This window comes from Pseudophryne corroboree, chromosome 5 (genome assembly GCF_028390025.1).
Source record: "Pseudophryne corroboree isolate aPseCor3 chromosome 5, aPseCor3.hap2, whole genome shotgun sequence".
Lineage (NCBI taxonomy): Eukaryota > Metazoa > Chordata > Amphibia > Anura > Myobatrachidae > Pseudophryne > Pseudophryne corroboree.
Genome location: NC_086448.1, coordinates 69,201,705 through 69,273,793, shown reverse-complemented (window position 1 = coordinate 69,273,793; position 72,089 = coordinate 69,201,705). Strand labels below are relative to the sequence as shown.

Here is a 72,089-nt window from a genome sequence, read left to right as displayed (position 1 = left end):
GAATCTGTCTTCACATTATAACAAAAGGTCATAGGTTGGTTCGAACAGGTGGGCTGTGACTATTTCAAACTGCTCAGGTGAGAGGGAAACTCAGGTTTCCCGCCGCATGGATAATGAACTGCAAATACAGTAAATGTCCATAAACTTCTTATAAACATAACTATACGCAGGAGCGATTAATCTCTTGCAAACCAACACCGGAATGTTACTATTAATATACTCTTCCTTTGCATACTAAACACCACTGCTCAAAACCTGTCTGACCCTTCGTATCATGTAAAGAGGGATCTCTCTGTCCATGAACCAGTTACACTAAACAAACTTACAGATATTATTAAGGGGACCATAACCTATAAAATATACTATTTGGATTAACTATGTAACGATCGAGTCGCCCGCCAGACGCACACAAACTCTACCGTAAATGCGCATACCACGCGCCTGAGCGCACGACCGTGGAGGCGCCGTCACGCAACTGCGAATATGTGCACGCACGTGAGAGAATGTGCACGTGCAGCGGGCAAGCGCATGGGGTTAATACAGGGCATCATAGGTCGCTATATTTTTCGACTTTGACAATATCAATACACTTTACTCAGTAATAACTTATTACCTACATTTACCACCGCTTGTTTTTTTCATTTCTTCCAGATCCCTTAATGACGTGTTCGTTCGGAGTTCGGTAGTCCTGGTAAGTATTTATTGTTCAGCAATACATTGCATTTTCACAACAGCAGAATTTACATTTTATTTAAATGTTATACCGTTACCAACACTAACACTCTATAAATATTAATATGTTAATGTATACTAATTCCTATACACTTCCTCCTGCATGCATTACAAAAAAAATCAACATAACTGGTTAGGTAGAAAAATTGATAACGTAATTAGTCTTAAGACTTATTGTATTACCTAGTGTAATACTATCGCTAATCAATTACTCCAGTCTCTGTGTCTCTCTGGGTGGAGTAATTGAGGTAACACGTTGGTGCACAGTTGGGGCCCAGTGTACAGTGATGATAGTTGGGCCACACTTGGCCAATGATGGGATCCTGTGGATAATACTAGTCTAGAATTATATATATATATATATCTCCTATATATTAGCCCAGATCTGTGACTTTGTGACTCATTTGCTAATGCTGGGCGGAGTCACAATGCTGGGCGGAGTCACAGATCTGGCCTAATAGGTTACAGACACCACACAAACCCCCATCACCCCGCCTCCAATTACTGTCTGGCTCTCGCCCCGACCAAGGAGACCGACTCCCCTGCACCGCCCCGTCCTCCTCACCCGTTCGTCTCACGGGTGATCAGCGGCGTGTGGTGCCGGGAGCACCAACACCCCTGCACCGCCCCGTCCTCCTCACCCGTTCGTCTCACGGGTGATCCGCGGTGTGTGGTGCCGGGAGCTGGTAAGCGCCGCCCGCCGCCTTCCTCCTCTCCTGGCTTGCCTGCTGAGGTGTGTACGCTGGGCGCTGTGCAGCAGGAGGCGCTAGCCTCCGCTCAGGAGAGCACAGCGAGAGCAGGCAACCCCCACCCCTATGCCTGCGGCCCATCGCCATCCCTGCCCCCGCCTCCCGGCCTGGCGCAGCCGGACCTGCAGCTGCACGAAGGGAGCGCCCGGGTCCGGCCTTGGCCCTGCACAATGAGTTGCTCCATCATTCTCTGCCTGTTGCTGACACAATGGCTGCGCAGGGGGCCCTGCCACTAGATGAGGATGGCCATTACTTATATCCTGCAACTAGGGGGACATTGTGACATGTGGGGCGTGTACATGTGTTTGCAGCTACATGTGTATGTGTGTATCTAGGGCAGTACTCTCTGGTACAATGTAGATTTTCTCTATCCGTGCCACCCCCGCATCCACCCCTCCCCCACCACCTCCGAACCACCTACCCCACCCGCACCCGTCCCACCACCAACCACAGCGTCTACAGACCTCCTCCCCCATCCACCGCACCCATGTCCCTCCCCCACCCGCCCCACCTCCAGAACACCCTACCCCACCCGTGGCACCCCCACACCCGCCCCTCCACCAACCACAGCGTCTCCATACCTCCTCCCCCACCCGCGGCACCCCCGCACCCGCCCCTCCACCAACCACAGCGTATACAGACCTCCTCCCTCATCCGCCGCACCCATGTCCCTCCCACACCCACCCCACCTCCAGAACCTCCTACCCCAACCAATCACACAATTATGTGTGGAGGTAATACTCCATATAATCAACATATTGCATGCCCAAATGCCGTGCAAGGCTTAAGGGGGCGTAGCCCCTTGCGACGGTGTGAAGAGCGCCCATAGGGCGCGATGAACCACCTAGTGTATATATATTCTCCTCCTAGGTGTGTCACTCAATTCCACGGCAAGGGGTTTGATCACTTACTACGGTTGCTTCCCCAGAGTTCCACTCTACCTTCCCTATTTTCCTGACAGAGATGAGTTCAATAGGTAGAGGGGAGGTGAAAGGTGCGGTGACTCCCTCTACTGTCACTGAGTGGATATTTATCTCGGTAATTTCTCTGTCACTGGATGGGATATTTATCCTGGTAGAGGGGTATAGTTGTGGTCTATCGGCACTTGTGTAAAAGCAATACCCCGTACCTGCTATGCAACATCTCCAGGTTCACCTGGCTGGGCAGTGCTGCGCGTTCCTATAGCCTCTCATCCATACGCACTTACAGCCCGTTATCAAAGTTCCTCCTCAGTTCCCATCGCTGTGTAGGGGGTATTATTTAGTGAAAACCATGTAAATCACATAAAGCTCTTGAATTTACCTTCCTGGTCCTTGCTGTTCTGGCTGTATTATGGACCTACGTGCAGCTGTTAGTAGGCAGGATTACTGGTCCCCAAAAGGGTAGTCCCTTTCCTCTTGCTCCTCTGACTGTGCTGCACTATGTATTTGAAGGCTGTAATTATATATAGGATTACTGACCCCCCCTCAAGAGGGTAGTCCCTTTGTCTTGCTCCTATTGCGGTGCTGCCCTTTATGTCCCTTATTGGGCAAGTATCAGATAGGGGCGTTTCACAATATAGGCAGCGCTATAACAGCAGTGGGCATCGCTCCCCCCGTACCTGCAGCATCATTAGCAGCTCTGGTTACAGCTTGGGTTATTTCCGTCACAACAGCTCATCGCCCGCCTGCCTCCGTTCATCAGTCTCCGGAGATGGATCAGGTTAGCGGTATCCGTGGCTCCCCTAGCTCAGCTCTCTGGCCTCCTCCTCCGCCAGTCACTCAGCTCCCTTCAGCTGGCCGCATATAGCCTTTCACTCTGTCTCTCTCCGTCTGCATCACCGCTCCGGCTCTCCTCTTCCCGGGGGGTAACGGTCTCTAACTGACATTATCCTTGTGCGCTGCTTGAAGTCCTCCCCCGCATGCGATCACACTTTTTACAGCACAAGGGGATTCTGGACTAGTCTATCCCCGCTCGTGCCAATTTACTCATATAATCCCCTAGTTCAATACCCATAGGGATATATCGTCCTCCAGCATCCCCCATATATATTATATACTTAAAATAGTTACACTTTTATTACGATATGCATATTATAAACAATTCATATATTTACACCTAGCATACCAGGTATATCTATTCATAGGGTCCTTGCCTATTTGGAAATATCTTCTCTTCACCCCAGTGAGCATAGATAATAGGGTGTTACACTCTCCCCCTGGTGAGTACACTTAGATTTGAAGTGGACATCACCATCTATACAAGTGCTCTATGGTTTTAACTAACAATGACATGGGGTAAAGTATACCCGAAATATGGCCATGACAATACCACGTGAGGATGCAATACCAATGGAACTTCGGTTGGGGTTCCCAACTGCTCGTAGGTGAGTATTCTAGGGGGTTTACGAACTCTTTGCGGTCTAGGGGACATAGATACCGGAGTAGGGACATTCCCTATCTCTCCCCCAGCTTCTTCCATTACATATGAATCTTCGTCGGTTCCCCAACTACCATCATCCACAATGCCCCCATCAGCTCGTCCCCAACTCTGGACGGGTCCCCGCTCCTCAGATACTACATCCATGGGTGGTTCAGGTGCTATCCTGTCATCCGTTGTCTCCTGATAGTAAAATCCCATGGGATAATCCTCCAGCTTCGCATCCTCCTCCTCTCCTTCATCATAGATATTCACGGGATTCGGCTTAGTACTTTTACTAGTCTTCTCTCCTTGTGTCCGAGGATTTCCCATTCCCTCCCATCGGATATCTTGCGAGATAGGAAGCAAGTGCTGTCGATGGTAAGTTACCCTTGGTCCCTGCCCATTGACCGGTATGAGCTGGTAGGCAGGAATATTCGGCAACTGCTTCACTACCATATACGGTTAAGATCTCCATCGATTATGCAGTTTCTGTTTTCTAGGCACTCCTAAAGCCCGAATTAACACTCGATCCCCTGACATTAAATGGTGCTCCTTGACATGACTATCAAATTGAGCTTTATTCCTTTCTCCCAGTTTACGGGCCGCCTTCTGAGCTAGCTGATAGGCCTCATTCAGATGCTGCCTGAGTTGTTTCACATACTGAGTGTGAGACGAAGCAGATGAGGTGTTAATCCGGGTTCCCATACAGACATCTAAACATAAGGTAATAAGGGGTAAATCCTGTAGCCTCATTCCGAGTGCAGTTATATGCATGGACCAAGGGAGATACATAACGTCGCCACTGCGGTTTCTTTTCCGCTCCCAACGTTCCTAACATGTTCAATAAGGTCCGATTGAACCGCTCGGGCTGTGGGTCTCCTTGCGGGTGATATGGTGAAGTACGGGATTTCTGGATACCACAGCACTGACATAATTCCCGAATTAAACGACTCTCGAACTCTCTTCCCTGATCGGAGTGTATTCTTGCGGGTAAACCGTAGTGTATGAAGAATTTTTCCCACAGAGTCTTGGCAACGGTCACAGCTCTTTGATTCACGGTTATGTAGGCATGGGCATATCGGGTAAAGTGGTCAGTGACCACTAATATATGGCTGTCCTGGCCCCCTGAGCCTTCAAGTGTCAAAAAGTCAATGCAGATTAAATCCATTGGTCCACTACTGGTAATATTTACTAATGGTGCAGTCCGGGGAGGCAATGTTTTCCTAAGAATGCAACTTCCGCAGGTTCGGCAGAATTGTTCGATGTCCCGATTCATGAAAGGCCAAAAGAATCGGTCAGCCACTAATCCCTGTGTTTTGTCATAGCCTAGATGACCGTGTTGGTCATGCAGCGATTCCAACACCAACTGCTTATATTTGGTGGGCAGTATTATCTGTAATTTAAGATTTCCATCATTCTTATAGGTTGCTCGATATAATATCCCTTTCTTCACCCACAGCTTCTTACGTTGTCGTAACAATACCATCGCCTCTCTAGACAATTGTGCTCGAATTATACAATGTTTTGGATCCTCCATGAGTCGTAGCACCGGGATGATATCTGGGTCATTCCGTTGCTCTTGCGACAGCTGCACCGGCGTTATCACCCCTACTCCTTCCATAGCCGCCCGTCCCAACCAGCAGTAAGAGGAAGGGATGGCTAATTCTGACGCCCCAGTTGCAAGTATGGCAGCCGTCTCACTGTGCCTATTGCTACTGATATGATGACATAATCCTTTTACTGCAGCCGCCGGCACTTCAACCCATTCCTCTGCGGTACCACACCCTTCATCATGAGGCATTCGCGATAACGCATCCGCATCTTGATTGTTAGCTCCAGGTCGGTATTTAATCATGAAGTCATAGTTGGTTAATGCAGCCAACCACCTATGACCGGTTGCGTCTAATTTAGCTGAAGTCTGGATATACGTCAGTGGGTTGTTATCTGTTTGGACTGTGAAATGGACGCCGTAGAGATAATCATGGAACTTTTCAATTATTGTCCATTTCAAAGCCAGGAATTCCAGTTTATGTACCGGATAATTCTTCTCACTGACGGAAAGCCCTCGGCTGACGTACGCAATGGGCCGTAGCCGTTGTTCTTGTTTCTGGTATAGAACTCCTCCAATACCTTCGAACGATGCATCAATATGCACTTCATAAGGGAGATCAGACTGAGCATATGCTAACACTGGAGACCGGGTGAGTTGATCTTTCAAAGCAATAAACGATTCCTCACACTGAGCAGTCCACCGGGGCCTGAAAGATTCTTTAGGTTTGTAGTAATGAGTTCCTACTTCTGGTCTAATATGGGAGCTCTTAGTACTAGGCGGATACGCTTTGGTCAAGTCCGTTAAAGGTTTAGCGATTTTAGAGTACAGTGGTACAAATTTCTGGTAGTATCCGCAAAAACCTAAAAAGGACCTTAACTCTTTAAGGTTGTCTGGCCTAGGCCAGTTCTTCACAGTAGCCACCTTATCTGGGTCCATAGCTATGCCATGCCGGCTCACAATGTGCCCCAAATACTTGACCGAGGATCTACACAGTTTGCATTTTTCCATGGACAGCTTCAATCCCCTAGCCTGCAGTCGTTCCAGTACTTTAAGTAACCGTCTATTGTGCTCCTCCAGGTCCTTCCCAAATACGATGATGTCATCGAGGTATACCAACACTTCGCGGTAGCCCATGTCACCGACAGTTTTCTCCATAGTTCTCTGAAACGTAGCCGGGGCCCCTCTTATGCCTTGTGGCATTTTCAAGAACTCAAAGAACCCGATGGGACAGATGAATGCTGTTTTTGCTCTGTCCTCCACACTCATCGGGATCTGATAATACCCGCAGTGCAGGTCAAGGACAGAGAACCACTGACTTCCCTGGAGGCAATCTAATGCCTCATCCACTCTCGGCACCGTGTACTGATCGGGCACCGTCCTACTGTTCAGGGTCCTATAGTCTATACACAACCTGATCTCTCCATTTTTCTTACGAGCGACTACAATGGGGGAAGCATATTGACTCTCCGAATCGCCAATTACATTATTTTCCAGAAGATTACGTAGATGCACCCTTACATCGTCGAAATCGGCAGGGGCCAATCTTCGGGATCTCTCCCGGAAGGGAGTGTCATTATTCAATTTGATGTGATGCTCCACTCCTGAGGCGGTCCCTAGATCCCAATCGCTCTTAGAAAACAAATTCTCCATCACCTTAAGCTGTTCTATTAACCGCTGCCTACTTTTGTCATCAATGTCGCTTCCCTTAAAACAGCTCTCAAGCTTGCTCTGTATCGATATGTCGTCAGAATCATGAATTGCTTCGTCAGCACCCCTCACAACATGACTTCCAATTACAGGATACTCATAGTTACTCCTTTCAGGGAAAGTATTTATTACGACTTTATTCTCTCTCTCTTGCTTCTCGCACCATCGCATGAGATGGCGGAACATATTGGTGTTAGTTCCCACAATGGCAGCGAGTTGGCCGTTGTCCCCCGACGAATCTGGACACACCAATGCGACCAGTTGAACAGTTTCATTTGGAGTAATCAGTCCGGGGTCAAAGGTAATTTGAGTAATGATATAGCCCAAGTACGGATACTTCTGCTCACTCAATCCCCAAATAGTAAAACCACATAGAGGTTGAATGGGTACATCGGGCAAATGGTTCTTATACCAAGTCTCAAACACGATGGACACTTGTGATCCACTATCCATCAGTACTGTGCCGTCATGTCCATTTATCATGGCCTTCACCAGGGGAGCATGCCCCATTAGCGTCTCAGGGATGGTTGAAGACCATTGGGCACTCCCCATTGCTAGAACATTTATTATTGGGGAGCCTGTGAGGGGGTCACAGCACTCCCGTTGGGGTTTTCCCACTGAGCCCCTCTCCTCCGACCAGATTCCTGCTGACTTTCCCGTCCTTCCAGCCTCTCTTTTGGACATTCAAAGGACCGATGTCCAGGTTGTCCGCAACTATAACAAATAATGGGAGCTCGACTTCCACTTCCACGACTCCTCCCTCTCTCCCCACCAGGGGGCCAGTAGGACCTAGATGTAGTATTGGCCTGTAGGGCAATTAACTGATCTATTTTCTTGTTATGCTCTTCGAGCAATTTGAACAATCGATCTTCAAGAAGTGGAGGAGCCGGAGTAGGTAGTACCACCTTTACCTTCTTGATAGTTTTTTCTCGAGTTTCAATTTGTACCTCCTCTAACTTTACTTCCTTTACTAAGTCAGTTAAGGTAGGTGGGGGACCTGAAGCCATGGTACATCGAAGGCGCTGGGCAACAGGGTGGTTAGTCAATGCCCCTTTTAACACTTGCTTCCTACGGCTCTCATTGACACCCTCAGGAGCTATACCACCTTTATCCACAATTTTATAGATCAATCTATCCACCCGGTATATGTAGTGAGTCAAAGTCTCCCCGGGTTCTTGATACGTACGAGTCAGTCGTGCCATTAGGTCCCCCACATCCTCGATAGTGCCAAATGAAAAATCCAGCGCTTCGATATAGTCTTTCAGGGTAGCTGATGCTGTACTTCGCCTTGTGGCCTGTATAACCCCCATAGCGGGTCCCCGAAGACTCTCCACTATGCGCTGTTTTTTTATGTGCTCTGGATATTGCCATTCCTCCGAGTGTTGAATAGCTGCTTCTCGCCAGTTGTCATATGTCTCTTCTCCAGCCGGCACTGGAGTAATTCCGGAAAATATTCTCAAACGACGATATCCACCTTCATAGTGCCATCGTTCTAATTGGCTAACCATCCTGTCTACTGCTGTTTCAACTCCGGTTCCGGTAGCCTCATCTTTGGTCGCAGTGGGTTCCTTCTCGTTACTGGTAGTGCAGAGAAACCCCCCAGATATTGTGCCCCTGATACCAGCGTCCCCCCCAGAGGTAGTCTCTTCATTGCCGCGGTCTCCTCCTTCAGGCCACAGAACCTGTACTTTCTGTCCTATGACCCCTTCCAGTACCATCATACTTGGGATTAATGTCGAATCCAATGGGTTTCGGTTGCTAATCAATACCGCATAGGTATCACCATACTGCCCTTTCCATCGGTCGACAACGCAGGGCTGGTCGATGCCATATAAACTCCCCACCAATTTAATAATTACTTCATCACTGCGGTCTGACAGATTTCCCCTTAATCCAAAACTGCAAAGGGGTTCCACCCCCTTCTCTATACACCATTGATAAACTGCAGCAACTGTTACTTCCTCCATGATCCCTATTATACAGTCCTATAACCAGAATAAGCCACTCCCCTAAGGATCTCAGCAGTGCCTCCAATGTAACCCCTCCCAACTTAGTGGCACTAATGGTAATGGGGTTGTACTATACTGTAGACTATGTGTGCCTCCACCCAAGCGTTATGGATATTATAGGCTTGCTTGGGAAAGCCAAGAAAGGGTATATATCAATACACTTTACTCAGTAATAACTTATTACCTACATTTACCACCGCTTGTTTTTTTCATTTCTTCCAGATCCCTTAATGACGTGTTCGTTCGGAGTTCGGTAGTCCTGGTAAGTATTTATTGTTCAGCAATACAGTGCATTTTCACAACAGCAGAATTTACATTTTATTTAAATGTTATACCGTTACCAACACTAACACTCTATAAACATTAATATGTTAATGTATACTAATTCCTATACACTTCCTCCTGCATGCATTACAAAAAAAATCAACATAACTGGTTAGGTAGAAAAATTGATAAGGTAATTAGTCTTAAGACTTATTGTATTACCTAGTGTAATACTATCGCTAATCAATTACTCCAGTCTCTGTGTCTCTCTGGATGGAGTAATTGAGGTAACACGTTGGTGCACAGTTGGGGCCCAGTGTACAGTGATGATAGTTGGGCCACGCTTGGCCAATGATGGGATCCTGTGGATAATACCAGTCTAGAATTATATATATATATGTATATATATTCTCCTCCTAGGTGTGTCACTCAATTCCACGGCAAGGGGTTTGATCACTTACTACGGTTGCTTCCCCAGAGTTCCACTCTACCTTCCCTATTTTACTGACAGAGATGAGTTCAATAGGTAGAGGGGAGGTGAAAGGTGCGGTGACTCCCTCTACTGTCACTGAGTGGATATTTATCTCGGTAATTTCTCTGTCACTGGATGGGATATTTATCCTGGTAGAGGGGTATAGTTGTGGTCTATCGGCACTTGTGTAAAAGCAATACCCCGTACCTGCTATGCAACATCTCCAGGTTCACCTGGCTGGGCAGTGCTGCACGTCCCTATAGCCTCTCATCCATACGCACTTACAGCCCGTTATCAAAGTTCCTCCTCAGTTCCCATCGCTGTGTAGAGGGTATTATTTATCACATAAAGCTCTTGAATTTACCTTCCTGGTCCTTGCTGTTCTGGCTGTATTATGGACCTACGTGCAGCTGTTAGTAGGCAGGATTACTGGTCCCCAAAAGGGTAGTCCCTTTCCTCTTGCTCCTCTGACTGTGCTGCACTATGTATTTGAAGGCTGTAATTATATATAGGATTACTGACCCCCCCTCAAGAGGGTAGTCCCTTTGTCTTGCTCCTATTGCGGTGCTGCCCTTTATGTCCCTTATTGGGCAAGTATCAGATAGGGGCGTTTCACAATATAGGCAGCGCTATAACAGCAGTGGGCATCGCTCCCCCCGTACCTGCAGCATCATTAGTAGCTCTGGTTACAGCTTGGGTTATTTCCGTCACAACAGCTCATCGCCCGCCTGCCTCCGTTCATCAGTCTCCGGGAGATGGATCAGGTTAGCGGTATCCGTGGCTCCCCTAGCTCAGCTCTCTGGCTTCCTCCTCCGCCAGTCACTCAGCTCCCTTCAGCTGGCCGCATATAGCCTTTCACTCTGTCTCTCTCCGTCTGCATCACCGCTCCGGCTCTCCTCTTCCCGGGGGGTAACAGTCTCTAACTGACATTATCCTTGTGCGCTGCTTGAAGTCCTCCCCCGCATGCGATCACACTTTTTACAGCACAAGGGGATTCTGGACTAGTCTATCCCCGCTCGTGCCAATTTACTCATATAATCCCCTAGTTCAATACCCATAGGGATATATCGTCCTCCAGCATCCCCCATATATATTATATACTTAAAATAGTTACACTTTTATTACGATATGCATATTATAAACAATTCATATATTTACACTTAGCATACCAGGTATATCTATTCATAGGGTCCTTGCCTATTTGGAAATATCTTCTCTTCACCCCAGTGAGCATAGATAATAGGGTGTTACAACATTCTAACCGCTTTGAAATAAATATGGGCAACACTAGATAGAGAGATCATTTTAGGGATCAATCAGATGTGGTTGGAGGTGCTATCTCTTCCGTGGAAGCAGCAGTGATAGCGCTGTATGGTGATGCAGCAACAGGCGTCTAATACATGCAGACACCTCCTGCTGCAGTAGTGATCCTAGGATGCAGCGTCAGATCTCTCACCTACCATGGGGCGACTTGTGGCACTCATGGTGCTGCGCAAGTCTCCGGTCGCAGAGGCCAGGCAATCTCCGTCCTACGATGGAGATCCCTGACCTCTTCCCTCCCCTAAATGGTGGTGGCACGCCTCTGTTTTTACAAATGGAGGCCATTGCTGCCCCCTCCCCACCCTCCAGACGACAGCAGACTGTCAACCATTGACAGTTTGCTGCTGCTCTGTGTCCCATATCGCAGGACCCGTACGCGTACCTGCAGAAAGAGACCTGCGCATGGGCAAAGTACCAGAAATCGGTACTTTGTGCTGATGGGCGCTGTTACAATCAGACCTGACTCAGGCCCATTGTCTGTTTGTACCTACCTCTACATTTGTCTTCTCACCAGTCTGGCAATGCAATGTCTGCAGGAGGAAGCACTGGTGATTGATGTCACACACTACAGGGTACACCAGGCTTTTTCAACCAGTGTGCCGCGGAGCCAGAGCAGCTTCCTGCACCTTCAGAGTGAACTGTTGGCCCGGGCTCTTCTTAGAGGATTAGTTGTGCTGATACATAGGTCACGGCCGCCACATCTCACCACCCAGCCAGCCCACCCGCCTGCATACACATCTTCCAGTTCCCACCTGCATACACAGCTTTCCTTGCCCACCGACATCCACACCTGCTCGACCACCCGCTGCTCAGTATTCGCAGCACTCCACTAAGAACAACCCCCGCCACTGAGGGACAGGGAGGAGGACAGCTGACCGGTAGGGGCTAATATTTGTTATTTTATTTCTCCTGTGGGGAACAATAGGATTTATGTGGGGAGAATAAGGATTTATGTGGGGAGAATAAGGATTTATGGGGGGAACAATGTGTATAATTCATGTGGGAAGCAATAGCATTTATGTATTGAGCAACATGATTTATGTGGGGAGCAATAGGATTTATGTGGGGAGAAATGTGATTGATTTATGTGGGGAGCAATGCATTTTTTTTCTGTGTAGGCCAATGTATGTGTGGATTTTTTTTTACTGTGAGGGCCAATGTGTGTGTGTGTTATTTTTTTTCTGTGGGGAACTTATGGTGCGCCTTGGTAATTTTAAGATATTATTCGGTGTGCCGCGAGTAAAAAAAGGTTGAAAATCACAGGTGTACACCCTACTGCAACCAGCGAACACTGTGACCAGTGAACTCATACAGTAGGAGAGAGATTTCACAGTGGGGTAGGGGGTATTGTAGGTTCCACCTCAGCGACACCATGGAAATAAATTATACAATGTAAGTGGCTAAATGAAAAGTGATTCACAGTGATCTGTAATGGGTTAATAATACATACTGCTATCTGGACCAAGCCTTTACGCTATTTGCTGTTTTATGGATGAATGAGGAGTAAACTTATTAAGAAAGTTAAATGCTTCCGACAAAATCCATACAGTAGTTACAGATAAAGGTTTACATTAATAATACAATGACAAGCAGCTTTGGTAAACACTTGATGGAGGATGAAAACATTTAATTGATTTTCTGTCGTTTTGAATCTATCTAATGATAAATGTATGACTGAGCAGCTTCAGCCGGATCCAGTTACCTTGCAGGAACGGAGAACATGCCATACAAAGAATTGCAGCACTGTGAGAAGTCATCACACGCACGTCTGATACACACAAAGACACAACGAAGATCATTTATTCATTGATTCTTTGTATAGAGACAGGTTGTGCCGTATTGTGTATATCTGCCTCTAGCCATAAATGGTATTTTCTCCCTTTCTGTGTCCGCCCATCCTCTAGAACGTAAGCTCACACGAGCAGGGCCCTCCTCCCTTTGTATTCTTTACATACTTACGTCATTCAAGCAGTGTTATTTATGTATATACTATATTTAAGGTTACACGGTTGTCCGTATTAGTCTGTCCTCATCCAATGTACCCCTTTGTATGGCGCTATGGAACCCGTGTGGTGCTTATATAAATAGAAAAATAATGTTTTCTTAAAATGATAGGGATGCATAATTAGGTTCACTACAAATGATGATGATGTACAGTATATAAAGTGAAGGAATATTACAAAGCTCAGGAAATTGTAGAAGTACAGTAAGTGAGGAGACAGCCATTTTGTGGTCTGGAGCCATATTCATGAGCATTCAGCCTGACAGATCAGTAGGAACCACTGACATCACTGAGACACCTTGTTGCCTCTGGGGCAGATGTACTAAATTTCGGAGACTGATAATGTGGAAAGAGATAAACTACCTACCAATCCGCTCCTACTTGTCATTTTTCAAACACAGCCTGTAACGTGGCAGTTACGAGCTGATTGGCTGGTACTCTATCTCTTTCCATTTTATCACTCTCCAAGGCATTGTACATATCCCCATGGGTGGGATGTCTCATATATTGTATATTGTATGCTATACATCCAGCCACTTAGCACATGCATAGCAGCGTTTATTAATGCTCTATGCATGAATAATTGTGAATACTTGTGAATACTTGTGCGGAGGACACTTCTTCCAATAAAAACTGTCCTTCGGGTATTGAGGACTTCCAGGTTTGTGAGTCCTATAGTGTATACAGGGAAATCGGCCTGCACATGTGCAAGCCAGAGGGGCGGGGGTGGGGATGGGGGAATTCCTCTCTGGGGATTTGTATGGAAAGGCGCCTATAGGCAACACAATCCCAGTTATGCTTTCCGGAGCTTGATACATATGGGTAATAAGGCAGACCTCCAAAAATATTTTTGGTGGTTTGATTGCATTTTACTGTTAGTATATTCCGCCCTATGTACAGATTCGTCCTCATACATCTAGCCTCAATACGCCGTGTAGCAGGAGATGTTTGTTATGGGTGAGCTGGCTCTGCTAGCGACGGGCGTCTTTTTTTTTGTTGTCAAAAGTGCATCTCAGACGCTATGCAATGTGGTTAGGATGCACTAGGAGACTGCGCTGATTAGTTTGATATGCACTTGTATATTGTTTGTGACTGAATCTGTAAATGAAGGCCAACAGAACTTGGTAGAGAAAAAAAGCCACATCCGCTGCATTCTAGCACGTCGTATGCAGATTCAGACTCAGTTATACACAGAGATTTACACAGATATTTAAGCATATGAAATTTAGCAGCACAGTCTCCTGGTGCTGCATCGCTTTGTGTCTTAGAAGCATTTTCAGCAAGAAGGACGCCCGATGTTAACAAAGTCTGACGGGACCTGGCTGCCAAGAGGGGCTGTTTGGTGCAATTGCAGCAAACATTCTTAAGGACACATCTGTATGTGGCAGCATTATTCCCTAATGTTCATGCATCTTAACTGTGGCTCCTTATCCTCTTTCAGTAGTGAATACTGAGCAAAAAATAAGAATTTACTTACCGATAATTCTATTTCTCATAGTCCGTAGTGGATGCTGGGGACTCCGTCAGGACCATGGGGAATAGCGGCTCCGCAGGAGACAGGGCACAAAAAGTAAGCTTTTAGGATCACATGGTGTGTACTGGCTCCTCCCCCTATGACCCTCCTCCAAGCCTCAGTTAGGTACTGTGCCCGGACGAGCGTACACAATAAGGAAGGATCTTGAATCCCGGGTAAGACTCATACCAGCCACACCAATCACACCGTACAACTTGTGATTTGAACCCAGTTAACAGTATGATAACAACGAAGAAGCCTCTGAAAAGATGGCTCACAACAATAATAACCCGATTTTTGTAACAATAACTATGTACAAGTATTGCAGACAATCCGCACTTGGGATGGGCGCCCAGCATCCACTACGGACTATGAGAAATAGAATTATCGGTAAGTAAATTCTTATTTTCTCTAACGTCCTAGTGGATGCTGGGGACTCCGTCAGGACCATGGGGATTATACCAAAGCTCCCAAACGGGCGGGAGAGTGCGGATGACTCTGCAGCACCGAATGAGAGAACTCCAGGTCCTCCTTAGCCAGAGTATCAAATTTGTAAAATTTTACAAACGTGTTCTCCCCTGACCACGTAGCTGCTCGGCAAAGTTGTAATGCCGAGACCCCTCGGGCAGCCGCCCAAGATGAGCCCACCTTCCTTGTGGAGTGGGCATTTACAGATTTAGGCTGTGGCAGGCCTGCCACAGAATGTGCAAGTTGGATTGTGCTACAGATCCAACGAGCAATCGTCTGCTTAGACGCAGGAGCACCCATCTTGTTGGGTGCATACAGGATAAACAGCGAGTCAGATTTTCTGACTCCAGCCGTCCTTGAAATATATATTTTCAATGCTCTGACAACGTCCAGCAACTTGGAGTCCTCCAAGTCGCTAGTAGCCGCAGGCACCACAATAGGCTGGTTTAAGTGAAAAGCCGAAACCACCTTAGGCAGAAACTGAGGACGCGTCCGCAGTTCTGCCCTGTCCGAATGGAAAATCAGATATGGGCTTTTGTACGATAAAGCCGCCAACTCTGATACTCTCCTGGCTGAAGCCAGGGCCAGTAGCATGGTTACTTTCCATGTAAGATACTTCAAATCTACCGATTTGAGCGGCTCAAACCAATGGGATTTGAGAAAATCCAAAACTACGTTGAGATCCCACGGTGCCACTGGAGGCACAATCGGGGGCTGTATATGTAGTACACCTTTGACAAAGGTTTGTACTTCAGGCACTGAAGCCAATTCTTTCTGGAAGAAAATCGATAAGGCCGAAATTTGAACCTTAATAGACCCCAATTTGAGGCCCATAGACAATCCTGCCTGCAGGAAATGTAGGAATCGACCCAATTGAAATTCCTCCGTTGGGGCCTTCTTGGCCTCACACCACGCAACATATTTTCTCCAAATGCGGTGATAATGTTGTGCGGTCACTTCCTTCCTGGCTTTAATCAAGGTAGGAATAACTTCCTCTGGAATGCCCTTTTCTTTTAGAATCCGGCGTTCAACCGCCATGCCGTCAAACGCAGTCGCGGTAAGTCTTGGAACATACAAGGTCCCTGCTGAAGCAGATCCCTTCTTAACGGTAGAGGCCACGGCTCTTCCGTGAGCATCTCTTGAAGTTCCGGGTACCAAGTCCTTCTCGGCCAATCCGGAGCCACGAGTATTGTTCTTACTCCCCGTAGCCGTATAATTCTCAGTACCTTTGGTATGAGAGGCAGAGGAGGAAACACATACACGGACTGGTACACCCACGGTGTTACCAGAGCGTCCACAGCTATTGCCTGAGGGTCTCTTGACCTGGCGCAATATCTGTCCAGTTTCTTGTTGAGGCGGGACGCCATCATGTCCACCTTTGGTTTTTCCCAACGGTTCACAATCATGTGGAAGACTTCTGGATGAAGTCCCCACTCTCCCGGGTGGAGGTCGTGTCTGCTGAGGAAGTCTGCTTCCCAGTTGTCCACTCCCGGAATGAACACTGCTGACAGTGCTATGACATGATTTTCCGCCCAGCGAAGAATCCTTGCAGCTTCTGTCATTGCTCTTCTGCTTCTCGTGCCGCCCTGTCTGTTTACGTGGGCGACTGCCGTGATGTTGTCCGACTGGATCAACACCGGCTGACCCTGAAGCAGCGGTTTTGCCAGGCTTAGAGCATTGTAAATCGCTCTTAGCTCCAGTATATTTATGTGAAGAGACGTCTCCAGGTTCGACCACACGCCCTGGAAGTTTCTTCCCTGTGTGACTGCTCCCCAGCCTCGTAGGCTGGCATCCGTAGTCACCAGGACCCAGTCCTGTATGCCGAATCTGCGGCCCTCTAACAGATGGGCACTCTGCAACCACCACAGAAGAGACACCCTTGTTCTTGGTGACAGTGTTATCCGCTGATGCATGTGCAGATGCGATCCGGACCATTTGTCCAGCAGATCCCACTGAAATATTCGTGCGTGGAATCTGCCGAATGGAATTGCTTCGTAAGAAGCCACCATCTTTCCCAGGACTCTTGTGCATTGATGTACTGACACATTTCCTGGTTTTAGGAGGTTCCTGACAAGTTCGGATAACTCCCTTGCTTTCTCCTCCGGGAGAAACACCTTTTTCTGAACAGTGTCCAGAATCATTCCCAGGAACAGCAGACGTGTCGTCGGGGTCAATTGAGATTTTGGAAGATTCAGAATCCACCCGTGTTGTTGAAGCACTACTTGGGTTAGTGCTACTCCGACTTCCAGCTGTTCTCTGGACCTTGCCCTTATCAGGAGATCGTCCAAGTAAGGGATAATTAATACGCCTTTTCTTCGTAGAAGAACCATCATTTCGGCCATTACCTTGGTAAAGACCCGAGGTGCCGTGGACAAACCAAACGGCAGCGTTTGAAACTGATAATGACAGTTTTGTATCACGAACCTGAGATACCCTTGGTGTGAAGGGTAAATTGGGACATGCAGATAAGCATCTTTTATGTCCAGGGACACCATGAAGTCCCCTTCTTCCAGATTCGCTATCACTGCTCTGAGTGACTCCATCTTGAACTTGAATTTCTGTATGTACAGGTTCAAGGATTTCAGATTTAGAATAGGTCTTACCGAACCGTCCGGCTTCGGTACCACAAATAGTGTGGAATAATACCCCTTTCCCTGTTGTAGGAGGGGTACCTTGACTATCACCTGCTGAGAATACAGCTTGTGAATGGCTTCCAATACCGTCGCCCTTTCTGAGGGTGACGTTGGTAAAGCAGACTTTAGGAACCGGTGAGGGGGAGACTTTTCGAATTCCAACTTGTAACCCTGAGATACTACCTGCAGGATCCAAGGGTCCACCTGTGAGCGCGCCCACTGTGTGCTGAAAATCTTTAGTCGACCCCCCACCGCCCCTGAGTCCGCTTGCACAGCCCCAGCGTCATGCTGAGGGCTTTGTAGAAGCCGGGGAGGGCTTCTGTTCGTGGGAAGTAGTTGCTTGCTGCACCCTCTTACCCCTTCCTTTGCCTCTGGGCAAATATGACTGTCCTTTTGCCCGCTTGTTCTTATAGGAACGAAAGGACTGCGGCTGAAAAGACGGTGTGTTTTTCTGTTGGGAGGTGACCTGAGGTAAAAAAGTGGATTTTCCGGCTGTTGCCGTGGCCACCAGATCCGATAGACCGACCCCAAATAATTCCTCTCCTTTATACGGCAATACTTCCATATGCCGTTTGGAATCCGCATCACCTGACCACTGTCGCGTCCATAAACTTCTTCTGGCAGATATGGACATCGCACTTACTCTCGATGCCAGAGTGCAAATATCCCTCTGAGCATCTCGCATATAAAGAAAAGCATCCTTTAATTGCTCTATAGTCAATAAAATACTATCAATATTTTCAGTCAGGGAATCCGACCACACCACCCCAGCACTGCACATCCAGGCTGAGGCTATTGCTGGTCGCAGTATAACACCAGTATGTGTGTATATACTCTTCAGGGTAGTTTCCAGCCTCCTATCAGCTGGATCCTTGAGGGCGGCCGTATCAGGAGACGGTAACGCCACTTGTTTTGATAAGCGTGTGAGCGCCTTATCCACCCTAGGGGGTGTTTCCCAGCGCGCCCTAACCTCTGGTGGGAAAGGGTATAATGCCAATAACTTCTTTGAAATTAGCAGTTTTCTATCGGGGTTAACCCACGCTTCATCACACACGTCATTCAATTCCTCTGATTCTGGAAAAGCTACAGGTAGTTTTTTCACACCCCACATAATACCCCCCTTTGAGGTACCTGCAGTATCAGAGATATGCAAAGCCTCCTTCATTGCCGTGATCATATAACGTGTGGCCCTATTGGAAAATACGTTTCTTTCTTCACCGTCGACACTAGATTCATCTGTGTCGGTACCTGTGTCGACTGACTGAGGTAAGGGACGTTTTACAGCCCCTGACGGTGCCTGAGACGCCTGGACAGGTACTAACTGGTTTTCCGGCCGTCTCATGTCGTCAACTGACTTTTGCAGCGTGCTAACATTATCACGTAATTCCATAATTAAAGCCATCCATTCCGGTGTCGACTCCCTAGGGGGTGACATCACCATTACCGGCAATTGCTCCGCCTCCACACCAACATCGTCCTCATACATGTCGACACACACGTACCGACACACAGCAGACACACAGGGAATGCTCTTATCGAAGACAGGACCCCACTAGCCCTTTGGGGAGACAGAGGGAGAGTTTGCCAGCACACACCAAAGCGCTATAAAAATGTATATAAACAACCCTAAAAGGTGTTGTTTCTGTTATATGCGCTTAATATATAAAAATATCGCCAAAATATGCCCCCCTTCTCTGTTTTACCCTGTTTCTGTAGTGCAGTGCAGGGGAGAGTCCTGGGAGCCTTCCTCACAGCGGAGCTGAGCAGGAAAATGGCGCTGTGTGCTGAGGAGAATAGGCCCCGCCCCCTAAAACGGCGGGCTCTTCTCCCGGAGTTTGCGATATATGGCAGGGGTTAAATACATCCATATAGCCTCAAGGGCTATATGTGATGTATTTTAGCCATAGAAAAAGGTATTATACATTGCTGCCCAGGGCGCCCCCCCCAGCGCCCTGCACCCTCAGTGACCGCTGGTGTGAAGTGTGCCGACAACAATGGCGCACAGCTGCAGTGCTGTGCGCTACCTTATGAAGACTGAAAGTCTTCTGCCGCCTGTTTCCGGACCTCTGGACCTCTTCAACTTCGGCATCTGCAAGGGGGGTCGGCGGCACGGCTCCGGGACCGGACTCCATGGCTGGGCCTGTGTTCGATCCCTCTGGAGCTAATGGTGTCCAGTAGCCTAAGAAGCAAATCCATCCTGCACGCAGGTGAGTTCACTTCTCTCCCCTAAGTCCCTCGTAGCAGTGAGCCTGTTGCCAGCAGGACTCACTGAAAATAAGAAACCTAAAAAACTTTTTCTAAGCAGCTCTTTATGAGAGCCACCTAGATTGCACCCTGCTCGGACGGGCACAAAAACCTAACTGAGGCTTGGAGGAGGGTCATAGGGGGAGGAGCCAGTACACACCATGTGATCCTAAAAGCTTACTTTTTGTGCCCTGTCTCCTGCGGAGCCGCTATTCCCCATGGTCCTGACGGAGTCCCCAGCATCCACTAGGACGTTAGAGAAATAATTATTATGATGATCTGCTATTACATTGTCCCTCTAAACGAGACTCCCACTCTGTCTTTAGTTTTGTTATTCTACCTTTTGTTTTTCAACTTTCGTTTAGGTACCTAAAAAAAAGTTTTGCCCCCTTTACCCACTGGCTGGGCCATTTTCTCCCCAGCTTGTGCCTATACACATCTGACTACCGTCTTAGTCTCCTTCTTACAAGATATACCTCTTTGTCTTCATTATTCTGTGTCTGCTTAAATTTCCTAATAATTATTAATTTTTTCCAATAATCTATTGTGACAGGCGTCACATAGAGCGGAATAAAATCCCAGATATGTTTATTTTCAACCGCAGGCAGTTACACAAACAGGTGCAGGCAGTGCCAGATTAAGGTCCAAATGGGCCTGGAGCTGAAATTTCCAAAGGGCCTATTATGCGCTGCTGCTGGGGGTGTGACTTATGATGTGGCGGCATGACCAGTGGTGTGGGGGAGTGGTCTGCGTCAATGGGCTGTGGCACGTGCCTTCCTTCAATCACCTTAATTGCCCTCTGTGCATCCATTAACCCATCTCTAACCAATTCATTATCAATCCCTTCTCATAGTAGCCATTAGCACATTCATCCACCCTATAAGCTCCCCACACACACAGCAGCATCCATTACTACCACACTGCAGAAGCCATTACTACACACACCGCAGAACCCCAAACTATACACACTGCAGCACCCCTTACTACATACACCGCAGAACCCCTTACTACACACCACAGCACCCGTTACTACACGCACAGCAACACCTGTTAACTACCCCCACCTAGAAATTGATTAACCATTCATTAATCAATTTCAACATCCCAGTGCCCACATATATACAGGTTGTGTATCCCTTATCCAAAATGCTTGGGACCAGAAGTATTTTGGATAAGGGATTTTCTGTATTTTGGAATAATTGCATACAATAGTGAGATATCATGGTGATGGGGCCCAAGTCTAAGCACAGAATGCATGTATGCTTCATATACACCTTATATACACAGCCTGGAGGTAATTTAATACAATATTTTTAATAACTTTATGTATAAAACAAAGTTTGTGTACATTGAGCCATCAGAAAACAAAGGTTTCACTATCTCATTATCACTCAAAAAATTCCGTATTTCAGAATATTCCGTATTTCGGAAGATTTGGATATGGGATACTCAACCTATATATATATATATATATATATATGGGTGGTCTTCAGTATGCCGGATCCTGCATGCCGACACATTTTCTCCCTCTTGGGGGGGTACTCGACCCCCCTGGAGGGAGAATAAATAGTGTGGCGCGCCTAGCGCATCACCGTGCCCGCAGCGCTTGCCACCTGGTTCTTAGGAGGAGGGAAGCGACAGCCCCACTCCAGAGGACCTTTTGCATTTGTATATATATATATATATATGTATATATATATATACACGCACACACACACAAATAAAGTACACACACTCACCCACCACCACATACACACACACATACAGTACATACACCACACATATAGTACACACACGCACACAGTATACACACATACAGTAGACACACACACACACACAGTACACACACTAATTGATTCCACTGAACAAGAAGCCATTAACCACTTGCCTGACATGGTGACATCAGATGCGACCATGCCTGCAACTGCTCTATCTGACCTGGAGGCACAGCATGCGACCGTGCTGCCAATCACTGCAGGATCCCCCCCTTCCCATTCCAGCGTCTGCAGACAATGGCAGCCGTTGGGGAGAGCAAATGAACCCTCCCAAGCCACCCCCTGACCCCTCCCTGCATACCTGCAGGCTGCCTCAGCTTTCAAAATGCTATCGTCGCAATGTTCCCGATGTTCCGATGGTCATAATGTTCCCGATCGATGTTTCGATGTTGGGGGTAAATAAATAAACATTTTTTTTTCCATTTTTTTTTAACTAAAATCATTTGGGATAGGGTTAAAGTCATGTTCTTCACTTAATTCACTCATAAAAATACCCGACAATTTCAGAGCGGTTTTCGACAAAATAAATCGTCAGTCAAGTGGTTAAACTTACCAGGCTTCCTTCATCAGCAGCAGCTACCCGTACAGCATGGGGGTGGAGCTTGGGACTGTGACAGGCTCAGGTCCGAGTGAGGGAGACACGATTTTGGCGGGACAGTTCCGTTTCTCACGGTCTGTCCCGCTGTCCCACCGTGGTGAAGGGGGGGCAGTTGAGAGATCCCCCCATGAAGGTCCCTATCCCTCTATATTACGCTATATGCAGGTCCCTATCTCTCTGTATTACGCCGCACGCAGGATCCCCATCCCTTTATATTACAACACACGGAGGTCCCTGTGCCCACTTTTCTTCATTCTCTCTGCTCTTTGAAGCCCCTTTAGTCTTTATACTTCATTCTATTTAAACTTTATTCTTCCTTTCTTTTCTCTATATCTTACTCACATGTTTTCATTTCTTGTCTCTCACATAAGTGACTTCCTTTCTTATCTCTCACATAGAGCATCTTTACCTCTCTCTCTCTATTACCTACTTTTCTTTGCTGCCTCAGGATCCTTACTCTTTCTTCTCACTCCACTCTGTTTCTCATTACTAGCCCACATTCATCTCTTTTCTCTCCCTCACCCCTTGCTCTACTTCATGTTTTACTACCTTGCACTGGTTTACCAGAGGCTGCTACTGTACCTCTTCCTCCCTCCTCTTCAGTCTGTGTTGCTAGTCACAGCAGGCTCACAGCTCATGCAGGCTTGCAGCAGTGCCGAGAGATGGCCCCGCCCCGCATGACGTCACGCAGGGGCGGAGCTTGTAGAATGAGGAAGTGCTGCGCGGACCTCAGCATACTGATAGCTTCTGTGCAGGGGCTGTTTCCTAGGCTACCTGGTTGGAGCTGAACTCCGATCGTGGCAGTCGGAGGGGTGAGTCAGCCCACTAGAGAGTGCTGGAGCTAGAGTAGGAGATGCACGGGAGAGGATGTCCGCTGGCAGTCTGTGACAGGAAACAGATTTTTCCTGTCACTGCTGTCACTTCTGTGGGCCTATTCTCAATGAGGGGCCTGGAGCTGCAGCTCCATCCACCCCATTGTTAATCCGGCCATGGGTGCAGGATTCACAGGCCAGTTACAGCAAAGCAAAGTTCACAAAGTCTTCAAAATGCAGAAACACAAGTTCTTCAGTGGACCCTAAGGTCCTGGACCCCTAATAATAGCCCCTCCCTAGGCTATCACCTGGGCAGCTTGTCCACCATCAGGAGCAATGCTTCTTATGTCTGAAGCCATTTTTGCACAAACTGACAGGTGCCTGCAATTAGCTGCTTCTCAACCCTGGCTAACAGCAACACCCGGCCCGGAGTCTCTCCAGCCACAGTCCTGCAGTTCTACATCCATGTCAGATTTGTGCTGTCTTTTTCACACTATTGGGGTCATTCCGACCCGATCGCTCGCTGCAGTTTATTGCAGCGCATCGATCGGGTTGGAACTCCGCGTGGCGACGCATGCCAGCCGTCGTTGCCTAGCGATCGCCTCTGAGGCAGAGGCGGTCGCTGGGCGGGAGGGGGCTGGACGGCGGCATTAAGCTGCCATTTAGGGGGCGCGGTCCGGCCAATGCAGGCGTTGCTGGACCATTGGGGGGGCGAGCTGCGGCGGCTGCGTAACGTCACATGCAGCCGCTGCGACACGGGGCAGTGAAGGGGTTCTCCAGGTCAGCGAGCAGGAGCTGTGCTGTCCGGGAGACACTCCTGAGATGCAAAAGCATCGCCGATGTGCGATGCTTTTGCATTTCTGCCGGGAGGGGGGCGGCACAGACATGCGGGGCGGACTATCCCTGTGCTGGGCGTCCCCCCGCATGTCTGAGTGCCTGATCGTAGCGGTGCTAAATTTAGCACAGCTTCGATCAACTCAGAATAACCTCCTATATACTAGAGATGAGCGGGTTCGGTTTCTCTGAATCCGAACCCGCACGAACTTCATGTTTTTTTCACGGGTCCGAGCAGACTCGGATCCTCCCGCCTTGCTCGGTTAACCCGAGCGCGCCCGAACGTCATCATCCCGCTGTCGGATTCTCGCGAGGCTCGTATTCTATCGCGAGACTCGGATTCTATATAAGGAGCCGCGCGTCGCCGCCATTTTCACACGTGCATTGAGATTGATAGGGAGAGGACGTGGCTGGCGTCCTCTCCATTTAGATTAGGGTTGAGAGAGAGAGAGAGAGATTGACCTGAGGCTGTGATACTGCAGTGCAGAGTTTAGTGACTGACGACCACAGTGACCACCAGACAGTGCAGTTGTTTGTTTTATTTAATATATCCGTTCTCTGCCTGAAAAAAACGATACACACAGTGACTCAGTCACATACCATATCTGTGTGCACTGCTCAGCCCAGTGTGCTGCATCAATGTATATATATATCTGACTGTGCTCAGCTCACACAGCTTATAATTGTGGGGGAGACTAGGGAGCACTGCAGTGCCAGTTATAGGTTATAGCAGGAGCCAGGAGTACATAATATTATATTAAAATTAAACAGTGCACACTTTTGCTGCAGGAGTGCCACTGCCAGTGTGACTAGTGACCAGTGACCTGACCACCAGTATATATAATATTAGTAGTATACTATCTCTTTATCAACCAGTCTATATTAGCAGCAGACACAGTACAGTGCGGTAGTTCACGGCTGTGGCTACCTCTGTGTCGGCACTCGGCAGCCCGTCCATAATTGTATATACCACCTAACCGTGGTTTTTTTTTCTTTCTTTATAGTCATACTAGTTACGAGTATACTATCTCTTTATCAACCAGTCTATATTAGCAGCAGACACAGTACAGTGCGGTAGTTCACGGCTGTGGCTACCTCTGTGTCGGCACTCGGCAGCCCGTCCATAATTGTATATACCACCTAACCGTGGTTTTTTTTTCTTTCTTTATACATACATACTAGTTACGAGTATACTATCTCTTTATCAACCAGTCTATATTAGCAGCAGACACAGTACAGTGCGGTAGTTCACGGCTGTGGCTACCTCTGTGTCGGCACTCGGCAGCCCGTCCATAATTGTATATACCACCTAACCGTGGTTTTTTTTTCTTTCTTTATACATACATACTAGTTACGAGTATACTATCTCTTTATCAACCAGTCTATATATTAGCAGCAGACACAGTACAGTGCGGTAGTTCACGGCTGTGGCTACCTCTGTGTCGGCACTCGGCAGCCCGTCCATAATTGTATATACCACCTAACCGTGGTTTTTTTTTCTTTCTTTATACATACATACTAGTTTACGAGTATACTATCTCTTTATCAACCAGTCTATATATTAGCAGCAGACACAGTACAGTGCGGTAGTTCACGGCTGTGGCTACCTCTGTGTCGGCACTCGGCAGCCCGTCCATAATTGTATATACCACCTAACCGTGGTTTTTTTTTCTTTCTTTATACATACATACTAGTTACGAGTATACTATCTCTTTATCAACCAGTCTATATTAGCAGCAGACACAGTACAGTGCGGTAGTTCACGGCTGTGGCTACCTCTGTGTCGGCACTCGGCAGCCCGTCCATAATTGTATATACCACCTAACCGTGGTTTTTTTTTCTTTCTTTATACATACATACTAGTTACGAGTATACTATCTCTTTATCAACCAGTCTATATATTAGCAGCAGACACAGTACAGTGCGGTAGTTCACGGCTGTGGCTACCTCTGTGTCGGCACTCGGCAGCCCGTCCATAATTGTATATACCACCTAACCGTGGTTTTTTTTTCTTTCTTTATACATACATACTAGTTACGAGTATACTATCTCTTTATCAACCAGTCTATATATTAGCAGCAGACACAGTACAGTGCGGTAGTTCACGGCTGTGGCTACCTCTGTGTCGGCACTCGGCAGCCCGTCCATAATTGTATATACCACCTAACCGTGGTTTTTTTTTCTTTCTTTATACATACATACTAGTTACGAGTATACTATCTCTTTATCAACCAGTCTATATTAGCAGCAGACACAGTACAGTGCGGTAGTTCACGGCTGTGGCTACCTCTGTGTCGGCACTCAGCAGCCCGTCCATAATTGTATATACCACCTAACCGTGGTTTTTTTTTCTTTCTTTATAGTCATACTAGTTACGAGTATACTATCTCTTTATCAACCAGTCTATATTAGCAGCAGACACAGTACAGTGCGGTAGTTCACGGCTGTGGCTACCTCTGTGTCGGCACTCGGCAGCCCGTCCATAATTGTATATACCACCTAACCGTGGTTTTTTTTTCTTTCTTTATACATACATACTAGTTACGAGTATACTATCTCTTTATCAACCAGTCTATATTAGCAGCAGACACAGTACAGTGCGGTAGTTCACGGCTGTGGCTACCTCTGTGTCGGCACTCGGCAGCCCGTCCATAATTGTATATACCACCTAACCGTGGTTTTTTTTTCTTTCTTTATACATACATACTAGTTACGAGTATACTATCTCTTTATCAACCAGTCTATATTAGCAGCAGACACAGTACAGTGCGGTAGTTCACGGCTGTGGCTACATCTGTGTCGGCACTCGGCAGCCCGTCCATAATTGTATATACCACCTAACCGTGGTTTTTTTTTCTTCTTTATACATACATACTACTACGACATCTCTTTATCAACCAGTCTATATTAGCAGCAGACACAGTACAGTACGGTAGTTCACGGCTGTGGCTACCTCTGTGTCTGCACTCGGCAGGCAGTCCGTCCATAATTGTATACCACCTAACCGTGGTTTTTTTTTCTTTCTTCTTTATACATACATAGTTACATAGACATCTCTTTATCAACCAGTCTATATTAGCAGCAGACACAGTACAGTACGGTAGTTCACGGCTGTGGCTACCTCTGTGTCTGCACTCGGCAGGCAGTCCATAATTGTATACTAGTATCCATCTCCATTGTTTACCTGAGGTGCCTTTTAGTTGTGCCTATTAAAATATGGAGAACAAAAATGTTGAGGTTCCAAAATTAGGGAAAGATCAAGATCCACTTCCACCTCGTGCTGAAGCTGCTGCCACTAGTCATGGCCGAGACGATGAAATGCCAGCAACGTCGTCTGCCAAGGCCGATGCCCAATGTCATAGTACAGAGCATGTCAAATCCAAAACACCAAATATCAGAAAAAAAAGGACTCCAAAACCTAAAATAAAATTGTCGGAGGAGAAGCGTAAACTTGCCAATATGCCATTTACGACACGGAGTGGCAAGGAACGGCTGAGGCCCTGGCCTATGTTCATGGCTAGTGGTTCAGCTTCACATGAGGATGGAAGCACTCAGCCTCTCGCTAGAAAAATGAAAAGACTCAAGCTGGCAAAAGCAGCACAGCAAAGAACTGTGCATCCTTCGAAATCCCAAATCCACAAGGAGAGTCCAATTGTGTCGGTTGCGATGCCTGACCTTCCCAACACTGGACGTGAAGAGCATGCGCCTTCCACCATTTGCACGCCCCCTGCAAGTGCTGGAAGGAGCACCCGCAGTCCAGTTCCTGATAGTCAGATTGAAGATGTCAGTGTTGAAGTACACCAGGATGAGGAGGATATGGGTGTTGCTGGCGCTGGGGAGGAAATTGACCAGGAGGATTCTGATGGTGAGGTGGTTTGTTTAAGTCAGGCACCCGGGGAGACACCTGTTGTCCGTGGGAGGAATATGGCCGTTGACATGCCAGGTGAAAATACCAAAAAAATCAGCTCTTCGGTGTGGAGGTATTTCACCAGAAATGCGGACAACAGGTGTCAAGCCGTGTGTTCCCTTTGTCAAGCTGTAATAAGTAGGGGTAAGGACGTTAACCACCTCGGAACATCCTCCCTTATACGTCACCTGCAGCGCATTCATAATAAGTCAGTGACAAGTTCAAAAACTTTGGGTGACAGCGGAAGCAGTCCACTGACCAGTAAATCCCTTCCTCTTGTAACCAAGCTCACGCAAACCACCCCACCAACTCCCTCAGTGTCAATTTCCTCCTTCCCCAGGAATGCCAATAGTCCTGCAGGCCATGTCACTGGCAATTCTGACGATTCCTCTCCTGCCTGGGATTCCTCCGATGCATCCTTGCGTGTAACGCCTACTGCTGCTGGCGCTGCTGTTGTTGCTGCTGGGAGTCGATGGTCATCCCAGTGGGGAAGTCGTAAGCCCACTTGTACTACTTCCAGTAAGCAATTGACTGTTCAACAGTCCTTTGCGAGGAAGATGAAATATCACAGCAGTCATCCTGCTGCAAAGCGGATAACTGAGGCCTTGACAACTATGTTGGTGTTAGACGTGCGTCCGGTATCCGCCGTTAGTTCACAGGGAACTAGACAATTTATTGAGGCAGTGTGCCCCCGTTACCAAATACCATCTAGGTTCCACTTCTCTAGGCAGGCGATACCGAGAATGTACACGGACGTCAGAAAAAGACTCACCAGTGTCCTAAAAAATGCAGTTGTACCCAATGTCCACTTAACCACGGACATGTGGACAAGTGGAGCAGGGCAGGGTCAGGACTATATGACTGTGACAGCCCACTGGGTAGATGTATGGACTCCCGCCGCAAGAACAGCAGCGGCGGCACCAGTAGCAGCATCTCGCAAACGCCAACTCTTTCCTAGGCAGGCTACGCTTTGTATCACCGCTTTCCAGAATACGCACACAGCTGAAAACCTCTTACGGCAACTGAGGAAGATCATCGCGGAATGGCTTACCCCAATTGGACTCTCCTGTGGATTTGTGGCATCGGACAACGCCAGCAATATTGTGTGTGCATTAAATATGGGCAAATTCCAGCACGTCCCATGTTTTGCACATACCTTGAATTTGGTGGTGCAGAATTTTTTAAAAAACGACAGGGGCGTGCAAGAGATGCTGTCGGTGGCCAGAAAAATTGCGGGACACTTTCGGCGTACAGGCACCACGTACAGAAGACTGGAGCACCACCAAAAACTACTGAACCTGCCCTGCCATCATCTGAAGCAAGAAGTGGTAACGAGGTGGAATTCAACCCTCTATATGCTTCAGAGGTTGGAGGAGCAGCAAAAGGCCATTCAAGCCTATACAATTGAGCACGATATAGTAGGTGGAATGCACCTGTCTCAGGCGCAGTGGAGAATGATTTCAACGTTGTGCAAGGTTCTGATGCCCTTTGAACTTGCCACACGTGAAGTCAGTTCAGACACTGCCAGCCTGAGTCAGGTCATTCCCCTCATCAGGCTTTTGCAGAAGAAGCTGGAGACATTGAAGGAGGAGCTAACACGGAGCGATTCCGCTAGGCATGTGGGACTTGTGGATGGAGCCCTTAATTCGCTTAACAAGGATTCACGGGTGGTCAATCTGTTGAAATCAGAGCACTACATTTTGGCCACCGTGCTCGATCCTAGATTTAAAGCCTACCTTGGATCTCTCTTTCCGGCAGACACAAGTCTGCTGGGGTTGAAAGACCTGCTGGTGACAAAATTGTCAAGTCAAGCGGAACGCGACCTGTCAACATCTCCTCCTTCACATTCTCCCGCAACTGGGGGTGCGAGGAAAAGGCTCAGAATTCCGAGCCCACCCGCTGGCGGTGATGCAGGGCAGTCTGGAGCGACTGCTGATGCTGACATCTGGTCCGGACTGAAGGACCTGACAACGATTACGGACATGTCGTCTACTGTCACTGCATATGATTCTCTCAACATTGATAGAATGGTGGAGGATTATATGAGTGACCGCATCCAAGTAGGCACGTCACACAGTCCGTACTTATACTGGCAGGAAAAAGAGGCAATTAGGAGGCCCTTGCACAAACTGGCTTTATTCTACCTAAGTTGCCCTCCCACAAGTGTGTACTCCGAAAGAGTGTTTAGTGCCGCCGCTCACCTTGTCAGCAATCGGCGTACGAGGTTACATCCAGAAAATGTGGAGAAGATGATGTTCATTAAAATTAATTATAATCAATTCCTCCGCGGAGACATTGACCAGCAGCAATTGCCTCCACAAAGTACACAGGGAGCTGAGATGGTGGATTCCAGTGGGGACGAATTGATAATCTGTGAGGAGGGGGATGTACACGGTGATATATCGGAGGGTGATGATGAGGTGGACATCTTGCCTCTGTAGAGCCAGTTTGTGCAAGGAGAGATTAATTGCTTCTTTTTTGGGGGGGGGTCCAAACCAACCCGTCATATCAGTCACAGTCGTGTGGCAGACCCTGTCACTGAAATGATGGGTTGGTTAAAGTGTGCATGTCCTGTTTTGTTTACACAACATAAGGGTGGGTGGGAGGGCCCAAGGACAATTCCATCTTGCACCTCTTTTTTCTTTTCTTTTTCTTTGCATCATGTGCTGATTGGGGAGGGTTTTTTGGAAGGGACATCCTGCGTGACACTGCAGTGCCACTCCTAAATGGGCCCGGTGTTTGTGTCGGCCACTAGGGTCGCTAATCTTACTCACACAGTCAGCTACCTCATTGCGCCTCTTTTTTTCTTTGCGTCATGTGCTGTTTGGGGAGGGTTTTTTGGAAGGGACATCCTGCGTGACACTGCAGTGCCACTCCTAGATGGGCCCGGTGTTTGTGTCGGCCACTAGGGTCGCTAATCTTACTCACACAGCTACCTCATTGCGCCTCTTTTTTTCTTTGCGTCATGTGCTGTTTGGGGAGGGTTTTTTGGAAGGGACATCCTGCGTGACACTGCAGTGCCACTCCTAGATGGGCCCGGTGTTTGTGTCGGCCACTAGGGTCGCTAATCTTACTCACACAGCTACCTCATTGCGCCTCTTTTTTTCTTTGCGTCATGTGCTGTTTGGGGAGGGTTTTTTGGAAGGGCCATCCTGCGTGACACTGCAGTGCCACTCCTAGATGGGCCCGGTGTTTGTGTCGGCCACTAGGGTCGCTAATCTTACTCACACAGCTACCTCATTGCGCCTCTTTTTTTCTTTGCGTCATGTGCTGTTTGGGGAGGGTTTTTTGGAAGGGACATCCTGCGTGACACTGCAGTGCCACTCCTAGATGGGCCCGGTGTTTGTGTCGGCCACTAGGGTCGCTTATCTTACTCACACAGCGACCTCGGTGCAAATTTTAGGACTAAAAATAATATTGTGAGGTGTGAGGTATTCAGAATAGACTGAAAATGAGTGTAAATTATGGTTTTTGAGGTTAATAATACTTTGGGATCAAAATGACCCCCAAATTCTATGATTTAAGCTGTTTTTTAGTGTTTTTTGAAAAAAACACCCGAATCCAAAACACACCCGAATCCGACAAAAAAAATTCGGTGAGGTTTTGCCAAAACGCGTTCGAACCCAAAACACGGCCGCGGAACCGAACCCAAAACCAAAACACAAAACCCGAAAAATTTCAGGCGCTCATCTCTAGTTATATCTGCCTCCCCTGCAGTGCACATGGTTGTGCCCAATTGCTAACAAACCTGCTGCTGCGATCAACTCAGAATTACCCCCATTGTCGTATGTTAGATGTCTAAGACTTGAATAAGGCTGCAATGTCTGATAATAAACCAACACAAAATAATCAGATGATAACCTACTGTATACAGGTCTGTGGTCATCTTATTATAGTATTATAATCCTGACTTTCTATCGATGTTTGCAGCACATTTTTTCCAAAAATAATGTATTACTTGCATCGGTAAGGGGACAGGTGGGTGTAAATAAACACAGCATTGAAAATAATGTATAATTACTGTGCCAAAGTCTGACAGCAGGAGCCTATTGGGAGACAGGGCATTTATATATAATATTCCATAAGGTTAGTGGCTTTTTTGGTAAATATTTCAGCTAGCGTGTCTATGAAACCATTCATACTTTATATACAAACAAGAGATCAAAGAGAACAACTGGGATCAATTAAGATTAAAATCAATGTTTACTTGGTTACACCAAAGAGGAGAAACAAACTTTTATTTTTTAAATGCCAAACAATTTCCCTTTTTTTCAGCTGATAACATTAAGCAATTATAACTTTGCATTATGATCAAGGGAGCCCCCAGGAGGTACACAAATTTGTTTGAGGCTACAATTGTATCTTTCTGCTTTGTATGTCTCCATGGAAAACCCATAGCGCTGCAGGTACCTAAACAATAGTTACCCTTTACAGAGTGTATCCTATGAAACGGAATATTATGAGCACACAACATCTTATTATTCTTTTGTTAGTGCGATAGAACAAAACACTTCCAACCAAAGAACTATATTATAGATAACTCATGTTTGTACTCTTTACACCAAGAAATATATATTAATGCATTAAATAAACATAAAAAAATAAGCAAGCCACACTTTCATATTCTATTAAAAAAATAAGATAATGATGGAATTCTGCATACACTGTTTCACTGTTTAACACAATGCACTATAGGAAGATGGCAAAACTTTCATCCTAAATAGCTCCTCAGTGATATATATTTTTAATTCAGTGTAATGTCATTTGAACACATAAATAAACTAAATAATTGTTTGGGGACCAGGGCTAAGATGTCTAATGCACTAATCACTTGAAATAACCAACTCTTCGATGACCAAAAACAGGACAAAAATGTCTAAACACAATATATCACCATGTACTTAAAAAAATAGAATATTAAATAAATAAAATAAAATATTTATTGGTAACAAAATGTATATTATTATTATTATTATTAATATTATTATTATTATTATTATTATTAATAATAATAATTATAATAATAATTATAATAATAATAATAATAATAATAATAATTATTATTATTATTATTATTATTATTATTATTGTTATTATTATTATATTTTTGTATTTTACTTTAATTTTTAATCTATTGATTTCAGATAGTGGAAAATATTGATAATAAAACAATATTGGTGTGTTCCTGTCAGGCCCAGTGGAAGCAGACATTTTATAAAGACACCAAAAGATATCCCGCACCAGTTTTATAGGTAGATACTTAGATGGTTTATCCCGTCTCAGAATTAATTAAGCATTTAGTAATATAAGATGTACAATGGCGATTTGTTTGCTCTGAGGTGCTGACCCACTGCTCACAAAGAGAATCATCAACACAAAGAAAAGAAGAGCTCAATCGTGGGTGCACTGGGACAACAATAAAAAGTTCAATCTTTATTGGTATACATTAAAAATTTTTGGCATAATGTAAAATAAGGGGAAATTTACAAAAAAATAATAATAAAGGGTGAAATTATAATAAAAGGTATATTAAAATAGAATTAAATGGTCAAAGCTACTATAATACACTGTGGTAGAACCTTTTTTCAATAAAGACTGTCACGCCCCTCTACCAATAAAGGCTTAATAGCCCCGCTCAGGAGTGATTGTAAAGGTATATAGTTGTTTTGTTTATTGGTTGCAAGTATTTTTCTATTACCGTATATACTTGAGTATAAGTCGACCTGAATATAAGCCGAGGCACCTAATTTTACCACAAAAACCAGGGAAAACTTATTGACTCGAGTATAAGCCTAGGGTGGGAAATGCAGCTCTAGCCGTACACAGCCCTCATACTGCCAGATATGCCCCCACAGTGCCAGATATGCCCTCATAGTGCCAGATATGCCCCCACAGTGCCAGATATGCCCTCATACTGCCAGATATGCCCCCACAGTGCCAGATATGCCCTCACACTGCCAGATATTCCCCCACAGTGCCAGATATGCCCTCATACTGCCAGATATCCCCCCACAGTGCCAGATATGCCCTCATAGTGCCAGATATGCCCCCACAGTGCCAGATATTCCCCCACGGTGCCAGATATGCCCTCATAGTGCCAGATATGCCCTCATACTGCCAGATATGCCCCCACAGTGCCAGATATGCCCTCATAGTGCCAGATATGCCCCCACAGTGCCAGATACTCCCCCACAGTGCCAGATATGCCCTCATAGTGCCAGATATGCCCCCACAGTGCCATATATGCCCTCATACTGCCAGATATGCCCCCTCAGTGAAACATATGCCCCCCCAAGTGCCAAATATGCTCCCCCAGTGCCAGGTACAACTTACCCTCCCACGCTCCCCCACTGTTTTGTGAAGGAGGGACATGGAGGGCACAGCGCGTGCCTCTCCTGTGTCCCTCCTGCGTCTCCGGCGGCCGCGGCGGGTCTGTTAACTGAAGTGCCGGTTCGTGAGCCAATCAGAGCTCATGAACGGGTACTTCATTTAGACCCGCCGCTGCCGCCAGAGACGCAGGAGGGACACAGGAGAGGCGCGTGCTGTGTCCCCTACGTGTTCCTCCTTCACAAAACAGCGGGGGAGCGCGGGAGGGTAAGTTTTCCCATGCAGCAGTTATGGAGCATCACTCGAGTATAAGCCGAGGGGGGGCTTTTTCAGCACAAAAAATGTGCTGAAAAACTCGGCTTATACTCGAGTATATATGGTAATTCTCTAGTACTTGCAACCAATAAATAAAACAACTATATACATTTGCAATCACTCCTGAGCGGGGCTATTAAGCCTTTATTGGTAGAGGGGCGTGACAGCCTTTATTAAAAAATTCTCTCTACCACAGTGTATTATAGTAGCTTTGACCATTTAATTCTATTTTAATATACCTTTTATTAGAATTTCACCCTTTATTATTTTTTTGTTTTGTAAATTTCACCTTATTTCACATTATGCAAAAAAGTTTAATGTGTACCAATAAAGACTGAACTTTGTTGTCCCAGTGCACCCACGATTGAGCTCTTATTTTCTTTGTGTCGATGAAGCAGCCATTTTGTTTACTAATTCCTTTCCCTGGATTATGCACTTAAACCAATAACATTAAAGCACATTATAAAGCATGTAGAGAAGGAAGCCATTTTGTTGGCCGAATCAATACTAGTGGGATTGCAGGAATTAGAGACACTTCAGTATTCATGATTTACTGATTCATACCAGTAGGCGCATTTCCATGAATAATGGGTCCATCCACAAAATGGCTGCCTTAATTTTGCTCAGGGGACAGGTGTTTCAACATTAACATTTTCTAATTATCTGAACAAACACTGTTGTTGGTTTTTTTTTAGTACCGTGTTATTGTTATTTACACATAAGTAAGGCACCACCATTATCTACCCAAGTAAAACTGACCAGTGACCAACCTAGTTATTTATAATCAGAATATGGTGTTTCTCACAATAATCTGAAATGCTGAAACTATGCTTATCATGGAGAAAGAAGAAGCCTTCGGCTATACTCCTTGAATAAATACAGGAGATTTGAATTGCAAATTGTAGAATAGGACAACACGAGTCAATGGGTGCATTTCCTGAGTGAAAAGTCATTTAACTAATCTGCATAAGCTTTACTGTGACTAGCAATAAATTTAAAACATGATATTTTGTGCCACATACTTATTGAGGGTATGGAACTCTGATGCTGAGACAATATACTGTACTTAACATTATGCTTACATTATATTTATATGATAAAATAAATAATACAATATACTTTAGTATTACTTTTAACTGAACATTTAGATCAGGGGTGGGGAACCTCAGGCCCGCGGGCCGTATAAGTCCCGCCGAGCCACTTGATCCGGCCCGGCCAGGCTCACCTAACCAAGGGAGATGCCAGGGCGCCTGCTGAGATTTTGTTACTAATGGGCGCCCGTCTTCTTCTCCTCAGCAGCAGCCAGAGGCAGGAGCTCACTCCTGAGCTCCGGCTTCTGGCTCTGGATGTGTACATGTTCGGCTGTGCAGTGCTATGGAAGAGATGTCAAGACGTCTCTCCTTTAGTTCTGAGGAGCGGGCGGCCAGGCGGAGGGCAATGGTCCGGAAGCTGGAGCAGGGCTGGTGAGTATTGTGGTTTTTTTTTTCCTTTTAATGCGTGTATGTAAGTGGCGCTACTAGGGGGCATATCTAATGGGACATATTTAATGGGGCATAACAACTGACTGGGGGCATATCTAATGGGGCATAACAAGTGACTGGGGTATATCTACTGGGGCATAACAACTGACTGGGAGTATATCTACTGGGGGCATAACTACTGACTTTGGGCATAACTACTGGTGGCATAACTACTGGGGGCGGGCTAATTTTTAAGTTGATCATTTTTGCATGGCCCCAGAAGGATTTTATAAATATCCAAATGCAGTGGCGGAACTAGCAAGCGGTGGGCCCAGGTGCGACAAAATGCTTTGGGCCCCCCCCCCCCCCATCCCATCCAAGTCCACCCCCTCACCCCTTGAGAGGATCTGGTGAGAGGGACCTGCTTAGGGCCAGAGAAATGGATACCTAGCAACAGTGCCGTAACTAGACATTTTAGCACTGTGTGCAAGAAATGGCATCGGAGCCCCACCCCTGCATGCAAAACAGGGGCAGTGCGCGCCGTAGGCGCGCGCAAAAATACATAGTGGCGTGGCTTCGCAGGGAAGGGGTGTGGCCACAAAATAATACCAATTCCTAAAACGGTGCACAGTAGTCTCCATTCTTCAAATTACGCCGCACAGTAGCACCACTACACCAGGTAGAGACCCTTTTACACCTTACAGCGAACAGATTCCTCTTTTTACACATTACGGCAGACAGCGTCCCCTTTTTACACATTACGGCAGACAGCGTCCCCCTTTTTATACATTACGGCAGACAGCGTCCCCTTTTTACACATAACGGCAGACAGCGTGCCCTTGTTACACATAGCGGCAGACAGCGTGCACTTTTTACACATTACGGCAGACAGCGTACACTTTTTACACATAATGGCAGACAGCGTGCCTTTGTTAAACATAGCGCCAGACAGCGTACACTTTTTACACATAACGGCAGACAGCGTCCCCCTTTTTACACATTACGGCAGACAGCGTCCCCTTTTTACACATTACGGCAGACAGCGTACACTTTTTACACATAACGGCAGACAGCGTACACTTTTTACACATAGCGGCAGACAGCGTGCCCTTGTTACACATTACGGCAGACAGCGTGCCCTTGTTGCACATTACGGCAGACAGCGTGCCCTTGTTACACATTACGGCAGGCAGATTCCCCCTTTTTACACGTTGCGGCAGGCAGTCCCCCGTTTTTACACATTGCGGCAGGCAGATTCCCCATTTTTACACATTACGGCAGGCAGATTCTCCCTTTTTACACATAGCGGCAGGCAGATTCCCCATTTTTACACATTGCGGCAGGCAGATTCCCCATTTTTACACATTGCGGCAGGCAGTCCCCCCTTTTTACACATTGCGGCAGGCAGTCCCCCATTTTTACACATAGCGGCAGGCAGTCCACTCTTTTTACACATTGCGGTAGGCAGTCCCCCATTTTTACACATAGCAGCAGGCAGTCCCAACAAATAAAGAGACAGAAAGAAAGAAAGAAAGAAAGAAAGAAAGAAAGAAAGAAAGAAAGAAAGAAAGAAAGAAAGAAAGAAAGAAAGAAAGAGACAGAAAGAAAGAGAAAGAAAGAAACTAGAATCATACTTACCCTCGCCGCTGGCTCAGGCTCCTCGTGCAGCTTGACGATTCCCGGGCAGTAGACGAGGTGGAGGAGGGAGCCGCAGCAGCGCTGTGTTATTGGTGGAGGCGCTGCTGCTGCTGCCCCCCTGCTTCACTATAGGCTGTTCTCGGAAGACAGCCTATAGTGAAGCAGAGGGGCAGCAGCAGTAGCGCCTCCACCAGTAACAAAGCGCTGCTGCGGCTCCCTCCTTCACCTCCGTCCTCCTCCTTCCCCCGTCCGTGCCGCTGCTCTTCTCCTCTATGGGCGGCTGTGCGCTGCGGGCAGCGGTTGCCCGCAGCGCACAGCGGTTGCCCGCAGCGCACAGCGGCATGTAATGAGTCAGTTTGACTCATTACATGCTTGGGCCCCTGGACAGAGGCGGGCCCCACTGCAACGCACTGCTTGCCCTGCCGGTAGTTCCGCCTCTGTCCAAATGGCCCTTGGTAGAAAAAAGGTTCCCCACCCCTGATTTAGATTAATACAGGCTGGCAGAGAAAGAATAATTAAATGTATTGGTCCAGATGTAATAAAGTCCAAGATGGCTGTAGGTGCGGATTTCCCTCCAAACTCAGACTTTGTTTTAAAGAGGCAACCACGTACAAAGCAAAACCATGCCTTGTAAATGATTGCCGCTTTAAAACAAAAAGTCAGAGTTCAGCTGGGAACCTGCACCTCCGGCCAATTCGGACTTCATTACATCCTGGCCATTGTTTGCATACGATATATTGTGAGAAATTATTATGTAATTTCCATCAATAAGGGAATCAATAATCAGGTGTTAAAAGCTTTAAAACTGTACTACAACCTAAATGGGTTTGTTACATTTGGGGCATATTAATAAAAAAAAACATTTTTAAATAAATAAATGTGAAAACAGGTTTTCACACACTTTTCATATTATTTTAGTATCACTTACATGTACAGTAAGAAAGGGCTTTTGGATGAGAATTTGCAAAATTCTTCTCCATGCTCAAAAATGTGCATATTTTTGTATGCAGATTGCATTTGCCATACCTGTAATGGGAAATGTGATCTGTTCAGATTTACTAAAGAGAAATTGTAAAAAAAAAAAAAAAAAAAAATAGCGGAGGGAGCACAACGAAAATAATGCCATCTTCAGATGGCGTTATAGAGGCTTGCCTCCATTTACAGATTTCAAGCTATTGCTGTGCCGGGCAGAGAGGGAGAGATACAGTATTATCAGTTTCCTCCCCCATTCTACCACACTGCTGGGCCCCGAACAGTATCCGGGCTCTAGGTCAACCATGTAAAGGTCGACAGTCATTAGGTCAACTGCTATTGGTCGACATACAGTAGGTTGACATGGTCAAAATGGTCGTTATGAACAGTAGGTCGACATGTAAAAGGGTAACAGTACTTATGGTCAACAGGTGCAAATGGTTTGCACACATATGGTGGACATTTTCACATGTCGACCTTTTGACCCTGTCAACTTAATGCATGCCGACCATTAGTGGCTGACCTAATGACTGTAGACCTTTGTCATGCAGATCTGATGATCCATACCCGCCAAGACCACAGGCACAGCAGAGCAGATGTGATAACAGTGAGTGATGAGTGAGCTGTACAGAGATCCATCCAGCAACTCACCAATCCTCACACTACCAGTGACGTGCGGTGGGGTGAGGCAGGTGAGGCAGAGCCTTTCCTGTCATACTAATGTTTGCATCAGAGTTTTGACTGTATAAAGTATATGAAAAATATAAAGAATATGTTTGAAATATCTTCTTTGCATTATTCAAATACTTTTAATAGTCAAAACTATGGAGTAAAAAGTCTATGGCAGGTGAGGCAGTGCCTCTCTCCTGCCTATCTTTTCCGCACATCTCTGATCAAAACTCAGCAAATTTCCAATGTTATATACTGCTGCTGCTTTGTATAATGCCCAGATATATGCTTTGGCAGGGGCGTATCTACCCCTTGACCAGGATGGCACTCGCCAGGGGCGCTGGTCAATGGGGGGCGCTGTCCGAAGGTGCCTCCCGCGGCCAAGGGGTAGATTTATAGAGGTGCCTGGCTGCCTCACAAAGCCGCAGAAGTCCGGAGGTAGTGCACCCGTCATTTCAGCGGCATGTGCAGAGAGTACAACAGAGAGCCCATCAGCTGATCTACTGTTGTCCACGGTGCCGCTGTAGCTGATGAGGAGGAGCTAGCAAGCTGGACAGAGGAGGCAGCAGGTCAGCTTCTGCCATGGTGAGTACCTGTAGGGCCGGAGGCAGGGCAGCGCCAGGGGCCCCTAAACGGCAGCAGCATGATTTCCTAGCCTGGCCAGCATGGCCACAGCAGAGCAGAGCTGCAAATCACGGGTGTTTAAGGGGTGGGGCCTGATGCCGTAAGTGCCCGCCCCATCAGAGACCTGTGTGTAGTCAGGTAGTGTCTCTCCCCCTCTATCTTTCTCGTTTCATGACACTCTCCCTCTCCTTGACACTTTCTCTGTCTCTCCCTGACACTCTCACTATCTCTCTCTCTCTCTCTCCCTGACACTGTCTCCCCCTTCTTTCTCCCTGACACATACACTCTATCTATCTCTCACTGACTCTCTTTCTCTCCCTCCCTGACACTGTCTCTCTCTCCCCCTCACTCTCTCCCTGACAATGCCTTTCTCTCGCTCTCCCTGTCACTGGGGCTTATTCAAACTTGGACACAGCCACTGCGTTCACACGCACAACTGCGTCCAGAAAATCTGTGCATGCAACTCTTCACTAGGCGATCGCATCCCGGAAGGATGCGATCACATAGTGATTGACAGGCGACGGGCTCTGGGGGGGAGGAGAGTAGGAAACGCAGACGTGTCATAGACATTTTTGGGGACGGCCATGCTGCGTAGGTAGGGGTCAACCTTTATTTGATGTGATTGCAAATTAATTTGCGATCACATCTCAGGGTGGCGCCATACATGTTGGGTGGCCTTGTCCTGTGCCGGGCTGCCCCCAGCATGTCATTTCCTTGGTCGCAAATTTTGCTATGATAGCAAAATCTATGACCAACTCTGAATAACCCCAACTGTCTCCCTCTCTCTCCCTGACACTGTCTCTTCTTCTGTCTACCTCTCCCTGACTGTCTCTGTATCTGACACTCTCCTTGACACTTTCTTTCTCTCTCCCTGACACTCTCCCTCTCTCTCCCTGACATCTCTATCTGACACTGTCTACTGTATCTCTCTCCATATCTGCCACTGTCTCTCTCCCCCTCTCTTTCTTCCTGACACTATCTCTCTCTCTTCTTCTCTATCTCCCTGACTTTCTCTCCCTCACTTTCACAAGTCTCTATCCCCCCCTCTCTCTCTCTCTCTCTCTCTCTCTCTGACACTGTCGCCCTCTCCCTCTCCCTGACAATGTTTATCTCCCTGATGCTGTCTTTTTCTCCCTCTCTCTACCTGACACCCTGTCTCCGTGACACTTTCTCTCTCTCTCACTCTCCCTCACTGACACTTTCTGTCTCTCTTCCTCCCACTCGCTCTCCCAATCTCTCTGACACCAACTTTCTTGCTCTCTTCCTGATGCCCACTCTCTCCTCCTCTCCTCTTTTTCTCTTTCTCCCTGACGCCCTCTCTCCTGATCATTGCTATCTCTCTCTCTCTCTCTTTCTCCCTCTAACACCCTCTCTCTTTCTCTCATTCACTCTTTTTCCATTAAACCCTCACTCACTCTCTCTCTATCTCTCTCTCCCTCCCTCGCCCTCCCTGACTCATCTGCCTGGCTCCCTCTCTGTTTTACTCCTTTATCTCTATTTCACACTCTCACCCTGACACCCTTTTCTCTCACTCCTCTCTTTCTCCCTGATATCCTCTCATTATCTTCTCTCTCTCTCTCTCTCTCTCTCTCTCTCTCTCTCTCTCTCCCTGACACCTTTTTATCCCCCTCACTCCCCTCACTCTCTCCTGCTCCTCTAAGGGGCATAGTAGTGACAAGGGCGATGGTGGTTGGGCCTCTAGCCTTAAAATGGCCCTGGCCAGGGGTCAAGTGATGCTGCAGCCAGAGATCAGGCAGGAGCTGCAGGGGAGCATCAGAGCAGAGTGAAGCAGCTGCATAGAGGGCTCCGGAATCCTGATGGAGCCAGCAGAAAGCAAGAAAGAGTAGAGTAGAGATACAGTGGCCAGGAAGGCTCTGAAGTCTTTTTAGCTCACTTTTCTATAGATTTTTTTTTTATACTGAACTGACTAGCCACCATTTACAAAGATGGTCTAGATGCCATTGACCCAGGGACCTGACTGTCAGGGCTTGTGAATAGCAACTGAATAGAAGGAGCCAGGCACAGCGCAAGTGACATACATGGCAGTGGGTACCTGGCAAACAGAGATTGCAGCTGCGTCCAGTTCCGCTCTAGAGCATCTTGTGCTCTTTGCTGTGGCACAGGCTGCACTGCCCTATCATAGTGGAGGTGATCTGGAATCTAGAGAGAAGAGGAGCCCGAGGGGCAACAGCAGCAGAAGAAACTTGTAATTGGAAGGAAAGCCCCCGGGGAACCCACATAGGAGAAGCAGGAAAGGGTTAGTGTTTATATCATAATATATCCATCATAAAATACTTTTTTTCAATTTGTATATTAAAATAATCTCATAAGTTTTTTGTGTTTTTATGTGTGCTAGGGGGGGAAAAACAAGCAAGGTAGAATATGGGGGTGTTGTGTGTGTGTGTGTGTGTGTGTGCGTGTGTGTGTGTGTGTGGGGGTGCCAGTCTCTTACTTTGCCAGGTGCGCTTGGACCCCTAGATACACCCCCGCACTTTGGCTCGTATATTGTGTGCAAATCTGTCTCTGGTGCTAGCCAGTGCCTCCTGCGCCATTTACCTCGTCTCTGCCCACTACAGTGCCTAGGCCATGTGGCTGATCCGACACAAAGTATTTCACTTATATTTTTATATATCTTAATATGTCTCCTGTGTTCATCCAAAACTGAATTCTCCATTATACACTTCCATTGCTCTCTCAGGAACTTTCTCTCTTGCTATTCCTTACCTCTGAAACTCTAATCCTTTGCACTGCATCAGACTCTTGCCTTCAATTCCAATCAGAAACTATACTTTTTAGATCGCTACCACTATGTCCAGTGACAGATCTATTTATTGTACATTTACTTGTTATTGGCACACTGAGCTGCCAAAGATAGGCCCCGGTGGGGTCTCCCGTATAGCTCTGTTCAGTATAGATGTGTGTGTGTGTGTTTCAGTGTGTGTGTGTGTGTGTGTGTGTGTGTGTGTGTGTGTGTGTGTGTGTGTGTGAAACATATGAACTTAAAGTTATAGGGGGTGATTCAGACCTGATCATAGATGTGCTAGATTTAGCACATCTACAATCAGCTTCCCTGACATGCGGGTGGACACCCAGCACAGGGCTTGTCCGCCCCGCATGTCAGGCTTGACCCCCCCCCCCCCCCGCACAGGTACAAAAGAATCGCACAGCGGCAATGCTTTTGTACTTCAGGAGTAGCTCCCTGCCAGCGCAGCTCCTGCACGCCGGCAGGGAGCTTCTTGTCGCTGCTCGGGACGCAGCGGCTGCATGTGACATCACGCATCCGCCACGGGCCGCCCCCCTAATGGTCCAGGCACACCTGCGTTGCCAGGACTGAGCACCCTAAACGGCAGCCAAATGCCGCCCCCTCCTGCCTAGCGACCGCCTCTGCCTTTCAATCAGGCAGAGGCGATCGCAGGGCTGAGACAGCCGTCGGCTGTCTGGCATGCGCCGGAGCACTGCGGCACCGGCGCACACGCAGTTCAGACCTGATTGCTGCTTTGCGAAAATGCACAGCAGCGATCAGGTCTGAATTAGCCCCCATTGTCCCTTTAAGTTAGTTTTTGTAAATCTGCATGTACACAGTGAGACTTCAATACATTCCAAACTTTGAGAAACCAATATGACAAACTCATTTGAAAACTTGTTCAGGAGTGTGAACGAGATAATATTCAGGGGCTGAATACGTAAATGCGGCAGCAATGTAGGAAATGTGCAATTTTTACAAGTCTAGCAAGGAATTCTTATTCAAAGATAATGGTCATGTTATTTCCCAAGTGAATGGAAAATATAATCGCTAAGTATTATAATAACTTTTTTCTCAGATGTGTCATTTTCATAAGCACTGCACTGGGACCTCATTTTACAAGGTATGAATGAACAAGGGGTAGCAAGCCAATGTCTGCCAAGATGGGACTATTGCACATTTCTCCGATGGAATCTGACCTCGAGTAATCTGCATGGAATTACCCCTATTATTTGTAGTCCCCTCTGATTTTTATCCCACCTGAGCATCTCATTTATTACCATTCATCATCATTTGTGTGAATCTTCGCTGCAGTGTAGTTAAATGAGAAATACAATATGAACTTCACATTTTACTGAGAGTGATCATGACAGGACGTAATGGACTTTTCCTGAAACGTTCAGTGTTGCGAGCAGAGTTAATTTAGATTGTTTTGAAATAAAAACTGTATTCAAGAAAAGAACACACAGTGTGACCATTGGCGTATCTATCACATGCCTCCCAACTTTAGAAAACCTGGCAGCGGGACTCTGTTACGTTCCCGACATTTCGGAGCATGACCACGATGTGCAGTTCTTGCCCTCTTCCGCCATTGTGTGGATAACGCGTGCATGCATGTATCATCCATTCACCAACGCTCTACTATGAAGAGCAGTGCTTGCAGAGTTGTTCCCCAACCTCCCCCACCCCACCACTTCCCATCTGCGGGACACTGCGGCCCACATGTGGGACAGCAGGACAGTGGCCGTAAACTGGCACTGTCCCGCTGAATTCAGGACGATTGGGAGATAAGCTATAATGGGTGCAGGGTGTGCTGGTGTGCGCTGGTGTGCACACCCTGCACTCATAGAATTATAGTTACCTCTCCAGAGTTTCGTATCAGCCAGCACTGGAGAAAATAAGATTTTACTCACCGGTAAATCTATTTCTCGTAGTCCGTAGTGGATGCCGGGGACTCCGTAAGGACCATGGGGAATAGCGGCTCCGCAGGAGACTGGGCACAGCTAAGAAAGATTTAGGACTACCTGGTGTGCACTGGCTCCTCCCACTATGACCCTCCTCCAGACCTCAGTAAGGATACTGTGCCCGGAAGAGCTGACACAATAAGGAAGGATTTTGAATCCTGGGTAAGACTCATACCAGCCACACCAATCACACTGTATAACTCGTGATACTATATCCAGTTAACAGTATGAACACAACAGAGCCTCTCAAAAGATGGCTCAACAATAACCCTTGTAGTTAACAATAACTATATACAAGTATTGCAGACAGTCCGCACTTGGGACGGGCGCCCAGCATCCACTACGGACTACGAGAAATAGATTTACCGGTGAGTAAAATCTTATTTTCTCTGACGTCCTAGTGGATGCTGGGGACTCCGTAAGGACCATGGGGATTATACCAAAGCTCACAAATGGGCGGGAGAGTGCGGATGACTCTGCAGCACCGAATGAGAGAACTCAAGGTCCTCCTCAGCCAGGGTATCAAATTTGTAAAATTTTGCAAACGTGTTTGCCCCTGACCAAGTAGCAGCTCGGCAAAGTTGTAAAGCCGAGACCCCTCGGGCAGCCGCCCAAGAAGAGCCCACTTTCCTCGTGGAATGGGCTTTTACAGATTTAGGCTGCGGCAGGCCAGCCACAGAATGCGCAGGCTGAATTGTGCTACAAATCCAGCGAGCACTAGTCTGCTTTGAAGCAGGAGCACCCATCTTGTTTGGTGCATACAGGATAAATAGCGAGTCAGTCTTCCTGACTCCAGCCGTCCTGGAAACATAAATTTTCAAGGCCCTGACTACGTCCAGGTACTTGGAGTCCTCCAAGTCCCTAGTAGCCGCAGGCACCATGATAGGTTGGTTCAAGTGAAAAGCTGATACCACCTTAGGAAGAAACTGGGGACGAGTCCTCAATTCTGCCCTATCCATATGGAAAATCAAATAGGGGTTTTTACATGACAAAGCCGCCAATTCTGACACACGCCTTGCCGAAGCCAAGGCCAAAAGCATGACCACTTTCCACGTGAGATATTTTAAATCCACGGTTTTGAGTGGCTCAAACCAATGTGACTTTAGGAAACCCAACACCACGTTGAGGTCCCACGGTGCCACTGGAGGCACAAAAGGAGGCTGAATATGCAGCACTCCCTTGACAAATGTCTGAACTTCAGGCAGTGAAGCCAGTTCTTTTTGGAAGAAAATCGACAGAGCCGAAATCTGGACCTTAATGGAACCCAGCTTTAGGCCCATAGTCACCCCTGACTGTAGGAAGTGCAGAAATCGACCTAGCTGGAATTCCTCCGTTGGGGCCTTCCTGGCCTCACACCACGCAACATATTTTCGCCATATGCGGTGATAATGTTGTACGGTTACATCTTTTCTAGCTTTAATAAGCGTAGGAATGACTTCCTGCGGAATACCCTTTTCTTTTAGGATCCGGTGTTCAAACGCCATGCCGTCAAACGCAGCCGCGGTAAGTCTTGGAACAGACAGGGCCCCTGCATCAGCAGGTCCTGTCTGAGCGGCAGAGGCCATGGGTCCTCTGAGATCATTTCTTGAAGTTCCGGGTACCAAGCTCTTCTTGGCCAATCCGGAACAATGAGTATAGTTCTTACTCCTCTTCTACTTATTATCCTCAGTACGTTGGGTATGATAGGAAGAGGAAGGAACACATAAACCGACCGGTACACCCACGGTGTCACTAGAGTGTCCACAGCTATCGCCTGAGGGTCTCTTGACCTGGCGCAATATTTTTCTAGCTTTTTGTTTAAGATGGACGCCATCATGTCCACCTGTGGCTTTTCCCAATGGTTTACAATCAGTTGGAAGACTTCTGGATGAAGTCCCCACTCTCCCGGGTGGAGGTCGTGCCTGCTGAGGAAGTCTGCTTCCCAGTTGTCCACTCCCGGAATGAACACTGCTGACAGTGCTAACACGTGATTTTCCGCCCATCGGAGAATCCTTGTGGCTTCTGCCATCGCCGTCCTGCTTCTTGTGCCGCCCTGTCGATTTACATGGGCGACTGCCGTGATGTTGTCTGACTGGCTGGTTTTGAAGCAGGGGCTTTGCTTGACTTAGGGCATTGTAAATGGCCCTCAGTTCCAGAACATTTATGTGTAGGGAAGTCTCCTGACTTGACCAAAGTCCTTGGAAGTTTCTTCCCCGTGTGACTGCACCCCAGCCCCGAAGGCTGGCATCCGTGGTCACCAGGACCCAGTCCTGTATGCCGAATCTGCGGCCCTCTCTGAGATGAGCACTCTGTAGCCACCACAGCAGAGACACCCTGGTCCTTGGAGACAGGGTTATCAACCGATGCATTTGAAGATGCGATCCGGACCATTGGTCCAACAGGTCCCACTGAAAGGTTCTGGCATGGAACCTGCCGAATGGAATCGCTTCGTAGGAAGCTACCATCTTTCCCAGGACTCGCGTGCAATGATGCACCGACACCTGTTTTGGTTTTAGGAGGCCTCTCACTAGAGACGACAGCTCCTCGGCTTTCTCCTCCGGGAGAAACACTTTTTTCTGGACTGTGTCCAGAATCATCCCCAGGAACAGTAGACGTGTCGCCGGAACCAGCTGAGACTTTGGAATATTCAGAATCCAACCGTGCTGGTGTAGCACCTCCTGAGATAATGCTACGCTGACCAACAACTGCTCTCTGGACCTCGCCCTTATCAGGAGATCGTCCAAGTATGGGATAATTAAAACTCCCTTTTTCCGAAGGAGTATCATCATTTCGGCCATTACCTTGGTAAATACCCTCGGTGCCGTGGACAGGCCGAACGGCAACGTCTGGAATTGGTAATGACAATCCTGTACCACAAATCTGAGGTACTCCTGGTGAGGATGGTAAATGGGGACATGCAGGTAAGCATCCTTGATGTCCAGAGATACCATGTAATCTCCCTCTTCCAGGCTTGCAATAACCGCCCTGAGCGATTCCATCTTGAACTTGAATTTTCTTAAATATGTGTTCAAGGATTTCAAATTTAAAATGGGTCTCACCGAACCGTCCAGTTTCGGTACCACAAACATTGTGGAATAGTAACCCCGTCCTTGTTGAAGTAGGGGCACCTTGACTATCACCTGCTGGGAATACAGCTTGTGAATTGCCTCTAACACAGCCTCCCTTTCTGAAGGAGTCGTTGGTAAGGCAGATTTGAGGAAACGGCGGGGGGGGGGGGATGTCTCGAATTCCAGCCTGTACCCCTGAGATACCACTTGAAGGATCCAGGGATCTACCTGTGAGCGAGCCCACTGATTGCTGAAGTTTTTGAGACGGCCCCCCACCGTACCTGGCTCCGCCTGCTGAGCCCCAGCGTCATGCGGCGGACTTAGCAGAAGAAGCGGGGGAGGACTTTTGTTCCTGGGAAGTGGCTGTATGCTGTAGCTTTTTTCCCCTACCTCTGCCTCTGGGCAGAAAGGACGCGCCTCTACCCCGTCTGCTCTTTTGGGGGCGAAAGGACTGCACCTGATAATACGGCGATCTCTTTGGTTGTGAGGGGACATGTGGCAAAAACGCTGACTTCCCAGCTGTTGCTGTGGACACTAAGTCTGAAAGACCATCCCCGAACAACTCCTCACCCTTATAAGGCAAAACTTCCATGTGCTTTTTGGAATCTGCATCACCTGTCCACTGCCGGGTCCATAACCCTCTCCTGGCACAAATGGACAGTGCACTTATTTTTGATGCCAGCCGGCAAATATCCCTCTGTGCATCTCTTATGTAAAAGACAGCGTCTTTAATATGCTCTACGTTTAGCAATATAGTGTCCCTGTCTAGGGTGTCAATGTTTTCTGACAGGGAGTCTGACCATGCAGCTGCAGCACTGCACATCCATGCTGAGGCAATAGCTGGTCTCAGTATAATACCAGTGTGTGTATATATAGCTTTCTGGAGAGCCTCCTGCTTTCTGTCAGCAGGTTCCTTTAGGGCGGCCGTATCCTGGGACGGCAGTGCCACCTTTTTTGATAAGCGCGTAAGTGCTTTATCCACCCTAGGGGGTGTTTCCCAACGTGACCTATCCTCTGGCGGGAAAGGGTACGCCATTAGTAATTTTTTTGAAATTACGAATTTTTTATCGGGGGAAGCCCACGCTAGTTCACACACTTCATTCAATTCTTCAGAAGGGGGAAAAACTACTGGTAGTTTTTTCTCACCAAACATAATACCCTTTTTTTTTGTGGTACCTGGGCTTACCTCAGAAATGTGTAAAACATTTTTCATTGCCTCAATCATATAACGAGTGGCCCTATTGGACATTACATTAGTCTCTTCGTCGTCGACACTGGTATCAGTATCCGTGTCGACATCTGTGTCTGCCATCTGAGGTAGCGGGCGTTTTAGAGCCCCTGATGACTTTTGAGACGTCTGGGCAGGCACGGGCTGAGAAGCCGGCTGCCCCGCATTTGGCATGTCGTCAAATTTTTTATGTAAGGAGTCGACACTTTCGCGTAATTCCTTCCACAAGTCCATCCACTCCGGTCTCTGCCCCGCAGGGGGTGACAACACATTTATAGGCACCTGCTCCTCCTCCACATATGTCTCCTCATCAAACATGTCGACACAGCCGTACCGACACACCGCACACACACAGGGAATGCTCTGACAGAAGACAGGACCCCACAAAGCCCTTTGGGGGGACAGAGAGAGAGTATGCCAGCACACACCAGAGCTCTATATAGATCAGGGATTAACTAAATTATATCCCCTTATAGCTGCTATATGTATATTGCGCCTAAATTTAGTGCCCCCCCTCTCTTTTTTACCCTTTTCTGTAGTGTAGACTGCAGGGGAGAGCCAGGGAGCTCCCTTCCAGCGGAGCTGTGAGGGAGAAATGGCGCCAGTGTGCTGAGGGAGATAGCTCCGCCCCTTTTTCGGCGGACTTTTCTCCCGCTTTTTTATGGATTCTGGCAGGGGTATTTATCACATATATAGCCTCTGGGGCTATATATTGTGATATATTTGCCAGCCAAGGTGTATTTATTGCTTCTCAGGGCGCCCCCCTCCAGCGCCCTGCACCCTCAGTGACCGGAGTGTGAAGTGTGTATGAGGAGCAATGGCGCACAGCTGCAGTGCTGTGCGCTACCTTGGTGAAGACTGATGTCTTCTGCCGCCGATTTTCCGGATTCTTCTTGCTTCTGGCTCTGTAAGGGGGCCGGCGGCGCGGCTCCGGGACCGAACACCAATGGCCGGTTCCATGCGGTCGATCCCTCTGGAGCTAATGGTGTCCAGTAGCCTCAGTAGCCCAAGCTACCACCAGTTAGGTAGGTTCTTCTTCTTCTCCCCTTAGTCCCTCGGTGCAGTGAGTCTGTTGCCAGCAGATCTCACTGTAAAATAAAAAACCTAAAATATACTTTCTCTCTAGGAGCTCAGGAGAGCCCCTAGTGTGCATCCAGCTCAGCCGGGCACAGGATTCTAACTGAGGTCTGGAGGAGGGTCATAGTGGGAGGAGCCAGTGCACACCAGGTAGTCCTAAATCTTTCTTAGCTGTGCCCAGTCTCCTGCGGAGCCGCTATTCCCCATGGTCCTTACGGAGTCCCCAGCATCCACTAGGACGTCAGAGAAAGAAATCACTGGGAAAATGGCACAGTGGGCATATTCCTGGAGATTTGCACATGCTCAGTAGAGAAGTCTCCAGAAACTTAGAGCAGACGCCATGTTCCCGGAGACCTGTGCATGTACAGTAGACTCTCGCACAAAGCCGGCGTCTATTGTGCTGCCAGAGAGGAGGGGGCCTGAACGGAACCTGCACATGGGCCCAGTGTCGGACTGGGGCATGATGGGCCCACCGGGGGAATGCAGTGATAGGGGCTCATACTTATGAGTGTGGCCAGCCTACAAAGAGGGTGTGGCCAGCCTCCACAGAGGCTTGAAATACACAATAGTTTAGTGCAGTGTAATGCAACATATCTACCAAGTATAATACAAGTGCATAGTCTGGAACCTGCTCCCTAGAGGAAGCAGTGGGCCCTCAGGCAGTGGGGCCTACCGGTGGTTTCCCTGGTACCCCTGTGGGCCAGTCCGACCCTGCATGGGCCCTCTCCCCTCTTAAGCTGCCTTTGACTGTGAACTATAGATTGTAAGCGGGGTCCTCTTACCTCGCTGGTGAAAATTTACTAAGGTGGGAGATTTTTCAGAACTTGTGATGTTGCCCATAGCAACCAAGCAATCAGATTCTATCTATTACTTTCTAGAAGCAGCTAGATAAATGTTAAGAAGAAACTGATTGGATGCTATGAGCAACATAACCAGTTCTAAGTAAACTCCCACCTTAGTAAATTTACCCCTTTCTCTGTTATAATCCATTCTTCTACTATTAATGTTTTTAGAAAATATATTACTTCTATATTTTGTTGTTATTTTCCCCAAAATCCATAAAAAAAATGATTAAATCAATTTCATCTTTAGGTCCCACTTTACAATATTAAATATATGAGGACTGTGACTCGGCCATGCAAGCCGTAGTACACTGTTTGTTTATACACTCCAGAGTATATGGCGTCATGTACTGTGCTACCTGAATTAAGGGTTCTAACTGGTTTTAGTGCCTGCAGTTGGTTGCAAAATAAATAAAAAAATCAAATAAAAAAATGCAATAATAAAAGCATCATCAGCACAGACAGCAAACACCTCTATGAGTTATAACTATGGCAGACGCTATTTGTTTTGGATTTATTACAGCAATGAGTGAAATAAAGAGCGAGGAGGAAGGACGCAGAGACGGGTAATTTCATACAATTTTCACAAAAAAAATTGAAAATAAATCTGCACAAATCTATTGGATGCCTTTATATTGTGAGTCACTAGAAGGCTAAATAAGATGTAAAATGAAAAATAAGTCAGTAAGACAATGGTGTCCTGTAAGACTTATACACAGAACAGAAGGATGTAAATTATTTAGAGACAAGATCATTGATAATCACAGCACAAATGACAAGTTATACATTACTGAAACTAGAATAACCCAGGAAGAATGAGGGGGCTGTAAGATACTTGAACAGGTTGAATATCCCTTATCCAAAATTCAAAATCACACATTTTTGGTTCCCCTAATGAGATAATCTGTATAATACAATATGTTATATACAGTGTATATATATATATATATATATATATACACTGCTCAAAAAAATAAAGGGAACACTTAAACAACACAATGTAACTCCAAGTCAATCACACTTCTGTGAAATCAAACTGTCCACTTAGGAAGTAACAGTGATTGACAATCAATTTCACATGCTGTTGTGCAAATGGCATAGACAACAGGTGGAAATTATAGGCAATTAGCAAGACACCCCAATAAAGGAGTTGTTCTGCAGGTGGTGACCACAGACCACTTCTCAGCTCCTATGCTTTCTGGCTGATGTTTTGGTCACTTTTGAAAGCTGGCGGTGCTTTCACTCTAGTGGTAGCATGAGACGGAGTCTACAACTCACACAAGTGGCTCAGGTAGTGCAGCTCATCCAGGATGGCACATCAATGCGAACTGTGGCAAGAAGGTTTGCTGTGTCTGTCAGTGTAGTGTCCAGAGCATGGAGGCACTACCAGGAGACAGGCCAGTACATCAGGAGACGTGGAGGAGGCCGTAGGAGGGCAACAACCCAGCAGCAGGACCGCTACCTCCGCCTTTGTGAAAAGAGGAACAGGAGGAGCACTGCCAAAGCCATGGAAAATGACCTCCAGCAAGCCACAAATGTGCATGTGTCTACTCAAATGATCAGAAACAGACTCCATGAGGGTGGTATGAGGGCCCGACGTCCACAGGTGGGGGTTGTGCTTACAGCCCAACACCATGCAGGACGTTTGGCATTTGCCAGAGAACACCAAGATTGGCAAATTCGCCACTGGCGCCCTTTGCTCTTCACAGATGAAAGCAGGTTCTCACTGAGCACATGTGACAGACGTGACAGAGTCTGGAGACGCCAAGGAGAACGTTCTGCTGCCTGCAACATCCTCCAGCATGACCGGTTTGGCAGTGGGTCAGTAATGGTTTGGGGTGGCATTTCTCTGGGGGGCCGCACAGCCCTCCATGTGCTCGCCCGAGGTAGCCTGACTGCCATTAGGTACCGAGATGAGATCCTCAGACCCCTTGTGAGACCATATGCTGGTGCAGTTGGCCCTGGGTTCCTCCTAATGCAAGACAATGCTAGACCTCATGTGGCTGGAGTGTGTCAGGAGTTCCTGCAAGACGAAGGCATTGATGCTATGGACTGGCCCGCCCGTTCCCCAGAACTGTATCCAATTGAGCACATCTGGGACATCATGTCTCGCTCCATCCACCAACGCCACGTTGCACCACAGACTGTCCAGGAGTTGGCGGATGCTTTAGCCCAGGTCTGGGAGGAGATCCCTCAGGAGACCATCCGCCACCTCATCAGGAGCATGCCCAGGCATTGTAGGGAGGCCATACAGGCACGAGGATGCCACACACACTACTGAGCCTCATTTTGACTTGTTTTAAGGACATTACATCAAAGTTAGATCAGCCTGTAGTGTGTTTTTCCACTTTAATTTTGAGTGTGACTCCAGACCTCCATGGGTTAATAAATTTGATTTCCATTGATAATTTTTGTGTGATTTTGTTGTCAGCACATTCAACTATGTAAAGAACAAAGTATTTAATAAGAATATTTCATTCATTCAGATCTAGGATGTGTTATTTTAGTGTTCCCTTTATTTTTTTGAGCAGTGTATATATATATATATATATATATATATATATAAAGCTTAAAACACCACAGAGTGCCCACACTGTTGGCGGTCCGGTCTGTGTTTTTTGAAACTGTATAAAGGTAAACATATGTAATTATTCTGTATGCTCCTGATAAAAGTTCTAAAACTGAAACGTTGACATCAAACAAGTAGGTCTCCGAACCCGTTATTTATAAAGTTCTTATTATGTGATTTACCTATTCCCACGGAGGGCACCTGACCGCTGTCTGTACATTTGGTGAGTGCAAAGCTTGTGGAACTATACTATACTGCGTATATACATATAAAGCCCTATTCCACAGCACTCACCTGTTCCTAGATCTGGGGTGCAGCACGGTTTGTGACCATACTGTTTAAACAGAAATCACAGGGGATCTGTACTCGCTATATTAACTAATAATAATAAACAGTGGAGTTTTAGTTCATGAATTGATCAATGCATTTAAGCCTGTAGCCCCCAGCAAGGGACCCCACTATGCTGCAGGGCCTATTCTGTTGCTCAAAATAATTATCATGAAAATAGTTATCACATTAGTGTTAAACTTTAGGTATGCTATCTGGCCTAAAGCTCACAGCAACTTTGCTTAAATAGGTGAGACAGTTTACCAACACACCTGTTGTAAAGCACATAGGAGAACAGCTGACGCGAGCTATAATTAAGTTAAAACAGGGTGCATGAGAAAATGTGATCACAAAATGATTAATTAAAATTAAATCTAATAAACAAAAAGCACTATTCCACGGCACTCACCTATTCCTAGATTTGGGGTGCAGCACGGTTTGTGACCACATTGTTTAAAAACAAATCACAGGGGCTCTGTACTCACTATATTAACTAACAATAACTAATATTAACTAACAATAATAAACAGTTGACTTTTAGTTCATGTATTGGTCAATGCATTTAAACCTGCAGCCCCCAACAAGGTACCCCACTATACTGCAGGTCCTAGTGTATTGCTCAAATTATCATAAAAATACAGTAGCTATCACATTAGTGTTAAACTTTGCATATGCTATCTGGTCTAAAGCTTACAGCAACTTTGCTTATATAGGTGAGACAGTTACCATATACTGTATATATATATATATATATATATATATATTACAATCTACTTAATTACATTTAAACTGTATATTCCACACAATGAGACTGTCCTGATTTTCCAAAGAACCTAAAATATTCTGAAAATTTTGGCCAAACCAGAATCAATCTGCAAACCAATTAAGTTTGCACAAATATTTGAATTGGCTCATTTCCCCATCTCTACTGTGTACAGGAACATAAGCATTGCGCTCCCTAGTTTTATTCCCATGGATATACAAACCATCCCTTTGCCATTCGCCTTTGGAGCAGAAATTTGTCAATGGAACTCTTTCATTAAGAGATAGACATTTTCATCAACATGAAAATGTGACAACATGAATGTGACAAATATACAGTATACCACTTCATATGTTTCATTGTCATCTATATTAACAAGAAAATGGATGGTATGTACTAAAGATGTAAAAAGCATAAAAGGACACATGATGTATCACATATTTATCTTGTTATGTGTTACAATGTAATCTTTTGTTACTATAATGTAAGCTAAAATTCATTAATAATTTATGCTTGTAGTACCAATACAGGCCACTTGGGGATCCCCCAAGAGCACAGAGTTACTGTATGATGTGAGGCTCCTATCAAACTACAGTATACGTTCTTCTATAAATGGAAATGTTGTGTATGAAGTACACCTACTGTATCTATAAAACACAAAGTTCATATATCCACTAATTCTGCTATCATCTACCCAAGGCTTATGATAGCCATACCTGTGAAGTCATTTACGTTCCTGAATTTTATGGTATCAGATCATGGTCATTTAATCACACGACTCTGTTTTTGACTAAAAAGAATATTGTTTAACATATACTGCAGATAATTGTGAGTTATATGAAGACCAATGGTACATTAGCACCCAAGTTGTGGGGCTAGTGTGCATTAAATGTATTTTATTCCTTGGTAGTTAATGAGGATGTTTAATGGATAGATTGCTAGGGATTGATTAGTGAAGGGTTGATTACACTACACTAGTGGGGCAGATGTAGTAAACCTGGAGAAGTGATAAAGCAGTGATAAGTGTAAGGTGATAACGCACCAGCCAATCAGCTCATAACTGTTAATTTACATATTGGAATTGATTGGCTGGTGTGTTATCACCTTCCACTTATCACTGCTTTATCACTTCTCCAGGCTTAATACATCTGCCCCAGGTTAAATAGCCTAGCAATAACTAGGTCTATTACTCTTTGCATTTGGAGGGTTGTCATTCATCATCAATTAAATCTGATTTCCTAGGTGAAGTGTCCTCCATTTTTTCTTGTTCACTTTAATTACCCTGATGATTGTGTTATGTTATTGTTGTAATTACCTATAATACTTGTATTACTGTACGTTCTAGCCCTAATTTCAGAATCTCTTGCAGGGAGGCGTATCATGGTGAGGAAACACTACTCTTCAACGGCCACAGGCGGCACAGTTGTCAAAGCCCTGAGTGGGGTCTTGGGCACCTTCCTTGAGGTACTGCAGAGCCCAGCAGTACTGTGCCAGTTAAGGAGAAGTGATTACCACACAACTCAGTTTTTGTTGGAGCATACCTCTGACCCATTTTGTTTGGGCTGTAGCGGATTATCTACAATGCTTTCTTGGCCGCCCATCTTTTTTATGTATTCAACAAATAATAACTGTAACGTTATATCACCAATTGTGTACCCATGTTTTATTTTAGTCAGGTTAAGTTGGTTGGGGATCCTATATGAAGGTTTGGAGAAGCCCAGACAAAGCCATTAACTGCTGGGTGGCTTACTGACATCAGACCATTTTCTATAGGGGGTGTGTTGATCACTTTGATTAATTTTATCTATCTATCTATCTATCTATCTATCTATATATATATATATATATATATATATATATATAAGTCGTGGGAAAGGAGGAAGCGGCACTCAGCTTTTCAAATAATCAAAGAAGTGTATTAAAACACATCAAACTCCAACGTTTCGGGGCTTGCACGCCCCTTTGTCAAGGTGTAAAATGATGTGTTTTAATACACTTCTTTCCTTTCCTTTCCCACGACTTATCCAGTATTCGGTTGAGGGCACCAGCGCCGATGTCTGTCTAATGGGAGTGCCGATCCATGCTACATCCCTATATATATATATATATATATAGGAATACCGAATAGGGGTTCAAGCAACCAGCGGTGTTGTATTTCTTGTTTTACCAATTCTATCAACACACTAGAATATGTATATGATTAGATAAAAATATTTTATTTATTCAGCACTATAAAAACAGCAAGAGTAGTTAAAAAATTTAAATATCGACATAAAAACCAATGTAAAATATAAGGGAATGCAGTTTAAAGTGCAAATTGCAAGGTGCATTTATTGCTCCAATTAAGTCAGGTAAAGCTTCGGAATCAGAAACTGGTTTAGCAGGAGATTACTGGGGAAGGGCCCAACGCGTTTCGGCCTTCAGACTTCTTCATCGGGTAGTATATATATATATACACACACACACATATATTGAAGTTTAACAACTATCAAAGAATAAAGGGGAGATTTAAAAAAAAAAACTTTGTGAGAGATAAAGTGAAGAGAGATAAAGTAGTAACCTATCATCTCCTGTCATGCTAAAGACTGTGGGGTCTATTCATGAAGCAGTGAAAAGTGTGGAGAAGTGAGCCAGGGGAGAAGTTGCCCATGGCAACCAATCGGCTGCTCTGTATAATTTTATAGTATGCAAATAATAAATGTTACATCAATGCTGATTGGCAATTTCTCCACTGGCTCACTTCTCCACACTTTTCACTGTTTCACGAATAGACCCCTGTGTTTAAGAAATGACAGTTAAGACCTGTTCGGTTGGCACTTTGGGGTCTATTCATGAAGCAGTGAAAAGAGTGGAGAAACAGACCAGTGGAGAAGTTGCCTAGGGCAACCTATCAGCATCTTCCTTACATTTTATAGAATGTACTTGACAATGGCTTCTTTCAAATCTGATTGGTTCCTTCTCCACTGCTCTTTTTCTCCACTATTTTCACTGCTTCAGGAATAGACCCATTTATCTCTCTCCTATGCCCTATAGTTGCATCTATAAGGAGCTTTGAGAGGTGTTTTTTAACCAATTAACTGACGATTTATTTAGCCAAAAAAACGCTCCAAAATTGTCTGTTTTTTTTATTAGTGAATTAAGTGAAGAAATTGAATTTAACCCTATCCCAAACGATTTTAGTTAAAAAAAAAATATATATATTTTTCAAACATCGAAACATCGATCGGGAACATCACGACCATCGCTGCTTTCATTTTGAAAGCCGGGACAGCCTCCAGGTATACAGGTGGTGGGGGTGGGGGATCTGGGGGTGGCTTGGGAGGGTAAATTTACACTCCTCAGCGGCTGCCATTATCTGCAGCTGCTGGAGGAGGTCCTGCCGTGCTGACCAATCAGCAGTAATCAGCAGCACGGCAATCAGTAAGGGAGCGTGCAGGGAGACAGAGGGACCTTCCGGTCTCTCTGATAGCAGCAGCGGAGGGACGTTTCTCTTCCCTGCCGCTGGTAACTCTATCTGACTGGTCGCATCCTGGGGGTAATTCTGAGTTGATCGCAGCAGGAACTTTGTTAGCAGTTGGGCAAAACCATGTGCACTCAGTGCCCGATTAAGGTCCACATGGGCCTGGAGCTGAGATTTATGACGGGCCTATTGCGTGCCTCGGCAGGAGTTGTGACAAGTGCTGCAAGGGGGGGGGGTCCTAAATAAGGGACACAGACACCATTTACTGAAACAAACACGTTTACTGATGGATACCCATTACTAACAGATAGCACTTAATAACACAGACATCTCTTACTGACATAGATTACAGTTACTGACGCACACACACAACTTACTGACAGACACTCATACCTCCCAACATGACCCTCTCCAGGAGGGACACAATGCTCTGATCCTGGACTTTCTCATCTTTATGGTTACCAGCACCTGTGTTGAACAGGTTAATGGATAAGGTGTTTCAGCACAGGTGCTGGCAATAATACATTAAGAGGGAAGTTCAGGAGCAGAGCATTCTGTCCCTTCTGGAGAGGGTCATGTTGGGAGGTATGGAGACGCCTTACTGACACAGATACAACTTACTGACACTCATAGAGAACCTTACTGACACAGACGCAGCTTACTAACCGACACTACTTACTGACACACACAACACAGACACAACTTACTGACACAGATACAACTTACTGACACTCATAGAGAACCTTACTGACACAGACACAGCTTACTAACCGACACTACTTACTGACACACACAACACAGACACAACTTACTGACACAGATACAACTTACTGACACTCATAGAGAACCTTACTGACACAGACACAGCTTACTAACCGACATTACTTACTGACACACACAACACAGACACAACTTACTGACACAGACACCACTTACTGACAGATACCACTTACTGACAGACAATACTTACTGACAGACACACACACACACACGCATACAACACATATAAACTTACTGACATAGAAACCACTTAACTGGGATGAGAGGAGACCTTATACCCTACACTACATCACAGACCGTCTATACCCGATGCTAAATCACGGATCCCTCTATACTTTCCATTACATCACTGACTCCTCTAAACCCCACGCTACATCACTGACCCCTCTATACCCCACACTACAATACAGACTCTTCTATAACCTACGCTACATCACTGACTCCTCTATACCCCACGTTATATCACTGACCCCTCTATACCCCTCGTTATATCACTGGCCCCTCTATACCCCACGCTACATCACTGACCCCTTCTATACCCCATGCCAGTGCCGTAACTAGGCATTTTAGCACTGTGTGCAAGAAATGGCATTGGTGCCCTCCCCCCATGCAAGGTAGAGGCAGTGCACGCTGTAGGCGTGCAAAAAAAAAAAAGGGGCATGGCTTGACGGGGAAGGGGCATGGCCAAAAAACAATACCAATTCATACTACAGTGCACAGTAGTCTCAATTATTCAAATTATGCTGCACAGTAGCGCCACTACACCAGGTAGAGCCCCTTTTACACATTACAGCAAACAGCGTCCACTTTTTACACATTACGGCAGACAGCGTCCCCCTTTTTACACATTACGGCAGACAGCGTCCCCCTTTTTACACATTACGGCAGACAGCGTCCCCCTTTTTACACATTACGGCAGACAGCGTCCCCTTTTTTACACATTCGGCAGACAGCGTCCCCTTTTTACACATTACAGCAGACAGTGTTCTCTTTTTTACACATTACGGCAGACAGCGTCCCCCTTTTTACACATTATGGCAGACAGCGTCCCCCTTATTACACATTACGGCAGACAGCGTCCCCCTTTTTACACATTACAGCAGACAGCGTCCCCCTTTTTCAGAATAGATAGAGAAATAGAGAGAGGGAGAGAGAGAGAGAGAGAGAGAGATACTTACCATAGCTCCTCGTGCTGGCAGATCTCTCGGTGCAGGCAGGCGAGAAGGAGGAGGAGGGAGGGGGACTGGAGCCGCAGCAGTGCTATGTAATTGGTAGAGGCGCCGCTGCAGCAGTCCCCTCTCCTTTCGTATTGGCTGCCCGCCGCCGCTGTGAATGCTGGGATGAAGGAACCGCATCCCAGCATTCACAGCAGTGCCGGGCAGCCAATACGGAAGGAGAGGCGACTGCTGCAGTGGCACCTATACCAATTACATAGCGCTGCTGCGGCTCCAGTCCCCCACCCTCCTCCCCCTTCTCCGCTGCCTCCGGTTCTGCAGATCTCCTCACCAGCGTGGCGCACACAGCAGAGGAGGCATGTAATGAGTCAATTTGACTCATTACATGCCGCTGGCCGTTGCGCCCTCAGGGCAACTGCGCTGTGTGCCAGGCACACCTGGCACACACGTAGTTACGGCCCTGTCCCACGATACATCACTGACCTCTCTATATCCCCTATGCTACATCACGGGCTCCTCTATCCCCTACTCTACATCACGGACTCCTCTATCCCCTATGCTACATCACGGGCTCCTCTATCCCCTATGCTACATCACGGGGTCCTCTATCCCCTATGCTACATCACAGGCTCCTCTATCCCCTACGCTACATCATGGGCTCCTCTATCCCCTACGCTACATCACGGACCCCTCTATCCCCTATGCTACATCACGGACCCCTCTATCCCCTATGCTACATCATGGACCCCTCTATCCCCTACGCTACATCACGGACCCCTCTATCCCCTATGCTACATCACGGGCTTCTCTATCCCCTACGCTACATCACGGACCCCTCTATCCCCTACGCTACATCACGGACCCCTCTATCCCCTATGCTACATCATGGGCTCTTCTATCCCCTATGCTACATCACGGACCCCTCTATCCCCTACGCTACATCACGGGCTCTTCTATCCCCTACGCTACATCACGGACCCCTCTATCCCCTACGCTACATCACGGACCCCTCTATCCCCTACGCTACATCACGGACCCCTCTATCCCCTACACTACATCATGGGCTCCTCTATCCCCTATGCTACATCACGGACCCCTCTATCCCCTACACTACATCATGGGCTCCTCTATCCCCTATGCTACATCACGGGCTCCTCTATCCCCTACGCTACATCATGGACTCCTCTATCCCCTACGCTACATCACAGACTCCTCTATCCCCTACGCTACATCACGGACCCCTCTATCCCCTACGCTACATCACGGACCCCTCTATCCCCTACGCTAAATCACGGACCCCTCTATCCCCTACGCTACATCACGGACCCCTCTATCCCCTATGCTACATCATGGACCCCTCTATCCCCTATGCTACATCACGGACCCCTCTATCCCCTATGCTAAAACACGGACCCCTCTATCCCCTATGCTACATCACGGACCCCTCTATCCCCTACGCTACATCACGGACCCCTCTATCCCCTACCCTACATCACGGACCCCTCTATCCCCTACGCTACATCATGGGCTCCTCTATCCCCTATGCTACATCATGGGCTCCTCTATCCCCTACGCTACATCATGGACTCCTCTATCCCCTATGCTACATCACGGGCTCTTCTATTCCCTTACGCTACATCACTGACCCCTCTATCCCCTACGCTACATCACAAGCTCCTCTATCCCCTATGCTACATTACGGGCTCCTCTATCCCCTATGCTACATCACGGACCCCTCTATCCCCTACGCTACATCATGGGCTCCTCTATCCCCTATGCTACATCATGGACTCCTCTATCCCCTATGCTACATCACGGGCTCTTCTATCCCTTACGCTACATCACCGACCCCTCTATCCCCTACGCTACATCATGGGCTCCTCTATCCCCTATGCTACATCAAGGGCTCCTCTATCCCCTATGCTACATCACGGACCCCTCTATCCCCTATGCTACATCACGGGCTCCTCTATCCCCTACGCTACATCATGGGCTCCTCTATCCCCTACGCTACATCATGGACTCCTCTATCCCCTACGCTACATCACGGACCCCTCTATCCCCTATGCTACATCACAGACCCCTCTATCCCCTATGCTACATCACGGACCCCTCTATCCCCTATGCTACATCACGGACCACTCTATCCCCTATGCTACATCACGGACCCCTCTATCCCCTATGCTACATCACAGACCCCTCTATCCCCTACGCTACATCACGGGCTCCTCTATCCCCTATGCTACATCACGGACCCCTCTATCCCCTATGCTACATCACTGACCCCCCTATACATCACGTACCCCTCTATCCCCTACGCTACATCACGGGCTCCTCTATCCCCTATGCTACATCACGGATCCCTCTATCCCCTATGCTACATCACTGACACCCTATACATCACGGACCCCTCTATACCCCACACTACACTGTTAAATAGCAGTACATTAGAGAGCAGGGGGGGGGGGACTCAACCACATTCAAAGTGAAGAAATACATTTCACTTTCTCATTTAAGGGTTATATATCATAGAGAGAAGAGCATATAAGATATGTTATTTCAGAAGTGTGAAAAAGAAAAAACAAAATGTAACTGAATTATAATACAAATAAGTTTCATGTGTGTGTGTGAGATAAAGAGAGAGAGAGAGAGAGAGAGAGAGAGAGAATGATGTACCTATGTCTGAGTGCAGTCCACTGTCCTCCTTCTGCAGCTGCTTCTTCACTTGCCAGGAGCCGGCTGCTGGAGCTCCGCCCACATTTAGTAGCACTGTGAAGCTGCGGAGGCTGCCTGGGCTGGAAGGGGGAAGGAAGGGCTCAAGCTCAGTTCTCTTGTGCAGCCTGGGCACAACAAAGACCTTGGTACGGGCTGGGGGCATGCATCTGGCTGGATGTCACTGTGTGTGCAATACCTCACAGTCTGACTACACTAGCCAGTAGCCAGCCTTAGGCCACAAATTATTTGACTGGCCAGAGGGCATATGTGCACGCTTGCTGCTCGTCTCATGCTCACATCCCCATAGCTCACTTCCCCATAGCTCCTCCCCCCTTGTGTCGTGGCTCCTCCCCCTGACAGAAAAGGTCCCTTTGCCCCCTTGATTTTAGCATCTATCCTCCACTGACAGGAGGGGAGGCGGAGCAGATCAGGGGTGGGATAAAGCAGAGAGGCTGCAAACACAGAGTGGAGGCGGAACGCTGCAGACACTGAGCCGCCCCTATATTTTGCATACTGAACGTCAAGCTCCACCCCCGCCTTCTCCGGACACCCACATGGATTACAGACAGCGCTGGTAGAATCCGTGAGTTTTAATAAACTTTGCAGGAAAACAGAAGAGTGGTACAGAAAACGCTTAGCAAGTGTGCTATGGGCAACTTCACTGCAGCGGTCTGTGTGCCTATTTTCAATGGGGGGCCTGGAGCTGCAGCTCCATACGCTCCATTGTTAATCCGGCCCTGTGTGCACTGCAGGGGAGGTAGATATTGTGATGTTAGTGTATTAGAATGCTTAATATTTGTAGACACTCCCTTATTAACATGTGTAAGCCTGAATCTTCAGTGATGGTCCCTAGGACCAGGAGGATGCTGGGAAGTGGGTGGTCCAGTGTGCAGTGTGCCTGTAGTTGGTGATGGAATAAAGCAGCACAGCAGTGAACTCACATGTCTCTGTGTCGTGATGACTGGATTTACAAACATATGAACAAAACATGGTGTCAGAAGAAGTTTAACTTGGACTGCTAGTGCTCTCAGAGTGTGACAGAATCCTGCAGCAGTCTGTAAGGCTGTGATACTCAGTGTCTGCAAAACCTGCCGTGTGCTCCTCTCTTCAAACAGTGAGTAACCATGGATAAACTAGCTCCTCCAACCGGCATGCTGATGTCTGGTAACTTGTCTGAAAACTGGAAAAGATTTATGCAAAGGTTTAATATATATCTTGCTGCATGTGGAGCTGATACAGAGGCTGACAAAACGAAGGCATCCATTTTCCTCCATGTGATAGGAGAGGATGTGCTGGACATTTATAATAGTTTTCAGTTTGCTGAGGGGCAGAATATGGTGCTATCTTCTATAATGCAAAAGTTTGAAGATTACTTTGTGCCAAGGAAAAATGTGACATATGAAAGATATAAGTTTTTCACATGTGATCAGAAGTCTGTAGATGGATTTGATCAGTATGTTACAGAGCTGCAATCACTCAGTTAAACCTGTGAGTTTGGTGATTTAAAGGATTCACTGATTAGAGATCGTATTGTCTGTGGAATACCTGATAATGGACTCAGAGAAAGACTGCTGAGAGAGCAAGACCTTACACTAGACAAGGCAGTGACTATGTGTAGATCTGCAGAAATAACTAGATTTCAAGCCAAAAAGTTACACAAGGAAGTTGATGCTGCTGTCCATGTAGTGCAGAACACAGAGCTAAGTAAACCTCCATTCTCAAGAATGAAGCAGTCTAAGCCACAGCCTAATAAGGAAATGTGTAGTAGATGTGGAAATGCTCACAATCCAAAAATGTGCCTGGCTTATGGTAAAACCTGCATGAAATGTGGTAGACTTAATCACTTTGCCAAATGCTGTAAAATTAAAAGTGAAACAACCAATGTGCATGCTGTTAAACAAACAGAGGAATTCTTTGTGGATTGCATTGAACTTTGCAGTGCAGATAAGAAAGAATGGATTGTCCCTTTAACTGTGCACGAGATTGTCATTCCCTTTAAGCTTGATACTGGCGCGCAGGTAAATTTAATATCATTTCAAGACTATAAGACTTTTAGAGTAAAACCTAAAATTCATCCAGCCAAAGTGAAAGTTACAGGGTACACTGAGGAGGAAATTCCTGTGAAAGGTATTTGGGTGCAGAAAGGTATTGTGCAAGCACAAGTAGCACCAAGATCTTATACTATACGTACAGAGCATGGAAGGGAAGTAAGAAGAAATCGGGTGGATTTAAGATCTCAACCTAACCATAATGAAGACAACATGACTGAAGAATACCCTTCATCTGACATGTATGATGATCCTCATAATGGTGAACAAACCACGATTCTAGAAAGGTCCAACACGGTCGATGAAACACAGACTGTGGGGTATATTTACTAAAATTCGTATTTTTCAGAATGAGGTTAAAGATCTAACACGAATGACATTGAAAGTGTAAATTTGCAACTTTTTGAATTTATTACGACTAATTTACTAAGTTTTCGTATTTTTAACTTTCGTATTTACCCATGTCGATGTCATTCGTAGTTTTGTAAGGTAGAATGCGGCCGATTTTGTGGTTTTGCGGCCGTGTTATGGGTTTTTTTTACGACTGCGTCACATTTTAGTCACGGCAGTGTTTCTCCGTTCCCGGCCGCGTTTTTTTCTAAGTTTCGTTTTTGTCACTCGTCCGTGATTGGGTTGATTCGTGATGAAGGAGTGTCTGTGCACATTACTATAAAAACGCCCCAAACCGTCAGCACCTCGTGGGTTTAGCTAGTGGAGAGGTGAGAGGAAGGTGTTTTAGGAGTTGTTGAGTTTTGTGGAGTTGTTGGAGGATTTGTTGCGGATTTTTGCGATTGTTGAGTGCTGTACTGTGTGTGTAAGTAGTCTTGTCATACTTGTTGTGTAGTTATTTAAAAGTTTGTCTTCTTTTTTGTCCTTGTTTTTTTTTCCAAGTCTATTGTCATTGTTTGTGAGTGTGTGTGTGTGTGTGTGTGTGTGTGTGTGTGTGTGTGTGTGTGTGTGTGTGTGTTGGGTGTGTGGTGTGTAGTGGTAGTGGAGGAGTGTGTTTTCTGTTTTTTTTTCTCAGTGTTATTTGTTGTTTGTCCTGATTATGTCCCAGTCAGAGGTCAGTGTGGTGGAGGAGGTGAGTGAGAGGGAGGAGGTGAGTGAGGTGGAGGAGGTGAGTGAGAGGGAGGAGGTGAGTGAGGTGGAGGAGGTGAGTGAGAGGGAGGAGGTGAGTGAGGTGGAGGAGGTTAGTGAGGAGGAGGGGATGGCTGCTGCTGCGGTCTCCAGTGATAGTGATGGTGTTGTGGCTCCGCAGCCACGCACCACTACAAAGACTGGGCGCAATGTTAAATTCAGCTACGCAGAAAATATGGCTTTGGTGCGGGAGCTGATGAGGCATCATCGGCAGTTGTTTGGCCATGATGCTGCCAAGGTGTCGACACGTAGGAAGTCTGTTCTGTGGGGGAAGGTCGTTGCGGCTGTGAATAGTGAGGGTGTGGTGAGGCGGACCGAGGACACGTGTCGTAAGTGTCAAGGCGAAGATGGCCAAGGAGGCTAAATCAGTCCGCCAAACCGGGGGTGGACACCCCTTCCGTGCATCTTATCGGGATTGGGAGGAGCCTGTGCGTGCACTTTTTCCACCAGAAGTGGTTGGTGCGACTCATGTCCGGGATTCTGACCGGCCAAGGCAGGATGGTGAGTTTTTCTTTTAAATTTCAAAGTATAAACATCTGTGTGTTGTCCTTTGTTGTTTGTAATTTCATCAAGTTAATTCTGATTGTCAGTTTGTTAATTCTTCCAATGTGTTGATGATGTCGTGCATGCCTGGGCAACCTGTGGCTCTACAGGTGTTGGCAAACTACAAGTCCCATCATGCATTGCCTCAGTTTTGTTATTAGTGAATGCTACATCTGTTGCAGTGCATGCTGGTATGTGTAGTTTTAGTACATCTTGAGAGCCACAGGTTGTCCATGACTGATGTAATGTTAATCTTTTTTTTTTTTATTGTGTTTTTCATTTTTGTGCTGATATTTGTGCCTAGTGTTGTATTTGTTGGATTTAAATTGGTACCTTAGCGTGCAATATTGTGGTTGTGTCAAGCTATGTGATTTGGTTTTTATCCATTATAATATTGTGCATTATTTGGCTTTGTGTATGGATTATTTTAAGAAATTTAATCTTATTTAAAGTATACACACCCAATGAAGTCAGGCAGAAAAGCTTAAGCATCGTTTAGTTTACTTATCATCAGGTTCCACATGTTTGTTTACATCACAAGAAGGATTTTCAGAAAACATTGTTAAATAAAAGTATGTTCATAAGGACATTCTTCATATTTCTACAGTACGCCAGAGAAGCAGCACAGCCAGGCCACAGCCAACACTGCCAAGTGATGCAGATGGTGGGAATGCAGGTAAGAATTCACTGTAATCACATATTCAGCAAACACATAGAACCACAAAATGTTAATGTTTATCTGATCACATAGCTTCTTCTTCTTGAAACCCCCCTCCACTAAGGCGCCCATCACAGGGCTCGGTGACTGTGCCTAGGAGGCCAACCAAGAGACGTCGTCTTGAGGCTGAATCTGCTGCTCCATCATCACCACCCCAACGGCGCATCTCCGCAGTGTTCTCCCTGCCACCACAAGCAATTTTGGCCAGTCCACAAAGAGAGGATCCACAATCACCTCAGCTGTCTGGTGAGTAAACATAAAAGTTATTTGTTACAAAAATTTACAACAGTGTGGTCTATGAATTAACCTGGATAAGGCATAATGAATTGATTAAACACTGATATGTGCAAGGTGATCAAGGCAGAAGCAAAACAGATCCTACCAGTAAAAAATCAGATTGGCCCTGTTTGGCTTGTGCCTTTATCACCTTACACATATCACTGGTTTATCAAATCCTTATGTCTTCTCCAGGTTATTTCATCTGCACCACTGTTTGTGTACTGGCATAATATATTTATTTGTGTTAATTCTTATTCCAGGCAATAATCACAAAGAACAAGCACATGGGATTTACGTTATTTTTGTGATTACATTTTCAGATGTGATGTTGGCCATAGTAACCATTTAATATTTCTGATATTTATACAAGAAACAGCAACATAAATGTAATATATAATCCAATTGTTTGCCATGGCCAACATCACCATTTCTAAACATAGGCCATCTTAAGACATTTACATGGATTTTAAATGTAAAATTTGTGTTTTATTTCATTTGTGTAATTTTCCCACACAACACTGACTGCCTTGATCAATTTATGAGTGTGTTCCTAAACACATTTAATGTATTGTGTGTGTTTAACAAAAGGAAGGTTGAGACACAATCTGTAAATGCATTAATTTAAAATGGAGACAGTTCTTCGTGTTTGCACATTCATTATGGCTCAGAGTCCGACAATTCCCTAATTCTTTTTTCCAGTGAGTATGGTAAGTTAGAAGCCACATATGTCTACAAAAAGGGGAGATACCTAGGTAATTTTAGCCCACAATCTCTGTTTCATTTTCAACATGAATATTATTAAGTAAGGCATGTTTACGTCAAGCAAAGAAATATTTAAAAAACTAAATAGTGGCTGTTATCAACCCCATACAGAACCACCCATCATGGACGAGGACGCCCAGCAGGAAAGTGACCAGCAGCCTACCTACACACTACACCTGCAGCCCATCGATCCTACCCAGCCAACCACGCAGCAGGACATAACACAATCACCCCAAACATCCCATAGCCCACAATTGAGGCCAACACCACCCCAGCAACAAATGGCCCCTGAGTTTTGGAGCAGTTGGGCCACACAACAGGCGCAACACTATGCCTGCCTGAACACCCACACCCAATACCTTGCCAGTCTGCCCCATCATCTTCCTCGCCTCAGTCGGAACTCAGGCAGACTGATAGTTCAGGTTGGCAGAATTGCCAATTCAATGGAGCAGATGAGGGCAGACAACAGTCAAATCCGAGCCAATTTACTCCGAATCATGGATGAACAACAGCGGCAGCAACAAGCCCTCATACAAATTATCCAACACAACCAACTGGTGAACGAAAACCTCTCCAGAATTATTGCCAGCAACACTGCCACAAATACCCAACTGACTGCAAGCATACACAACCTGAGCCAAAGCATTAATGTGTTGGCATCCCAACAAATCAGCTCAAGCTCGGGAACTTCAACACCAAGCCAGACCCCAGTTACCTCCCCTGTTAGACGCTCCAGCAGAACACGGACCAACGAACCAGGTCAATCCTCTGCACCCAGCACACACAAAAAAAAAATGAAGGATGCAGCAAATGGTTGTTAAAAAATAAAGTTTTTGGAATTGTTACACCAAAAATGCCTGTGTTCAAGCAAATCATTTTTAAACACGCAATATGTGTATGGTTTAATGTGCTAATGAGTGACAGTGTAAGTTAATCAAATTACAGTATAACTGTAAAGAACAGTATAAATAACAAACACTAACGCAACACAAACAACATTCACACCTACAATACATTTTATAAAAGTGGTTAGGTAAGGTTATTTATAACTAAATAATACTTACCGTCAAAATAACGCAGAATCACTTCTTGCCTTACCAGCCTCCCTACATCTGTACTCACACTGTCACCAGATGTTTCTAACTCACCTACTTGCTGGCTGTTTTCTTCATCACCAACATGTGGCAGATGTTGGCTCAAACACATATTATGAAGAAAACAGCAGCAGAACACAATCCTAGTCACCTTTGAGGGACTATACAACAAAAGCCCTGCAGACTTATCCAGACACCGAAACCTAGATTTCAGCACCCCAAAACATCTTTCTATCACATTCCGCGTGGACTTATGTGCATTATTGTAATTGTGTTCAGCAGGAGAATCAGGTTGGGACAATGGAGTAATGAGCCAAGAGTAGCAGCCATAACCACCATCACCTGAAATACAGATATAGGCAACATTAGGACATGTGGATTATGGTAAATCACTTACAAAAATCAGGAGTTTGAAGTTACCACACATACACACAACACACTTGGAACATACCCAGCAGCCAGCCATCAGGCATTTGTCTGTCCTCAAACTTATCGAACAGTGTTGACTGACTGAGGATGAAGGAGTCATGGCAGCCGCCAGGGTAACCTGCAACCACACTCATAATTTTGAGATTTGCATCACAAACCACCTGGACATTAGTGGATTGGCGAAAATGTCTATTTGTAAAAATATATTGCCTGCCCCTAGGTGGTCTCAGCTCAACGTGTGTGCAATCTATGGCACCCAGCACATTGGGCATGCCAGCAAGCTCATAGAAAGCTACCCTGACTGCATGCCACTGCGACTCCTGGGTAGGGAAGCAGATAGAGGCATCTATGTGGGGTTCAACTTCCAACACATCCAAAACCTGAGTGGACATTACAAAATATAAGGTGCGTGTCATGATCAGTAATCAATACAATACTGTGTTATAATACATAACAGAAGCAACACATAGACATAGACGTGTATGTATGTTTAAACTCACCTGATTTAAATATTTTGAAAAGGTGGGCTGGGAAATACCAATTACATCGCCAGTCACAGCCTGGAAGCTCCCAGTAGCCATAAAGTGCAACACAGCCAGGAGTTTGTGCAGGCCTGAGACAGAGCGAGAGCGTGCTGTCTCAGGGTCTAGGTCCAGTTAGACAAGGTCATACAGACGGAAAATGTTGTTTCTATTTAGCCGAAACATCTGTATGACCCTATCATCGGACAATGCGTTCAAGTTTAAACGCCCCCTAAAAAAACGAGGCCTGCGCAGCCTCCGCAGCACCTGTACAAGCTGCTGACCATGTTCACTTACCTGGCCCTGATTTATTGTAGCTTCATGGAGCAGTCTCAGGTATCCCCCAGCAAACAATAAATCTGTACTACACACGGCAGCAGCCATTTCAGAGTGAGAGTTGATCAAAATGTGCTTGGGACCCTTTTAAAGGGCCAAAAATTCAGGTGTGACTAATGTATAATTGAAAACACATGTAAACACGCTTATCAAAAGCAGGTCTATTTTTTCTTTTAGGACTTTTTTACGATTTGTATTTTTTCACGGCCGCAAATGCATTTTCACGGTAGAGAATTCAAATACGAATGGTTAGTAAATGACCGTGATCCATACCTAAACAGCCGCGTTTGGCCGATGGTGTATTAATTCGTAGTTTTTCACTTGGAAATTAACAAAAATACGAATGCCCTCATCACTGCCGTGATTTGAGTTTAGTAAATTCCCGAGATGACACTTTGAAGAAAAAACACCATCTCGGACAAAATCGTGACCTTAGTAAATATACCCCTGTGTATGAAAGACCCAAAAGGGAAATACGCAGACCTGAGAGACTCATTGAAACGTGTTAGATGATGTTCTTAATTAGAGATGAGCGGGTTCGGTTTCTCTGAATCCGAACCCGCCAGAACTTCATGGTTTTTTTCACGGATCCGAGCAGACTCGGATCCTCCCGCCTTGCTCGGTTAACCCGAGCGCGCCCGAACGTCATCATGACGCTGTCGGATTCTCGCGAGACTCGGATTCTATATAAGGAGCCGCGCGTCGCCGCCATTTTCACACGTGCATTGAGATTGATAGGGAGAGGACGTGGCTGGCGTCCTCTCCATTTAGATTAGGGTTGAGAGAGAGAGAGAGAGATTGACCTGAGGCTGTGATACTGTAGAAGAGAGTGCAGAGTTTAGTGACTGACGACCACAGTGACCACCAGACAGTGCAGTTGTTTGTTTTATTTAATATATCCGTTCTCTGCCTGAAAAAAACGATACACACAGTGACTCAGTCACATACCATATCTGTGTGCACTGCTCAGCCCAGTGTGCTGCATCAATGTATATATATATCTGACTGTGCTCAGCTCACACAGCTTATAATTGTGGGGGAGACTGGGGAGCACTGCAGTGCCAGTTATAGGTTATAGCAGGAGCCAGGAGTACATAATATTATATTAAAATTAAACAGTGCACACTTTTGCTGCAGGAGTGCCACTGCCAGTGTGACTAGTGACCAGTGACCTGACCACCAGTATATATAATATTAGTAGTATACTATCTCTTTATCAACCAGTCTATATTAGCAGCAGACACAGTACAGTGCGGTAGTTCACGGCTGTGGCTACCTCTGTGTCGGCACTCGGCAGCCCGTCCATAATTGTATATACCACCTAACCGTGGTTTTTTTTTCTTTCTTTATAGTCATACTAGTTACGAGTATACTATCTCTTTATCAACCAGTCTATATTAGCAGCAGACACAGTACAGTGCGGTAGTTCACGGCTGTGGCTACCTCTGTGTCGGCACTCGGCAGCCCGTCCATAATTGTATATACCACCTAACCGTGGTTTTTTTTTCTTTCTTTATACATACATACTAGTTACGA

The 72,089-nt window shown here is 46.3% G+C and overlaps 1 long non-coding RNA gene across 1 annotated transcript; it reads left to right on the top strand.

Annotated features, from left to right (window-relative positions):
* The first annotated feature begins 33,146 nt into the window (after window positions 1–33,146).
* LOC134928784 (uncharacterized) lies at window positions 33,147–56,113 on the top strand. The gene is made up of 3 exons (XR_010178008.1): window positions 33,147–33,243; window positions 51,421–51,463; window positions 55,926–56,113. It is a non-coding gene; the product is annotated as an uncharacterized LOC134928784 (long non-coding RNA).
* The last annotated feature ends 15,976 nt before the right edge of the window (window positions 56,114–72,089 follow it).